This window comes from Henckelia pumila, chromosome 4, assembly GCF_033568475.1.
Source record: "Henckelia pumila isolate YLH828 chromosome 4, ASM3356847v2, whole genome shotgun sequence".
Taxonomy (NCBI): domain Eukaryota; kingdom Viridiplantae; phylum Streptophyta; class Magnoliopsida; order Lamiales; family Gesneriaceae; genus Henckelia; species Henckelia pumila.
The window spans coordinates 15,501,110-15,573,198 of NC_133123.1; the positions used below are offsets into that span (position 1 = coordinate 15,501,110).

At 36.2% G+C, this 72,089-nt stretch overlaps 3 protein-coding genes and 1 long non-coding RNA gene across 4 annotated transcripts; 2 read left to right on the forward strand and 2 right to left on the reverse strand.

Moving 5' to 3' along the window:
- Positions 1–20,313: 20,313 nt before the first annotated feature.
- LOC140867244 (uncharacterized) lies at positions 20,314–20,964 on the reverse strand. Its single transcript, XM_073272320.1, has one exon. It carries the CDS (start codon positions 20,828–20,830, stop codon positions 20,474–20,476), a length of 357 nt encoding a protein of 118 aa, XP_073128421.1. The 5' UTR covers positions 20,831–20,964; the 3' UTR covers positions 20,314–20,473.
- An 8,470-nt stretch (positions 20,965–29,434) lies between these two features.
- LOC140865017 (MLO-like protein 13) lies at positions 29,435–32,907 on the forward strand. The gene is made up of 14 exons (XM_073269499.1): positions 29,435–29,587; positions 29,807–29,864; positions 29,953–30,131; positions 30,251–30,367; positions 30,511–30,571; positions 30,764–30,837; positions 31,072–31,146; positions 31,237–31,325; positions 31,429–31,478; positions 31,786–31,826; positions 31,927–32,133; positions 32,216–32,283; positions 32,371–32,431; positions 32,575–32,907. The coding sequence occupies exons 1-14, from the start codon at positions 29,465–29,467 to the stop codon at positions 32,770–32,772; spliced, it is 1,401 nt and encodes a 466-aa protein (XP_073125600.1). The 5' UTR covers positions 29,435–29,464; the 3' UTR covers positions 32,773–32,907.
- Positions 32,908–33,134: 227 nt separating this feature from the next.
- On the reverse strand, positions 33,135–36,587 carry LOC140860541 (uncharacterized). The gene is made up of 5 exons (XM_073263545.1): positions 36,528–36,587; positions 34,190–34,465; positions 33,867–34,103; positions 33,520–33,737; positions 33,135–33,396 (listed from the first exon to the last, which is right to left on the reverse strand). The coding sequence occupies exons 2-5, from the start codon at positions 34,448–34,450 to the stop codon at positions 33,135–33,137; spliced, it is 978 nt and encodes a 325-aa protein (XP_073119646.1). The 5' UTR covers positions 34,451–34,465; positions 36,528–36,587.
- Positions 36,588–71,225: 34,638 nt separating this feature from the next.
- On the forward strand, positions 71,226–71,825 carry LOC140894721 (uncharacterized). The gene is made up of 3 exons (XR_012153912.1): positions 71,226–71,405; positions 71,526–71,585; positions 71,667–71,825. It is a non-coding gene; the product is annotated as an uncharacterized lncRNA (long non-coding RNA).
- Positions 71,826–72,089: the final 264 nt, after the last annotated feature.

The window sequence follows — 72,089 nt, forward strand, 5'->3', positions numbered from 1 at the left end:
ACGGGCCAATCTGCTTTGGCTAAGCGTCTAGTGATGGGTTGCCCTTTAGAGTTCGAGGGGAACATTCTGTTAGCGAATCTCATGGTTCTTGCGATGGACGACTTTGATTGCATTTTGGGAATAGATATGTTGACTATCTATCGAGCTTCAGTGGACTGCTATCAGAAATTAGTACGCTTTCATCCGGAAGGAAGTGAGAGCTGGTTTTTCTATGGTGAGGGAGCGCGACCCCCGATGCCTTTGGTATCAGCTTTGAGAGCCTGTCGAGCTCTAGAGTCTGGAGGGGAAGGCTACCTTATCTATGCAGTTGATTTGTCCGCTAAGAGTATTGGGATAGAGAGTATTCCTGTTGTGGATAAATTTCTAGATGTATTTCCTGATGAGATTCCGGGTTTTCCTCCTGTTAGGGAAGTCGAGTTTGGCATAGAGTTGATGCCGGGTACTTCTCCTATTTCTCGAGCACCGTATCGTCTGGCTCCATCAGAGATGCGAGAGTTGAAGAATCAGCTACAGGATCTTTTGGACAAGGGGTACATTCGTCCTAGCGTATCTCCTTGGGGAGCTCCTGTTCTTTTTGTAAAGAAGAAGGATGGGTCTATGCGGCTATGCATTGACTATCGGTAGCTGAATCGAGTCACTGTGAAGAACAAGTATCCTTTGCCTCGTATTGATGACTTGTTTGATCAGCTGCAGGGCACTTCAGTTTACTCCAAGATTGACTTGAGATATGGGTATCATCAGTTGAGAGTCCGAGATCAGGATATAGCCAAGACTGCATTTCGTACTTGCTATGGGCATTACGAGTTTCTAGTGATGCCATTTGGATTGACTAATGCGCCGGCTATATTCATGGATCTGATGAACTGTGTATTTAGGGAGTATTTGGACAAGTTTTTCGTGGTCTTCATTGACGACATCTTGGTGTATTCGCGTAATACGGAAGAGCATGTTTCTAACTTACGGTTGGTACTGCAGACTCTTCGAGATGAGCAGTTATACGCCAAGCTGAGCAAGTGTGAGTTCTTGATGGATCGAGTGGTCTTTCTTGGCCATATCATATCCAGGGAGGGGATTTCTGTTGATCCAAGCAAGATTGAGGCGGTGCTTAATTGGTCGCGTCCGACGACGGTTGCTGAGATCCGTAGCTTTCTGGGTCTAGCAGGATATTATCGTCGCTTCATTCTGAACTTCTCTCAGTTAGCTCGACCGTTAACGCAACTTACCCGCAAGGGTGTTGATTTCAAGTGGTCCTCCGAGTGTGAGGAGAATTTCTGTGAGCTTCGACGGAGGTTGACTTCTGCGGCAATGTTGGCATTACCGTCAGGATCTGGAGGGTATGTGGTATGCACTGATGCTTCTCTTTAGGGGTTAGGTTGTATCCTGACTCAGAATGGGCATGTGATTGCATACGCTTCTAGACAGCTGAAGCTTCACGAGGACAACTACCCAGTCCATGATTTGGAGTTAGCAGCCATTGTGTTCGCTTTGAAGATCTGGCGTCATTATCTGTATGGCAAGAAATTTGAGATCTTCACCGACTATAAGAGTCTCAAGTATTTGTTCACTCAGGCAGAGTTGAACATGAGGCAGACATGTTGGATGGACTTGCTTAAGGACTATTATTGCGAGATTAAGTACCATCCGGGAGCTGCTAATCTCACCGCTGATGCATTGAGTCGCAAGGTGCGACTATCCGCACTTCAGACTTGTTCGATGTCTAGTGCGATCAGTGACTGTTGTACTTCAGGATATACTTTCAAGAATAAGAAAGGTATCAGAGTATCCAGATGTTTGCGATATTATCTGAGCCAGCTTTGTATTCGCGGATTCGAGATGCTCAGATGTCTGATTCAAAAACCCAGCGTTTAGCTCGTCTAGCTAACAAGGGTAGCTCGTCTGGATTTTATTATCAGTCAGATGGCTTTCTGTGTTTGTCTGGTAGGCTTGTGATTCCGCAGGATGTAGAGTTGCGAGAGGAGATTTTGTCTCAGGCGCATCGCACTAAGTTGAGTATTCATCCTGGGAGCAACAAGATGTACAAGGATCTACGTACTCGTTTTTGGTGGAAGGGAATGAAACGCAGTATTTATCAGTTTATTTCAAGATGTTTGGTGTGTCAACAGGTCAAGGAAGAACACCGACGACCTGGAGGATTGCTTCACAGTCTGCCTATTCCTGAATGGAAATGGGAGTTTATCACAATGGACTTTGTGACCCATTTGCCGGTATCCCCGAGGAACTGTGATGCTATCTGGGTTGTGGTGGACCGACTCACGAAGTCAGCACATTTCATTGCCTATAGCCGGGAGTACAATGTGGATCATATGGCTCGGTTGTACATTCAGGAGATCGTTCGACTTCATGGAGTGCCTGTGAGCATTGTCAACGATCGGGACCCCAGGTTTATTTCTAGATTCTGGGGGAGTGTTCAGCGTGCGATGGGTACTACTCTCAGTTTGAGTACTGCCTATCATCCGGAGACTGATGGTCAGTCAAAGCGCACTATCCGTACTTTGGAGGATATGCTTAGAGCGTGCATCATGGATTTTGGTTCAGCCTGGCAGGATCATTTGCCATTGATCGAGTTCGCGTACAACAACAGCTATCATACTAGCATTGAGATGGCACCTTTTGAGGCGTTGTACGGGAAACGTTGTCGTACTCCACTCTTCTGGGAAGAAGTGGGGGAGAGACAGGCTGAGGGACCGGAATTTATCCAACAGGCGGTAGACATTGTTGATCAGATCAAGAAATGGATTAAGACTGCACAGGATCGTCAGGCCAGCTATGCTAACACCAAGCGTAGGCCTTTGCAGTTCGATGTCGGGGACAAAGTGATTTTGAGAGTGTCACATTTCCGCAAAATTCTCAGATTTGGCCTTAAGGGCAAGTTGTCTCCCAGATTTATCGGTCCGTTTGAGATTTTGGAGAGCATTGGCGATTTGGCTTATCGACTAGCTTTGCCATCGCATCTTTTCAGTATTCACAACGTGTTCCACGTATCTCTGTTGCGATGATATGTGGCGGATGAGTCTCATATTCTGCAGCGGTCTGAGGTTCAGGTGAGCAAGGATTTGACCTATGTTGAGAAACCTATTCGTATCCTGGATCATAAGGATAAGGTTTTGTGGAACAAAGTCATTCCTCTGGTTTTAGTTCAGTGGCAGCGCCGAGGCACTGAGGAAGCTACTTGGGAGCTTGAGGACAGGATGCGTGAAGACCATCCTGAGTTGTTTTGATTTCATTCTTAAGTTGTATTCAGTTGCAAACTCTGTAAATGTTTGATTTGAATAAAGAATGTTTCTGATTTCTGTATTGCATTCGGTACTCAAGATCTGATTTCGAGGACGAAATATCTTAAGTGGGGGAGAATGTAGTAGCCCATAACCAAAATCAGTGATTAAAGAATTAATCATAATTACTTGGAAAGGGTTCGGAAGCTCCGAAGGCAGGATCGGAAGCTCTGAAGGTGAGTTCGGAAGCTCCGAAGGAGCGATTGGAAGCTTCGATCGAATTATGTCAGGCATGACGTGTGGCAGGATCGGAAGCTTCGATCAGGATCGGAAGTTCCGATCACCGCTATCCGAAGTCAACCAGTGATATTTTGACACGTGGTAGATAAGCGGGATCGGAAGCTCCAATGTCGGGATCGGACGTTCCGATCGTGATCGGACGTTCCGATGGAGGAACGGAGGTTCCGATCGTCGTCTATAAATAAGGGGTGCCGAGCTCACATTTGAGTGCAAAAATTCCTCTCTTCTCTCTCAATTCCTTAGCCTTCTAACTCAGATCTAGGGAATTCTAGGCGTCCCGTGGGGAATCCGGAAGTGGCATAGCGATCCAGGCGTCGTAGCGGAGCTGTGGCCTAGTTTTGAGGCACTCAACATCAAAGGGCTAACGACGGACGAAGGTATAGCTTTTGCTTCCTATAAATATTTAGGAGTATGCAATAGCTTAGTTAAGCTTTTAGATCACTGTAATGATAGTAGTATCATTTGGCAGTGTAGAGCAGACTATAGGCGTGGACCTAGAGTTGGTAGAGCTTGCACTGATTTGAGGTACGAAAGTACTGTTCTAGATATCCTGACTAAGTATGCATGTATTATGTGACTGCATGGGTTATATGTCATGATTTATGCTGCATTCATTTGCATATTGAGCTATCTCCTTCGAGATGTCTATTAGTAGGGTTGTACCCTATCCTGTTAGTGGATAGACTTCCATGGCTTTGGGTCCGGTAAATCCACTGGTATTATGGTATGGGAGCCACCTCCTGAAGCGACGGCATAGCGTGCTACATACTAGGGCCTGGTCTGTCTCTGTTATCTGATCCTTGACCTCGAGTTTATAGGGAGTTCACTTTGCATGCATGTATACTCATACTCTCGTACTGAGCGTTTTATGCTCACGTCTCGTACTCTGTGTTTCTGGACACCCTATTCCATGGGGCAGGTTTGCGATTGGATGAGGCGGGTGGATCCAAGAGGAGCTAGGCAGTGGTTGGCCAGCGGGAGCTTCGCCTAGGTTTTATTCTGTTGTTATTGGATTGATACAACTGTTCGATTGAGTTGTATTATTTTTGAGTATTTACAGATTCCTTGCCTTGGGATTGTATAATGTTTATGATTTCTGCAGTTTTATTCTGATTACTGTTTTGATTAAGTTAATTGCATGCCTAAGTTCTGTTTAGTAGGTGATCCAGGTAAGGGTCACTACAGTAAATCATGTTCATGACTTACTAATTTCAACAGTTGCTTCTTCCTCTGTTTGTAAACATAGTTTTCGAATCTGTTTAAGGGATTTTCCCTTATCCAATTCTCTTGGTTTTCCATCTCGTAGAATTTTTATTGAATCCTCCAAGTCTTCTCTTTTGCCATAAACTCTATTCCTTTTTCAAGACGTTTCCATGGTTTATGGTCCTCTAGAAATTCTAGGCCAAGAATGAACTGATCCATTTCTTTTCCTGGAATTCCACATATTTGAACTTCCAATTCTTCAATATTTATCACTCCTTGGTAAGTTTCTTTTTCTTGTTGTTCCAAATAGTAAATCAAGTTACAAGGGAACTGATTCCGATAACTTGTAATTTCGAATATTAATTTTACTTCTTTTCATCCTTCTGGAGATCTAAGTTTTCCTATTATAGAAAACTCTTTTTCTTCTGGTGGAATTTCTTGAATAGGAGATTTGTCTCATCTCCTACTTGTCATTCGGTCTCCTTGGAAAGATAACCTTCGGGATTCTATTTTAAGGTCTCTGTATAGAACAGGCCTGTCTTGAATTTGAATGTCTGTTTCCTGAATTAAAGAAAACTCGATTCTTTCCGAGTATATTGCGTGAGCAACTTTCCCAAATATCTCTGGAATTTCAATGAACTCATTTCTAATAATTAATTCAGCATGGTGAGTATTAGAAAGAGCATATGAAATTTGATATGTAATAGAATATGGCCTATTACCTTCCTTCATTAGTCTTTTTTCCTTGAAGTTTTGATGCAACGTCAAGCCTCGACTAAAATCTCTATCAGCTAAATTGTAGGCTATTCTTGGATAAATAACTCCCACAATTTTTCCTGCGCACAAATTTCTTGAGATAGTTCCTAGAACCGCATCTTGTATATTCCCCATTCTTTTATCGCATACTACGATATCTATGGGTGAATCTATTCCTTCTTTAAAAATAGCTTTGATCATAATCTGGATTGCTCCAATATGAATCCAAGACATTTTCTTTGCTACTTCTGCTTTTAATTTCTGTAATTTCTCTCGAATTTTTTCAAAGGGAATCAACTGCATCTCAATTTGATTACTGGTTAATTTCATAGAAATCGCCATTTCCCTTCTAGATACCTTATAAATCAAATTATGTCTTCTTTGTCTTAGCCCTAGGTTTACTAAAACTCTTTCAACTTGTCCTGCCGAAAATCCTTGGTACTTCTGCAGTGTTGGATTTTCTCTCATAATCTTTTGAACCATATTATGAGATATCGTGGTTTGACTAAAGAACCCAACCAAACTTTCATGTGTTTCATGTCGAAACACCTCCTCTTTACTCTGATTCTGATTCTGATTCATCCTCAGAAACTTCTTGACTAAATAATATCTCTTCTTCGTATATGCTTTCATCTGAGGGAATATTTTCAAATTGATATACTTGGACTAGATCTTGAAAGAAAATGCATCATCCATATCTGGTGTTGCTTCAAAGAGTTTGACTTTTTTTTTCTCGTTTTTTGGACAATTTGTAGATATATGTCATTTTGCTCCACATGTCCAGCAGTTGCAATCCTTGAAACTTTCACTTGCCCTTGTATGAGTTCTTCTGAAAGTTCTTCTTGATGGTGTTCTTCCCCTGCTTTGTGATGAGCCTGTTGTTGGGGACGTTCTTGTAGGTCCACTTCTTCTACCTGATCTATAGGATCTGGCTTTTTGTTTGGACCAAAATATTCTTGGTTTCCAAGAACTCTTCATTCTTTTATTATAGGGATTATTTCTGAATTTCTTCCTTTTAAATCCCTGTGTTCTATTTCCAATGATCGTTGAAAGATCATTTTCTCTACAACACAAAGGTGTACGCTTATCTATACCCCTTATTTTCTTGTAGTTCTTTTGTAATGCTGCCATATGTCACCATTCTGCCAATTTTCCTTTCAAAAAGGACGCGCGTCTTGCCAATGTATCAAGATTACCTGGAATGTATTCTTTAATCAGCATTTCTCTCCAGAGACTTGGCATTTTTGCGAAAAATAGCTGAATAGCTACATTTTCCTCGACTCCCCAATTCCATCTGTATTTAGTGAATAACATAATGTATTCATAAACTAAACAGATATCATGTAACTCGAGGCTATACAGAGCTTGAGTATATCTTCTTTTTTTCTCTGTATCTTGATTATTGAAATAGTCTACCCCTATGAATTGTGCTTTAAATAAGGTGGTCATTCTTTCTCCAATCTCGCTGAAAGATTCTCCTGATAAGATTGATTCCTTCGTATCTGACATAGTCATCTCCCATGCAATCTTGACAGATCCCATTAGACTCATTTCTAGAAGTTTAATGAATCCTTCTTTATTGAGATCTAATGTCCCTGCTGCAATTCTCATAACTGACATCCAATCATAAATAAGATCTTCTCTGTTTTTAAAGTCCAAAACATCAAGGTTTAACATAACCCCATAAGGATGTATCGGGTCTAAAACAGTTTTTCTATAAAGAGTTTGATGTAGTGGTATTTTACTCCTTCTTGATCTGGTTCCTGCTGGATGTGAATTTTCTCCCACATGAAACTCACTATGTGGTTCTTCTGTTTTTACCACATATCTTGGGGGATTTCCCATGGGTTGTTCACCCTCAGGAAAATTCATTTTTAGATCTACAACTTTGAAATTCTCAAAAGAATCCGCAAGATCTTGTAGATCCTCGAGATTTAATCTTTCTAAAGTAGTCATCAGATAGTGTTTTTCTCTGATACTGCTTTTAGAAGATTAATCATCATTTCATCATTAGTTAAAGGTTTTTGAACTATTTTGGTTTTACCTTTCTGATGTAACAAAGGTTCGGTACCAAACGTGTAGTAACCCAGATTTTATTTTAAGATAATAATATGATAAAAATGATTAAGGGTTGGTAATTAATCAATTTCGGAGTGTTATTGGACTTCGGAATAGAATCTGGGCTTTTGATTTTGGGCCGGATCGGAAGCTCTGAACCCAGATCGGAAGCTCCGATCCCAGCCACTTCGGAACCTCATCGGAAGCACAGAGATCGGAAGCTCCGATCCTGGAACGGACGTTCCGATCTCCAGCTGCCAGCAATGCTCGATGACTCAGCCACGAATTTTGACAAGTGTTGAACGTAGAGCAGATCGGAAGCTCCGATCGCCCAATCGGAAGTTCCGATCCCGACGTGTCACACATGCATGCAATGAGCTGGATCGGAAGCTCCGATCCTGAAATTGGAAGTTCCGATCCTGGCCGGGAATTTTGCCTATAAATAGGGCTTCTCAAATTCATTTCTAAATACGAATTCCCGAGTTTTTTTCTTCAGTTATATAGTGTGAGATATACACTTGAGGGCCCTATCGGTTATAATAGAGGTTCTGGAATAACCAAGGTGTGGTTATAGTCATCCGGGACTAGCGACTCCAAAGGGCTAACTACGGACAAAGGTATGGTCCGGGAATCTGTTTAAGTTTTGGAAGTACTTATTAGCTTAGTTAAGGCTTATAGAATTTATGTAATGATACGGTGAACTTTTGAATATAGGCTTGGAACCTAGGATCCTATTTTAATTAAACTATCCTAGAGGTACGTACACATTGACTGAGATTGCCAGCGAGTATACATGTTTATATGTTGCATTTATTTGGCATTATTATATGGCATGATATATGATTTACCGCTTTCTATATTCATATGTCATGTGCATATACACGTTGAGCCTATACCTTGTTATACCTGACTATAGAGCCGCTCAACTCTATACTCGATAGTCTGTCACTGAGAGTACCGCGACGGCGGGGGCATTTATGTCTGTCTACTTTGGTATACTAGACGAGTGTGGTTGCACTCAGAGGTTGATCCGTGCGGTGGCAGCACTTATATGGCGCCGGTTCTGAGCATGATTTTTCAGATGACCTGTACCAGTCATCATATTGCATGCATTATATACATATGTTTACTCATGTCTCCTAGTTGTTATCTTGGACACCCTATTCTATGGGGTAGGTCGCAGGATGGACGGAGCTGGTAGTTCAAGGCAGGACTAGGGAGCAGGAGCCTTGAGGATTTCATTATACAGCAGGATTCGATATAGCTGTATAATGTTTAGTATTTAATTTTTCGATTTGGTTGTATCACTACAGATTTAAGCCTGGATTATGTTACTAAGCTGATATGTAAATTATGGTTTTGTTTCCGCATGTTTTACTCTGTTAAGTTATTTTGCTGTATTAAGTTTAATGCATGCTAATAGTTGCCAGTTAGTAGGTGATACAATGCAGGGTCACTACATTTTTGGTATCAGAGCATGCTTAGATTTTGAGATTAGTACTTGGGATTTAGAATTAGTTTTGAGTAATTCTTGCGCATTTGGGATTTTAATGTGCAAATCTTTTCAGGATATGGCTGACGAGAGTCACGGTAGTGTTGGCCAGGGAGGTGGTCATCATCATCGTCATCACCGCCATCATGATGATCAACATTGTCATCATGAGGGTAGACGTCGCTACTCTATCAATAAATTCATGCAAGTAGGACCGAAACCTTTGGTGGGAGGCGAGAATCCTGAACAGGCGAGGAGTTGGATGTCTAAACTCGAGAGTACTTTTCGTACTTTCGATTGTACTGAGGATCAAAAATTGGAAGTTATAGAATTTGTTCTAGAGGATCGAGCACGTTTTTGGTGGGATGCCAAAGCTGCTCAGGCACGTACTGAGAGAGGACAGATGACTTGGGGGGATTTCTGTCGGGAGTTCCAGAAATTGTATTTTCCTCCGGCTGTTCGCCAAGCACGATCTATGGAGTTGCTTACTCTGAGGCAAGGATCAATGACTATTGATCAATATCAGCAAAGATTTCTTGATCTGCTACCTTTCAGTCCTCATATCAATGAGAGTGATGCGTCGAAATATGATATCTTTCTACAAGGTTTGAACCAATATATCTACTCTCAAGTTATCGTCTGTGATGACCCGGTATCTTTTGAGACTTTGGTGAACCGTTGCCGTCTTGTGGAGACTAGCAACAGGCGGGCACAATTGATAATGCCAGGACAGTCTAGTGGATCTTTTGAGCCTCGAGCTCAATCTGTTGTGCAATCTGGACCTACGTCTTCTTCTACTCCTACTACTTCATCTGGATCTCGTGGTTCACGAGGTATGTTCCGTTTTGGAAAAAAAAAAGAAGAAGGAGGAGTTTTGTAGTCACTGTGGAGGAAAGCATCCTACAGCTTCATGTCAGAGAGCTACTGGTGCTTGTTATATTTGCGGTCAGCAGGGACATCTGCGGAGAGATTGTCCTCAGCGCATGAGTTCTGCTAGTGTATCGGGATCAGAGGTTGGATCTCAGGCTTCTATTGTTCCACGTCAGCAGCCAGCACCACAGAGTTCTTCTGGTTATCGTCCCCAGACTCAAGGGCAGGTATTTGCTCTGTCTCAAGAACAGGCTACTGAGGGAAGCGATCGCATGTTGGCAGGTACCTTTCTGTTATATGGTATTCCTGCACTTGTATTAATTGATACTGGAGAATCGCATTCCTTTATTTCTAGTCGCTTTGTTAAGAGACATAGATTACCTTATGTATCATTAGATATGGATTTAGTTGTATCTACTCCGTTGGAGCAAGAGATAGTAACTAAGCGTCTAGTGATGGGTTGCCTTCTAGAGTTTGAGGGTAATACGTTATCGGCTAATTTGATGATTTTAGTGATGGCAGATTTTGACTGTATCTTGAGAATAGATATGCTGACTTTGTATCACGCTACTGTGGATTGTTATCAGCGTCTGGTACAGTTTCATCCGGTTGAGGGTGATAGCTGGTATTTTTATGGTGAGGGTGCGTGACCTCCGATGCCACTTGTTTCGGCTCTGAAGGCATGTCATGTCTTGGAGTCAGGTGGGGAGGGCTACCTTATCTATGCAGTTGATATGTCCACGAGTAGTACGAGTATTGATTAGTTACCAGTTGTCAGCGAGTTTCCTGATGTATTCCCTGATGAGATTCCTGGTTTTTCTCCTGTGCGAGAGGTTGAATTTGGTATTGATTTAGTACCAGGAACTACGCCTATATCCCGAGCGCCTTATCGTCTGGCACCGTCAGAGATGAGGAAATTGAAACAGCAGTTACAGGATTTGCTTGATAAGGGATATATTCGTCCGAGTGTTTCTCCGTGGGGAGCACCTGTTTTATTTGTCAAAAAGAAAGATGGATCGATGCGATTATGTATTGATTACAGGCAGTTGAATCGTGTCACCATCAAGAATAAGTATCCTTTGCCGCGGATTGATGATCTATTTGATCAATTACAGGGTACTTCTGTTTACTCGAAGATAGATATGAGATCTGGATACCACATATGCGGATACGAGACTCAGATATTTCTACGACTGCTTTTAGGACCAGATACGGGCATTATGAATTTTTGGTGATGCCATTCGGTTTGACGAATGCACCGGCAGTCTTTATGAATCTGATGAATCAGATATTTCGAGAGTATCTGGATAGATTTGTCATCGTCTTCATTGATGATATTCTTGTCTATTCTCATGACAAGGATGAGCATGCACATCATCTAAGGATTGTTTTACAGACGTTACGAGATAAGCAGCTGTATGCGAAATTGAGCAAGTGTGAATTTTGGTTTGATCGGGTAGTGTTTCTCGGTCATGTGATTTCTAATGAAGGGATATCTGTTGATCCTAGTAAGATAGAGGCAGTGCTGAACTGGTCTCGTCCGATGACGGTTGCTGAGATTCGTAGTTTCTTGGGTCTAGCTGGATATTACCGTCGGTTCATCGAGAATTTTGCACAGTTGGCAAGGCCTTTGACACAGCTTACACGGAAAGATGTTTCTTTCATATGGTCCTCGGATTGTGAGGAGTCATTTCAAGAGCTGCGTGGACGTCTTACTACTGCACATGTGCTAGCTCTACCTTCTGGATCAGGAGGTTATGTTGTCTATACTGATGCCTCTGGTCAGGTGTTAGGATGTGTTCTGACACAGCATGGATATATTATTGCCTATGCTTCTCGACAGTTGAAGACACATGAGAATAATTATCCAGTGCATGATCTCGAGTTAGCCGCCATTGTATTTGCGCTCAAGATTTGGAGGCATTATCTTTATGGCGAGAAATTTGAGATATTCACGGATCACAAGAGTTTGAAGTATTTATTCACTCAGACGGAGTTGAATATGCGACAGAGACGCTGGATGGATCTTCTGAAGGATTATGATTGTGAAATCAAATATCATCCAGGTTCTGCCAATCTTACTGCTGATGCCTTGAGTCGGCAGGTGAGACTTTCTGCACTTCAGACTAATGAAATATCTCATATGATTCAAGAGTGCTGTTCATTGAGTTTTACGCTCAAGCACAAGAAAGGGAGAAATGGGATTCGGTTGTATACTATTTTGTCTGAGCCAACATTGTATTCTCGGATCAGAGATGCTCAGATATCTAATGTTAAGACTCAGCGTTTGGCACGTTTAGCCAATGGAGTTAATACATCTGGATTTCATTTTCAGGCAGATGTTTTATTGTGCTTATCTAATCGAGTGGTTGTACCTAATGTTGCGGAGCTCAGGAACGATATTCTATCTCAAGCTCACAGGAGTCGATTATCTGTTCATCCTGGAAGCATGAAAATGTATAAGGACTTGCGAACTAGATTCTGGTGGAAAGGGATGAAGAGGAGTGTGTATCAATTTGTTTCGAGATGTTTGGTTTGTCAATAGGTCAAGGCTGAACATCGACGACCAGGTGAATTATTGCAGAATCTTGAGATTCCCGAATGGAAGTGGGAGCACGTGACTATAGACTTTGTTACCCACTTACCTATGACTTCACGTCAGTGTGGTGCTATCTGGGTCGTTGTTGACCGTTTGACAAAATCAGCACACTTTATTCTTTATAACCGGGAGTATTCATATGATCGCATGGCACGTTTATACATCCAGGAGATAGTGCGATTGCATGGGATTCCAGTGAGCATAGTTAGTGATAGAGACCCGCGATTTACCCCACGTTTTTGGGGTAGTTTTCAGGAGGCGTTGGGTACCACTCTGAGTTTGAGCACTGCATATCATCTGGAGACTGACGGACAGTTAGAGCGGATGATTCGTACGCTGGAGGATATGCTACGTTCTTCTGTCATGAATTTTGGCTTATCTTGGCAGGATCAGTTACCTTTGATCGAATTTGCCTACAATAACAGTTATCATCGTAGTATCGATATGACACCTTTCGAGGCATTGTACGGTCGACGGTGTCGTACTCCGTTATTCTGGGATGAAGTCGGGGAACGACAAGTCGAAGGTCCTGAATTGGTACATCAGATTGTAGACAAGGTAGATTTGATCAAGCATAGGATCAAAGTTGCTCAAAATAGACAAGCCAGTTATGCTAATATTCGTCGCAGACCACTTCAGTTTGAGCCTGGTGAATATGTGTTTCTCCGAGTATTACCTTTCAAAAAGGTGATGAGATTCGGTGTGAAAGGCAAGTTATCTCCTCGTTTCATTGGGCCTTTCCAGATACTGGAGAAGATCGGAGATGTTGCATATCGTCTGGCGTTACCGCCAAATCTTTCCAGTATACATAATGTTTTTCATGTGTCGTTACTTCGACAGTATATAGCTGATGAATCTCATGTGATTCAGTTTACTGATATTCAGCTAGAGCCAGATCTGTCTTTTGTTGAACGACCAATCCGTATCCTAGACAGGAAGGAGAAAGTTCTTCGAAACAAGACTATACCACTTGTGATGGTACAGTGGCAGCGCCGAGGCGTTGAAGAAGAAACTTGGGAAACTGAGAGTCGTATGCAAGCGGAATATCCTGAGTTGTTTGCTTTGTACTTTTGATTTACCATGTAAGATGTAATTACAGTTGTTGTAATAAAACATGGTTAGATGTTTCATATTGTTATCTCGATTTGTCTTTAGATGTTATTTCGCGGACGAAATATCTAAAGGTGGGGAGAATGTAGTAACCCAGATTTCATTTTAAGATAATAATATGATAAACATGATTAAGGATTGGTAATTAATCAATTTCGGAGTGTTATTAGACTTCGGAAGAGAATCTGGGCTTTTGATTTTGGGCCAGATCGGAAGCTCCGAACCTAGATCGGAAGCTCCGATCCCAGCCACTTCGGAACCTCATCGGAAGCACAGAGATCGGAAGCTCCGATCCTGGAACGGACGTTCCGATCTCCAGCTGCCAGCAATGCTCGATGACTCAGCCACGAATTTTGACAAGTGTTGAACGTAGAGCAGATCGGAAGCTCCGATCGCCCGATCGGAAGTTCCGATCCCGACGTGTCACACATGCATGCAATGAGCTGGATCGGAAGCTCCGATCCTGAAATCGGAAGTTCCGATCCAGGCCGGGAATTTTGCCTATAAATAGGGCTTCTCAGATTCATTTCTAAATACGAATTCCTGAGTTTCTTTCTTCAGTTATATAGTGTGAGATATACACTTGAGGGCCCTATCGGTTATAATAGAGGTTCTGGAATAACCAAGGTATGGTTATAGTCATCCGGGACTAGCGACTCCAAAGGGCTAACTACGGACGAAGGTATGGTCCGGGAATCTGTTTAAGTTTTGGAAGTACTTATTAGCTTAGTTAAGGCTTATAGAATTTATGTAGTGATACGGTGAACTTTTGAATATAGGCTTGGAACCTAGGATCCTATTTTAATTGAACTAGCCTAGAGGTACGTACACATTGACTGAGATTGCCAGCGAGTATACATGTTTATATGTTGCATTTATTTGGCATTATTATATGGCATGATATATGATTTACCGCTTTCTATATTCATATGTCATGTGCATATACACGTTGAGCCTATACCTTGTTATACCTGACTATAGAGCCGCTAAGCTCTATACTCGATAGTCTGTCACTGAGAGTACCGCGACGGCGGGGGCATTTATGTCTGTCTACTCTGGTGTACTAGACGAGTGTGGTTGCACCCAGAGATTGATCCGTGCGGTGGCAGCACTTATGTGGTGCCGGTTCTGAGCATGATTTTTCAGATGACCCTGTACCAGTCATCATATTGCATGCATTATATACATATGTTTACTCATGTCTATGTACTGGGCGTTAGCGCTCACGTCCTAGTTGTTATCTTGGACACCCTATTCTATGGGGCAGGTCGCAGGATGGACGGAGCTGGTAGTTCAAGGCAGGACTAGGGAGCAGGAGCCTTGAGGATTTCATTATACAGAAGGATTCGATATAGCTGTATAATGTTTACTGTTTAATTTTTCGAGGCTGATATGTAAATTATGGTTTTGTTTCCGCATGTTTTACTCTGTTAAGTTATTTTGCTATATTAAGTTTAATGCATGCTAATAGTTGCCAGTTAGTAGGTGATATCATGCAGGGTCACTACAAAACGAGAGTGGTAACCTTCCTCCTGTATTTCCTTTTCTAGAACCAGAAGTATGTTCTAGGTTTAGGATTTTATTTTGAAGATCCTTTAGAGTTCCAAGAATTTCTTCTTGTTTCTTAAGGATTTCTTCAATTTGCCGAGGTATTTCATACAAGTGATTGCTGTAATATTGTACCGTCTTTTGAATTTCTCTAAGATCTCCGCAGAGTTTAGAGGAATCTGGGGTAATCTCTAAAAATTTAGAGTTAGAAATCATTTTTCTTTATCTCTTCAAATTTGAGAGCATTAGTCGTAACCTGTTATAAGTAATCTATTGTGAATAGATTAACTTGTTTATAGGATTTCGTATGAATAAAATCCTCTTGATTCAAACTTTCGTTTGAAGTCATCTTTTTGTAACATCTTCTCCTCAACAAAGAAAAGCATGAATTAACGAATAATATTATGTCTGAATAATTAACTTAAAGCTCTGATACCATTTTTGTGCATAATTTTTTATAATGCAAATGAGCACAAAATCGCCAGATTCAAGCATAAAACCTTTACAAGTTAAGCATAGAACCTATAGATTTCAAGCATATATTAGCATAAATCCAGCACAATAATTAAATATTAAAATATTCAAGTTTGGTGGTCCTAGAGAATTATAATAAAAAATCTTTTGCCTAGGGAGTTATAATAAAGTTAGGAATGAGGATTTTAGGACAATTCACTCTTATGAACATCTTATAATTTACAGATTTACTAATATTTTCATAAATTTTTGAGCGTTTTAATTTGTTTGGAACCTATTGGCTCCATTAAATTCTCGTTATACTCTCTTCTATAATTTCAAACATACATGCGTTACGCGGTAAAATCGATCCTATTATATATATAGGTAGCTAGTAACTTAAGAATTAATCCCATAACGACAAGAGAACTGTATGTATTTTTTCATGTGAAATAATACATAACCTCACATAAAATATGATCCGTTTACCACATTTTGATGAAGTGTTTTTGTACTACTCTATATAGGTATGACCGAATAAACCGCGTTGGGCATGAAAATTACCTGATACCCCCCATAATTTAACGAATCAAGACTAAATTAAATTAAATTAAATTAAAACATGTTGGTATGAGTTAGGTATAGAACAACATATCTTCATGATTCTTTACCTTTAATTTGAATTGTTAAAGGGATTTATAGCCACCTTGTTGGTGGGGAAAAAATTAATGAGTTAATTAATTTCCACCCAAATTCAAAAAAGTTAATTTCCAATTTCCAAGAATAATTCAAGGCAATTTAGCCAAATCTAATTTGTTCCATCAGAAACTCGCAAAATATTTTGACACATTTGTTAATATATTATATTATATATAAAAATATATTTACAACAGAATGGATCTATTAATTAACCAAATGATTAATATTCAGACAATTCATGAATTCAATTATTTTTTTAAAAAAAATTAAATGTAAAAATATAATTAAATTTAATCTACATGCAATTTATTTGGACGATATGTTCGTGACAGGGAAAATTCATTATAATTAGAGGGTCAAATTGACCGATCTTTCTCTACATCTTCCATCGTGGCAACCATCTAAGTCAACATATTAGTATTGCTTAGTGTGTAAACTTGGAATCGTTCATATTTCTATCACGGTAAATTAGTATGGCACATTGCACACGCGAATTATATATTATATATATTAAAACATTGTAAGAAGCCAGCCTGAAATTGTACTTTTTTGACCCCCGATTTAATTTGTTTGGTATCTATACTTACTCTTTTTTCTTTTCCCCATGAATATTAGTATTTATATTTTGCTGGATTCGAGATTTTATTTTATTTTATTCACAGTCTTTTTATTTATATATCAAATAAAATGTAAAAATTAATAGAAAATACCAAAAATTAATGACCAAGAAAGCAACTCATTATTTAAAAACAATAACAGGTCGAAAATTCATCACATAACATTGATTTGTCAGACCATCTCATTTGAATTTTTGTGATTTTAAAAATACTCGGTACTACTTAAAAATTCAGAATTTTTTTAGTTAAAATTAAGATTTCTTAATCATTTTCCATCCAAATGACCATGATAACATCGCTTTCTAATTTTTATAGTTGAAGTTGCAAATTATATACGTGTAAAGTCACATGAAATATATATATATATATATAAAAGTTACATGAAATATATATTTATATGTACATATATAACAATATGCTAGATTATTTTCAAAAAAAAAAAACAATATGCTAGATTTTTCTAGATTCGAATCGGGGAACTTTCTAATCCATTTTCAAACCACGCAGGAATTTCGTTTCTCCCCTACTTTTCCGCAACAAAAAAGTAAGTAAAGTAAAATGTGTAACAGTAATACTTACATGTAACCTTTTTTAACTTTTTAAAAAAGGTTGACCCTTAAAAGGGGATTCCATCACACATAAGCTAGAGGTTTATTGGCTCATGCGAGGGTTAAATAGAGGGATGTGCACAAATGACATGGACCTGAGAAAGGGAGCAACAGAGCATATCTCACAATATTTCAGCAGGAAATATGCTTCACATGAGAATCAAACCCGCAACGCTGGAAAATTTCTTTCCATGTCACCGGTCGAATGAGTCACCATGCATTTATATACATATATATTTATTTATGTGATTTTTTCTTTAAAAAAATAAAATAGTCCTTTCAATAACTGGGGGTGCATGATCTAGTGGTGGTTTGGTATGGTATGCGGATACCGCATATCGTACCGGAAATTTCGATACCGATATCGTACCGAAAATTTTGGTGCACCGACATGTCGGTATACCGAAATTTCGGTATGACATAAATTTATACTGATATCGTACCGAATACCGAAATTCGATACAGTATCAGTATGATACCGTGTATATCAATTTTTTATACTATTTTTTTATTAAAAAAAAAATCGATATACATGGTATCATACTGACACCGTGCATAACGATTTTTTTTCGGTATACCGAAATACCAAAAATTCAAAAATCTTATACTGATACCAAAAATTTTGTACCGTACCGAAATTTAAGGTATACCAAAATTTTCGATATTTTCGGTTTTTTCGGTACGATAAAGGCGGTATGACGGCATTTCGATATTTTTTGCCAGCCATAACATGATCTATAGTTAATATGCTCAGTTGTGTATATACACTATGATGCAAGATATTTCAGTGTTTGGTGTAAATGATGATATTTCAAATCCATGAATTATCTGATTTATCTCATGCATATTTTGCTCAAGTTCACCATAATAAGAGTTTTTAAAAAATACTTACCTATCCTTATCTTTCAACTGAAAGCCGTAAACGAATCGAGTCAATTCATATTAGAAGTTATCGAACTCGAACCAAACTCAAAATGTTAGAACTTTTTTGAGCCAAAATTATTTTATTTAATATATAGTTCTCAAGCAACTTGCGAAGCTGCGAACTTTAGTATTTTATTAATATAATATAATATAATATACATTTCGAGTTTTTCGAACTTTTCGGACTTCTGAATCTTCATTATCGAAATTTAATTTTCAAGCAATAGTTCGAATAGCTTGCAAATAGGTTCAAACATTTCGATCCAAAACTCCAACCAAAAAAATTAAAAATTTCAAACTTCGAATTGATCTCGAACTCGAATATAATTAATTTGAATCAGAGTCGAACCTGAAACTTTTATTTATATTCGGCTCCATTCGATTCGATTATGCTCATACTTTCAACTAATCATCTCGAGAGATTTTGTGTATGTGGTAAGACTTATTGTAACCTATTTTCGAAGAATAGAGGCACTTTTAATTGGACCACTCTTTAATTGTTTATGGTGATCTCTGTTGCTTGCAACTAATTATTGTTAAATGACGTATAATATTCGATTTGTTTGCTTGTGGAACGAATTTAATTAGTTTAAATTCGTCGTATTAACCATCTTATAATATGAATTAAATTAAGTCATTAAAATTAATTAGGAAACTAAAGACGAATCAAGTATAATAAATTTGATGACATAGAGAAAAAAAAAGAGGCTAGAGATTTCTTATTGACATGCATGATCAATTGGAATACAATAAAAAGTATATATAGCTAGGGATTACAAAGAAAAAAAATAGACTAAAATACTCGTAGACACTAATAAAGATAATACAACTAATAAAATTAATATTAGAATCACAGCAGAATGATAATTATTATTTCATTGTAATCCTCAGAAAGTTAAATTTTTGCATCCCCCTTCAAATGTATTGTACACTGTGAATTAGTGAAATTTTTTCTAACAAATAAAAAATTGAGCGGTCTTCCGTGCGATGATTTCAAGGATTTATATACATGAAACGAATTAACTCAATCTATACTTACACTTAAAAATAATACTTTTTAACATAAAAAATAATATTTTTATATGAATCCGTTCGGATCAAATATTCGTCTCACAAAATAGATCATTAAAACTATTTTAGCATAGTTTTAACTTTTATGTATAAAGTAATAGTGATGATTAATTATGACAATATTCTCGCAATCAATAAGACGATTTCTTTCTCGTTGTACTTAAAATTTAATAGATAAGAACAAGATAATAAGACACAAAAAAGGCACTTAAATGTGATGTAACAAAATGGCCTACCGAAAATGTAAACTATAAATAACTTTTAGTTTGATTGCCTAGAGCTGCTAATGAAACAGTATTAAAAACCTTGTCAAAATATGAGCAAAATTGTATTTTTCAGGGCATGTATAATCTTTTATCTATTTAAGTTGCATATTAAATTTTATAATCTTTGCTTTGATTAACAAATTTGGTCATTAAGTATCATTAGTGTTACAATTTACTTCTATATTCGCTATCAAATATTTAAACTTGTCAGGCCCCGGACCCATCCGGGCTTGCGCGATTGCACAATGAGTCCCTATATCAATTACTTCATAAAGAAAATGATTAATCAAGTTGATATAGAAATCCATTCTATGCTATTTTAAACTCATTTTAAAGTTTCATTTTTTCAAAGAACTGGGGATTCACAAAACTTGTGTATGGTTCGAAAATTTTTCTAAAGTATTTCGTTTTGATATGATTTAGCTCATCTCCGGCCAGTACATTTTTATTACAAAAATATGTAATGAAATATATATAAATAGGTCCCCAAACATGACATGTAATAATGATGATAAATTTTTTTAATAAAAAAATAAACATGTTTTTACACCACACTGAAATGAAAACGCTTCCATTAAGCAGCCACTAATTATCAGTACAATTCCAAATTAGAAATTCAAAAGAGACAAAAATAAAATAAAAATAAATAAATGAAAACCCCAAATGCTAACACAAACAAGTAGAATCCCAAGCACTCCTGCGCGAGCCACCCAGATAAAACTTGTACTTACTGTAATTCTTATTGCAATTACCGAGCCGCCGGAAGAGCCTCCTCCGGCCGGCCGTGAAGGAGAACTTGAGCTTGAGCCAGAGCATCTTCTTGAGCTTCCTGATGGATCGGAGGCGAACCCAAATGACCCTCTTGACTCTGAAGAAAGATCTCCTGATCCTCTCGGAGACGCTTTGTTTCCTGGAGAACTGGTAGCTTCGCAAGAACAGCTGCCTCTTCTCCAGCTCCGTGTATCCCATCTCGTTTCGGAAGCTGAATATCATCGGGCCCATGTTGGAGTAGTTTAGCGCCATGGATGGCCGCTACGGCCTATGTTTACATATACAGAGTTTTTCGAAGATTTGGATTTTGTTGGTGGGGGAATGGGAATGGGAATGGGAATGGGGAAGGCGTGAATAAAAGTTGTTTGGTGGCGGCTTTTAATGAGATGTTAATGCTGTGATATATAATCTTTTATGCTCACACCTGTATTTGTTTTTAATTATTCCCATTTCTCGTAAACTAACATATTTTATTTCTAATTATAATTTTTTGTTTTTTTGGAGGAGATGTAAGAGTTTGAACAAAAGTAGTCTCATGTAGAGGTATAAAAACCGGCTCGTGGGATGGGCTGACTCACAATATGTTACAACCCATCATTAGGCGGGGTATGGCAGGGCAGAGGGGCGGGACGGCCCATCTTTAAGGCGGATTGGGAAAACACCAATTTAATCCATCAATTTTGGGCGATGGGACGGGCCAATCTGACGAATTTACGTGTTATAATTTGATGGATTTTGGGGGGCCAACCCGCAACCCATCATAACCCACCATTATGCGGGTCAGCCCATATTTTAGGCGGGTTAAAAAATTATCAACATAACTCATCTATTTTTTATGATAGGACGGACAAGTATTGCTTTTAACATAAAAATAATATTTTTCAATAGATGGATCAACCAAAGACCTGTATTATAAAATTAATCAGGCTATTTCACATAAGTTTTTATGTAGAACAAATATGTCTTAGATACGAGATATATATCGAGACCTAAGATCTTGATGTTAAACAAACCATAAGCCATTTGTTGTTTTTTTTTTTTTTTGGATTATAGAGGCTTTCGTTGTCACATATATGATCGAACTCAGAGTTATCATATGTTAATTATGGAAGGGGTTATGCCACACTTTATTTATATTACGCTAGTCCCCTCATAATTTTTTAATGGTTGATTTAATGAAAATAAATAAGTGTAATTTTTTTTTTTCATAGATAAATTAAAGAGTACATGCTAGTATTTGGTCTAGTGTGCATGTGAATCGAATTAAATATTATACGGCCAAGTTTTAATCATGATATATCAACCAACATAATTTTTAAAAATTAACAGATTTAATTATTTAATCTCATGATTTTAATGAGGATGATTAAAATTGATCATGATCAACACATAATTACAAGGCTATAAGTGATTTAATAAAAATAAATGATTAAAAATATCACGCTCCAATAGGTAAATTACTAAATTTGACATTTTGCCTACAACAAATAGTTTTGTGTCTGAGATTAGATTAAAGTAACTTGAGTTGTTTTAATTTTATTAGAAAATTAATTAATTTAGGTATGAATTTAGCTCCAATTAGAGATAGATTCGAGTTCGACTATTTTACTTGCTGAGTATTTATAATCGAATGCTAGAAAAAAAATACAGTTTATAGCAAATATTAGAACAAAAACATTTGAACTCGAATTGGATAAAATAAACTAGACTCTAATTTCATAATTTTAATAGAAATTAAAGAATATTAAAATTTATTACAAATTAAACAGTAGTAAATAAAACATTATGGACGTGTGAAATACAAGTGAATAAGTGCTAGTCATAACTAGGGCTGTACGCACACTTTACGAAGACGTGTTTGTGCGTGTTGATTAGAAAATGGGTGAAATGAAACCTTTACTCAAATTATTATATTATTATTATATAATAATTAACTAATTCAACAAGGTCTTAAAAAATTTTATAATAAAAACATATTTTTTTAAAAACAATTATACATTAATCACTTCAGCTCTTTCCTTAATATGTAAACCTTTTTTTCCACACAAAATTAAGAAATTCCTTGCAAATACAAAGTTTACAAAACTTCCTATTTAACTAAGGGGTATATTAGTTAAAAAAAAATAGTACTATATAGTATATATATGTAAAAATTGGACTATATATTTGGTCAATTGGAAAAGATCAGGAAACCCTGTATAATGGAGATGGACGTAGTATTTTATATATATAATAGGAATTCAAACTTGGGGAGATTGAATTCCTTGCGGGGTTCTACTTTACATATTTCTTTCATGGTTAGGAATTTTCTTTTTTTAACTACGTAATCAACAAACTTTTGACTTCTTTCTGGGAGAGCCATCCTTTTCTTCCCCAAGTTTGTTCAAAATTATTGCACGGTTATGTCATTATTTTATTTTGTTGACAGATAACTCATGTTCGTTATTCTTCTGTGTATTAGATGAACAATCGGGTTTAACGCAGTAATCTGTAAATCAAACTAAGGTAATTTAACTGTAATGAATAAACCTTAATTATGCAACAAAATCGACCGAAAAAATATTGATAATTAATAAAATTGAATTTTGTGACCATTTGATTTTGTGCTCATTTACTTCACCTATTCATATACACAACAGATACTATTTATTTATTCTAATTCTTATACATCATGGCCATCGGCCATAAGCCAACTAGCACTCATGACTTCACCATGAAAATTGGGGTGCACTAATTTGAAACAGATGGCAAATTTCTAAGCCTTTCACAGCAAGTTTTGTCAAATGACAATATTTTTGCTAATAAAATATTCAATTAATTATTATCATCATTATTATGTCATATTACATAACAAAAATCCAACCAAATCAGTTAATATTTGTAATGCGAAAATAACTTGTACGAAACTATCAAAATATATATCCACTGGACATGTCACGATTTAATAGGAGCAGCTGACTTTTGGACCAAACAACTGACACTTTTCTTTAATGCACGAAAGATGGAGTTTATTACAAAATGCCTTCTTGTGCCAGTTGTTTTCTTTCCTTCTTCTCTTCTCTTTTCTTTTTTCTTTTAAAAATATATAAAATAATATTAAAAATTACTATAATTTGTGACAGTTGGCTTATTTAAATTTAAATTACATGTAATTAACGACTAAGACAGAAACAATGAAACTTCAAATGGAAGTATAATGACAAAGAATGAGTGAAGAAGATGACAGAGAAAACAGATGGGAAAACTTAATTAATAATGAGTTATAAAGAGGAGCTAAATGACGGATTAAAAATGTTAATTAAGGTTTAAAGATAAGTTAATCAAACCAAGTTCAAGAATCCCATTAATTAGTTGTCTTAAAGTGTACGCTTTTGAATTCTCTTGGTTTGGTTTATCGATAATTTAAACGAGTCATGGAAACTTGTAGAGAGACTATTTTCTAATCCTCCCTATTCTTATCTCATTTAATTAACATTAAGTCGGAAATTCAAATTATTTGAACTTTTATATTTTTAATTATTAATAATTAATTAATTAGGAATTATATATGTCTAGCAGTCTCATACATTTTCATAGCTCTAGCTTAAATCAATCGCGTGTCGAGCTAATTTTAAGGTCGATTTTATTTAATTAATTGTTGTGTATTTAAAATAATAAATTATTAACGAAAAATTATTTTTTTCCATTAAATTGACTATTTTTTTTTGGTTTTGGTCCATCAATTTTTCAAAGTTTGGTTTTGGTACACCAACTTTTAACTTTCGTCTATTTGGTCTATTTTCTAACATGACAACTTGACACGTCAGCATTTTTCAATCACATCATCATTTTTTCTAGATCACGTCAGAAATTGGACCAAAATAGTCGAAAACTAAAAATTAATGTACAAAAACCAAAAGACAAATTAATAGACAAAAAAAATTATTTTTCCATTTATTAAATAATATTAAAAAAAAATTTCAAACTGACTCGAGGCCTTTCCCCAGTTTCCAACGAGCATATAGGAGCTCAATGCCAGAATGAGCTCAAATCAAACGACTAAGAACACATATGTTAGAGTACTTCCCACTTCCTCCGATACTCTACACATTGGTAAGGAACCAAAGGACAAAGGTGTGTCAGGTCTCAAGTCTCTTATCAGGCCTTGAGTTCAAGATTCAATTGTAAAAAACCTTTCATCCTACAAAAAAATGAAGGAAAAACCAAATTTATTGTCTTATAATTTTGTTACTTTACTATATTAGTACTTTATGTTAACAAATTTTAGTTTTAAATCTTCTAATTTTTTATTTTTGGTAATATTAATCATTTTTCATTGAGAATGCTTATGTTATCTTACACACATCAACATCACATCAGCAAATATTATATTAATATCATGTCAGCACAATTAAAAAAAAAGACTAAAATTTAATTGTAAAAAAAACAAAAATCACGAACTAAAACTGAAATTTGATAACATAGAAGATCAAAATCAACAAGAGAAAAACACACATGGAAAAAAAAAGTCGGTTAAAAAAAGGACGAAGGTGTGCGGATCACACTTGAACAACTTTCATGTAAACCCAATTACTAAGCAGTTGTGACACAACCATTCATCAACTTCGTATTCATGCACCATTATATTATGAGAGCCGAATATAATGAGATGGCTTACAATTAAATTATATATTCATCGACCTTATATTTATTTATTCAACTAGAAGGCTTCACCTGCCATACACTTATTTTTCATATAAATGGTTCTTAAATATAGCTAGGGTTTATAGACGAATAGAAATAATCTACCGCGAAATTTAAATGCTAGGCCCTGCTCTAATATCTTGCCTACGTACGATTTCCATTTAGCCCGCAACTTATACTATTGAATTTGATTTTCAATATTTGCCATTTAACAATTTGAGAAACTATATATGTACATTTGGGGCTTGACAAGTGGGAGGCTAATTAATTGGAGGATATTAAAAGGGGAGCCTCCCTTAATTATATTGGAGGATAAAAGTTAAAAATCAATGTTAATTGGTGGATATGAATATTACCCAAATCATATATATCCGATGGTCAATATCTCTACACATGAGCATAATTAATGATATATTGTTGATGTGACAATATAAACATTGTATTTATGATTAGAGTAAAACTCTTAAGGTAGGTTGAACTCTACCATTGCTTCAACTTGGTGTTAAAGACAAGAACTTGTGAGGTCAATGAGTCTTAGGTTGTATTTGGATCGATAAATGGATATGAAGTTAAGGATTTCAACTCCTACATGTATAATAACAAATCCATTACTTGACTTGTATTTCAAATTCCAACAAGTTATTTTTCGAGTTATTGTAGTGGATTTAAAAAAAAAACATCAAACATGGAGTCATTTCAAATATTTCATTCAAATACTCTTAAAATCTAAACCTAAATTCTCCAATACAAACACAACATTAATTAACTTTACGAACTGTGGATGCAGTTGCAAGCTGTGTTTTAGTTCTTTATAAGTTGTTTCAAGTGGACAGATAGGACCCATGGAATCGGAGTTTCTAGTTTCTACTATAATTATTATTACTAGCAACTCATATATGCACGCTATAATTTGTGTTAGTATATTTTTTTAATTAATTAATCATTTAAAATTTTAAAGTTATTAATTATGGTAATAAATTATTTAGTTATTTTTAGATTTTACTAAAATACTTCTTATAATATTTTTTTGTTAAATGCATAAAGTGACATTGGTTCATCTATATTAAAATGAATGAGGTATGTATTTTAAAAAGCTGATACATTATGCCGATGACGTGTAGTTTATCTGGCACTAGGGTCCCAAGTATATGACGAGACTCAAGTTCAAGACCTAGTTATAACAAAAATTCCCAACCCTAACTCAAAAAACAGAAGTTGATACATTATTATATAATCTGTAAAGAATACTATATGACATTGTTTGGTTTGATGTAATATTAATCTATGTATAACTTATCTCAATTAATTTCGCCTTATTTTCGTCATATTATTTATCTATTTATTAATTAATAATTTTACATCAATTAAATCAAATAAATTATAATCTATCCATCAAATCAAATAATGTATTAACTATGTTTTCTTATTTATTTTTAATTTACATTATATTACTTATCTATGGATTACTTATCCTATCACTCAAACCAAACGGTGCCTATATATATTCCATATGCTTACAGACGTTGGATTTTGAATCTTGCAACACTTCTTACTATAATGGTGAAGAATTTTTATGAAAAAATATCAGAACTCCCCAAACCTATTATTAAATTAAATATGTGATGCCCCTATACCAAATCCCCCGTGAGAAAGAATTGAAGATTTAAGAATGATTTATAACGTGGGCTACAATAAAATTCTATAACATATAGTAACCCGATTACCGTTTTAAACTGGTTAAATGTTAAACATGATCAAAGGTTATTAATCAAACAAATTAATTAATTGCCTAAACAAGTTCAGAACCTAGGAAATGTGCTTCGGAAGCACCAAAGAGTTCGGAAGATCCGAATTCTACTGGTTAACTGTTAAACATGATCAAAGGTTATTAATCAAACAAATTAATTAATTGCCTAAACAAGTCCAGAACCTAGGAAATGTGCTTCGGAAGCACCAAAGAGTTCGGAAGATCCGAATTCTAGTTCGGAAGTACCGAACTGGTAGATGTTGAGTTCGGATTCAGGGGATGTGTTCGGAAAGTCCGATTATTGTTAGGTCATGCAGAGTGTGAGGTGGCAATCATATAGAGACACGTGGGAGTTCAAAAGCACTGAACTAGGGTTCGGAAGGTCCGAAATGGGGGATCGGAGCTTCCAAAGTCCACAGTTCGGAATGTGGTAGCCAAGCAGGATCGAAACGTCCGATCGTCACCTATAAATAGTCCATCTAGGATTCATTTTCCTTGGTCAAACCAAACTCCTCTCTTTCGTTTCTTGTGCATTCTTGGGTGTTTTTAGCTGCTTATTTGAGGGTCGGGTGCTATTGGGACGCTTTTAGTGTAGCAGCTGAGTGGTGCGTAGGGAGCCTTCGACATCAAATGGCTGACTACGGACGCAGATATAAGTATAGACTCTTAGTAGCTTTTGGGAATAACTATTAGTCTAGTTAAAACTTTTAGTTAGCTATAAGTGATATGTTATTCACTTGATGATAGACTTGAAATTTTGACCCAATGCTGCTAGGTTGCTTGTTAGAGGTACGAAAGTACCATCCGAGATATCCTAGTTGAGTATGCATATTTTAGGTGTTGCATTTTATCTGACATATTTTATGTACATATATTATGTCACGATTATTATAATGATGCATGCTAATGTTAATGTTAGCCTGTATCCTTGAGATAGCCTGTTGTGGGGTTGCTCAACCCCTTTTCCTTCAGTGGATGGTTGGACCCGTTTGTACGGAGTCAGGTCACCTATATCCACAGTTGATTGGTGTAGCCTGTAGGAGCCACCTCCTGGTGCGACGGTCCAGAGTGCTACATATCATGTCGTCTCTTGACTCAGTAGAGTTGACTGAGATAGTTCCCGGTATCCCGTACATTTGCGTTCACCCACTCATAGCAAGAGTATACTCATACTTTCGTATTGAGTGCTTTCATCTATCACATCCTCGGTTTTGTCTTGGACAACTCATTCCACGGCCACCTTAGGTTGGACGGAACCAACAAAAGTGGTCGTTGAGGTAGCGGTTGCATCTTACCAAGGAGCGATGATCTGGTTAATTTCAGTTCAGTTGGTTTATTATGCTGTTTTTGATTTGATTGTATAGCATTTGGGTATACAATTATGTTCGATTGAGTTGTAATATTTTAAGTTTCCATAGTTTAATTTTTTAATATTATCTTAAGTTAATTGCATGCTATTAAAATTATTTAGTATGTGATGCGGGACGGGTCGTTACATGTAGTAACTTGGGTTAATTATTTTCTTAAAATGAAGACGGATACAAGTTGTTATAAAAATCCATTATGTAGCCGCGCAGGCGTAGGTCTGGCCCGGGATGTTACATAATATTCGTCCGAGAGGAATTCATAAAGGTAAGCTCACACTTTATCTATTATGTTTGGGTTTAATAATTGTTACATCTGCTAGGAGAGTAATAATTAACACGTAGTACTATTTGATCGCTGTTGCAGTTAAGATTGAAGTTGTACTATTACCATCAGTAACTTTTTATAAAACGCTAAGTACTCGATTCTAGAAAAGTTCTAGCCACGATCACACATTATTACGGAGAGAGAGAAGCATTTGGGAGAAAAATTTTGTGATTCATGATCGGTGAATACAAGTTTCTATTAATATATATATATATATACATCACAAAAAGATATAGAGTAGGTCTCTTGTGAGACGGTCTCACGGATGAGACGGGTCAACCTTACCCATATTTACAATGATAAGTAATACTTTTGACATAAAATATAATATTTTTTAATGGATAACCTAAATAGAAAACCCGTCTCACAAAAACGACCCGTGAAACCGTCTAATAGGTGTTTTTATCAAAGATATATAAGTTTAACCAATTAAATTGAAGCTGTTATTTACTTAACTAATTGCCTGATATTTACAATATTACCTATTATTGCATAATAGACACCATCAATATTTTTTTACCAAGTTAACGTAAGGCCTCGAATCCTAGTACAATGTTAAATGTTCCTTTCTTAAGCACTCATCTCTCCTATACTTTTCCTTCATTCCAAAAATACTTTGCCTTGCTTTCACCATTCTTCCTGCTATTTCAACAGTTTGTCTCTCAACTTCTACATTATAACAATTTATCCGCCTCATTTTGACTTCAACTAATGATCATTTGTCATATTTCATTACTAAATCAACTCATTCAGACACGCAAAAAATGTCGGGTGGCGGGTCAGGCCGCTCGTTTGAGTATACACCGACATGGGTTGTGGCTGTCGTCTGTTTCGTCATTGTTTCCATCTCATTTGCTGCCGAACAGGCTCTTCATCGACTTGGAAAGGTATGTGCATGCACATGGAACCGGAAAATGTATCGACGAAAGTGATACAAGTACAAAATTCAATTTTTATATATAATCGGCACTTTTGTATAAACTGCAAAGCTAGATATGTATTTTAGAAGTATTGCACATCAAATTTGCACTCATTTTTCGATCAGAAACGAAACCATTGAAGATTTAGCATGCTGCTTAATTAGCTAACTTTGGTTTGTGAATCAGTGCTTTAGGCAAAAGAACCAGGATGCATTGTTTGAGGCTTTGCAAAAGCTAAAGGAAGGTACATCATACATGCATTTACATGATATACATTAAATTTTCTGGGCAGTGGCCAACTTGAACATAATTTAATGTATCGATTTTCTCAGAGTTGATGCTTTTGGGATTCATCTCCCTTCTTTTGACGGTGTTTCAAACGGTGATAAGCCATCTTTGCATCCCTCGTTTTCTGGCCGAGATCATGCTTCCATGTAAGTTGGAAACACTTCACGCCAACCGCGGAAGGAGGCTTCTGGCTGAAGAAGCTCTTTCACAAAGCTGTCCAAAGGTATTCTAGCTACTTAGGAAGAAGATGCATCTTGTTGATATGTCTATCTAATATTTACAAGGAATAGTTTGAGACGATTTCGAAAAAAAACAACAAAAAAAATGTGCACATGCGTGCAGGGACAAGTGCCATTTTTGTCTTTAGAAGCGTTGCATCAGCTGCATATATTCATATTTATCTTGGCCGTCGTTTATGTAATCTTTTGCGCCTCCACCATGGCTCTCGGCGGAATCAAGGTATATATAGATTTCTTCCTGATCAAATGTATGACCATAAATCTTATATATTATCTATTATATATACAAAGATTTGTTTGTCTTTAACTATTTAAAGCATGTCATGGTACTTGAAACATATATGTATATGCTTTGCTTTACAGATACGCGAATGGAGGCATTGGGAGCAATCAATAAGAAATGAAGCGTCAACACATCGTAGAGGTAGCTAGCTAGACTTAGAATCGTTACATCTTTCCTAGCTCTCTTTAATTTCTTCCTCGCTGAAAAAACGTATCGCACAAAACTATTGTTCTCATACAGTAGTGGTTCAAGTTTTTTACCCTCCCAAAATACTATATATTATTATATTTTAAACATAATATAAAATATTTTATTTGAATTTCCTGGATGTAGGTCATCCTCACATGCGAGACTTTATGAAACGAGCAGGCAACTATTGGAGAAAATTTCACATTGTCAGCTGGGTGGTAAGTTCCAGTGTGACAGGTCACGTTTGGGAGACGGATTTTCGAAACAACCCGCGACCCGTTAAAAATATTAACTTTCACTTGCAAGAATGAATTTAGTCGACATGTCTTATGAATATAGATTTTTGATACCATTGTACATGAGACCTACTCTTAAAACTTTTGACATAAAAGTGATATTTTTTATGAGGTGGATCGATAATACCCGTTATTTCCTGTTATTTCCTCGTGCAGGTAGCATTCTTCAAACAATTTTACGGCTCCGTCACCAAATCAGATTACCTAGCACTAAGACAAGGATTTATTCGCGTAGAATTCCCTGACCATATTCATGTTCTCTTGCATTTCGACTTAAATAAATTCGTTAAATATCTGTTTCTGTTTCTTTTGTTGGTGCAGGAACATTGTCCTAGCCACCCAGATTACGATTTTCACAAGTACATGCTGAGGACATTAGAACACGATTTCAAGAAAATCGTAGGGATAAGGTTATAAAAATAATATCATTATTTTTCCACTCATCAGCCATATACAAGCTTGAAACTTATGCTGATTCATAAAAAAAATATTAAAAATTTGATCTTTCAACAGCTGGTACTTATGGCTCTTTGTTGTGATCTTTTTGCTCGTGAACATTGCAGGTACTCTAAATATTCTTTTTCTTAGTTCATTACTACTGTTTTCCGAGTCAGAGTAATATTGATTAGTCGTTTTGTGCTTGTATTGCCCCTGCATGTTGGATCATTTTTTGGGCTTATCGTTTTTGCAAAATGAGGGCTGATAGTTATAAGAAGTTGCTATGGAAACATGAGGGCTGATAGTTATAAGAAGTTGCTATCGAAATCCATAGTAACTCGTGCAGTACATAGTATAGTTTTTGCAGCCGCATAGAACGTGACAGTCTTAGGAATGAAACTAACATTAATTTGCACTGAATGGATATTGCAGGATGGCACCTGTATTTTTGGCTATCATTTTTACCTTTAGTGGTAAGTGACACAATTCTTGGTTGTTAAATAAATTTACTGAAATGAGTCTAAACGTGCCATGCATGTGTTCTTTTTGGGTGTTTTGTTTAATATATTTCAGCTGCTGCTTATCGTTGGGGCTAAATTGGAGCATATTATCATAGAATTAGCAAAGGATGCTGCAGAAACAGAGGGTGACCCTGAAGGGACAAGAGTGAGGCTCTCTGACGAACTGTTCTGGTTCCATCGACCGGCCCTAGTTCTTTATCTGATTCACTTCATTTTGTTCCAAAATTCATTCGAGATCGCATTCTTGTTCTGGATTTGGGTGAGTTGGAACTACATTCTTTCAAGTTTCCGCTCCATTTTCGCGCCAAATTCTGGTAAAAGTTGCTGTCTTTTCTTCACAGAGCACATATGGAGTCAAGTCATGCATCATGGAGGACCTGGGATTCATCATCCCTAGAATTGTCATTGGGTACTAAATATAGAATCAATCACTTGTCTAAAATTTCAAGTAAAAAGATTATGGTTAGTTTAAGTACTCATAATCCTTTGCTTGCAGGGTGGTTGTTCAAGTTCTTTGCAGTTACAGCACTCTACCTTTGTATGCATTAGTCACACAGGTAAAGCATAAGCGTCTTTATTAATGGATCAAATTCAAAACATATCTCTGGCTTTGCCTTGCAACAATTTTGAGATACTGGAGGTTTTGATTTTAATGAAAGCGAAATCAGTTATGTATACTTTCTTGTTTCTTGGAAAGCAGATGGGTACAATGTTTAAGCAGACCGTTTTCGCCGAGTTTACTCATGGACTCATACTGGACTGGGCAGCATCATCGCATAGGAGTGCCCACAAAATGATTGCTGAGTCAAGCAACAGTCCGATTTGCGTTGCTCAAGAACCAGCAACAGCGGAAGCTGTGATCGAACTTTCTCGTCCAAACGGTTCTGGGATCCCATAACTTGGAATAAAGATTAGTCATATGCTGTTGGAGCTTATTTTTCTTCATGTTTGTCTGCTATTTATCGTGCAGGAAACGAAAATGTACAGAAAATATGGGCTAGAAAATGGAAATTCTGATTAAAAATGTCACAGATTTGGGATTAGTAATAAAGTTTTTATTCAGTTTAATCCTTTCATGTTAGTACATTGTTCTATACATATTTAGACAAAATACAAAGGGATAATAACAAGCCCCTTTCCTTCTGAAAATCATTTACGTAAAAGAGATCTTCACTAAGGTAGTGTTTGCAACATCTAAAAACAAGTGATTATGAATTTTTTCCCGACGAATTTGAGAATGAAAAATTCATAATCACTTATTTACGGTACAGACGCTACAAAACTAAGATTATGCTTTTCAACTGTAATAGTATTAAGCTCAAAACTGCTGTCACCAACGGCAGAGCATTGGCTGTTTGGTTCCGCTGTTTCAAGATCTTTCAATGTTCTTTTAGCATAGACGGTGAAACCAATGGCCGCGATTATCGCAATCATGCAAGAAACAACATTATAAATCACCTCCACTGGAGTAAGGTGATGGTGGCCATACTGGACATCTGCTACTGTCCTTATAAGCCGGCCACTGCAGGAAAATAGCCCCAAAATGTATAAAAGAGAGACCCGTGTCAAAAAATTGAAATACGAAGAAAAGAAACAGTTGCACACCATTTTCAGGAACAAGGAAGGAATGTAAAAGTGAGCTGACCTGTAGATGTAAAGGAAGGCCTCCGGAATCATTCCAGCAATCGATCCGCAGAAATAAGGCCAGACTCTCATGCTTGTTACCACTACCGCGTAGTTAAATATCGTGTATGGAAACGGTGAAATCCTAAAAAGAGCAACAACTTTGAATTGGTGAAACCAACTTCCTTCTCCAACCAATCTCATCATAGCAGCTTTTTTAGGCCATCTATTCAACCATCGCTGCGGATTCATCAAGAGAACTTGAGTTCAATGGCGTATAACAAAAGCTCAGGATAAAGAACCAAAGCCTATTTATTATGGATACAGGCATATAACAAGAAACAAAACCAGAAGCTAACTATTTCTTACATGAATTCTGTCACGAAATAATAAACCGATCAAGTACGGTAGGATCATTCCTATGGTTGTTCCGACCATGATTATGACAAATCCCAAGCCGTATCCAAAAAACATCCCAGCTAGCCACATGGAAGGGCCAGAGGGAACTAGAAACACAGGAAGCAGAGCTAAAGAAGCTACGAGTACAAGTGCAAGAACCGGACGACCAAATGCAGTGGCTTCCCAACGAAAGATTGGAAAAAGAACCTATCAAAATGATTGAAACACAGATCAGATACACAACAAAACTGGACAAAACATGCACTAGAAAGGCGAATAAATAAGAAAGCAACCTTCTGTATAAGAAAGGGCATTCCCCATTTGAAGAATACAAGGAGAGTAAGTATCAAGATTGAACACCATATTACTGCCTTGATCCACCACATAAGAGATTCTATCCTTGATTGTGTTTGAGATTCAAAAGTATTTGCTTCAGGTGTCCTCATTTCGTTGGCTATAACGAATCTCGTGTACCCATTGTTGTCCCTCACTTGGCCGCTGCCACTCCTGGCAAGTTTTATGTCCAAATCTTGGGTTGAATGCGGAATATTCATCGAGACACCGGACGTCTGCAAAAGTGTTAAAACTGTTATGAGGTAGAGAAGTTAGCACATTAGCACATCAAGGCATATGCATCTAAGCAAAGAATAAAATCCTTCAGCAACAATCTCTCTCCTAAACTATAAGATGGCACATAAATTCTTATTTTGAAACCAGCCACATTATAATTGTCCCAGGACTACACATAACACACAGCACTTCTTTGACATCTTCGATTGATTAATTTCACAACGTGGTGATAGATATAAAGTAGTTATGAACGGGTTGTAGCTGCACTTGCAAGCTGGTGGTGTGATAGGTCATATTATGTTGGTCAAGGCTCTAAAAAGCATGACAGTCTATCAAATTAGGGGTGGCAAATTTTACGAAAATCACGACCCGTCCCGATTCCCAACCCGTTCTCGTCCTGAATTTTTTTCGTACCGAACTTTTCCCGACCCGAATGTTCGGGATTTTTTTCGACCCGATCAATGTCGGGATCGGGATCGGGATAAGCAACCCTTCCCGACGAAATTCCTGACACGACCCGAATATAAAAATAATATTTTTTAATAATATTTTTTAATTAAAAAAATATTTTTTTTAAAATTTTATGTTTTAATATTAATGTTTTATAATTATATACCATATAATTTTTTTATATTTATCTTTTTTAATATTAACATTGAGTTATAATTTTTTATTTTGTTTTTTTTATTATTATAAATAATTATATGTTTTTTTATTAATCAAGTAGTTGTTTTAGTTTATTTGTAATGTACTAAAAAAATGTTTTAGTTTTTTAATGGTTATATATAAAGAAATTTTAATTTATTTGTAATGTATTAAGAAATTGTTTGATTTTTTTCACAAATTTTTTTCAAAAAAATATTTTCATAGAATTTTTTTTTAAAAAAAATATTATTCGGGATTACCCTCTTCCGACCCAAAGGGGTCCCGAATGTTCGGGATCCCGAACATTCGGGTCCCGACACATCTCGGGTGCGGGATCGGAAAAAAAAAATCTCAATTCCTATCGGGACGGGAATGGGGTAAGGGGGTCACGGGACGGGTCCCGACCCGATTCCACCCCTAATCAAACTTCAAACTTCACAAGTTTAAGCAGCTCAAGATTAAGAGGGTTCATTTCAACCTACCTATACAGGCATTACCTCCATGATAGATCTAAGGGTCCTCGTTTATCAATACACGTGGGGTCCACTAAAAATAATGGATCTCACATTTATTAAATAAATGTCCACCGTTAGATCTACCCCAAGGCAGTGCCTGTATAGGTAGGATCTAACTTACCGATTAAGAGTGAAGAAAAGTATTTAGTTTTTATTATAATTGTAATTATATCAAATAATTAATAGATTAAATATTACGTAAACATAAATATTTAAAAAATGAATAGTTAAGTTATCAAACGTAAGTATCAAAATCACAAATTATATTTCGAAACTTTTTCGTCCCTTAGTGACAAAGAAATAAAAGGGTTCGGGGCAAAATTTATTTTAATACATTAAGCCTTTTTTAAAATTATATTATATATATTATTAAATATTTGTTATTTAAAAATAAATTTAAAATTTTATAAAAAAAATGAATAACAAACTAAAAAATTTACCTTTTTCACTCTTAAAACAATCAAGCAAATGATTGACCTCAATTTTTTTTTTCAAAAATCGATTTCAAGCAAAGGATCGACCTCTTTTTTCATGTTTTTATCCAAAGTAAAGTTTTTTACTCACGTTTCACGCTTATTCGTTCTTAATCGACATTGTTTTGCACTATTTACCACAATGATATTGGCTTCTGGAGTGTGAACCGTCAAGGGGAAACCAAAGGCTTCATTAATTTAGATGGAAACCTGCCACACACTAATTTTGTGTTAAGGATGAAAGCTAAATAAAACCATTGCTCTACTATTTGAAATCTGTAGCTAGCAAGGCTGATCGAATCGGAACTCAAAAGAAGAACAAATACATCAATAACTCAAGAATCATCAGCCAACCTATTCTGTTCCTAAAAATATTATTCACCAAGCCTAGCTCGATAAAGATTAGTAAAAAAAAAAGATTTGAACACGTACAATTACCTTTTGCAGATCGACGATATCTGCAATACTTCAAAAGGCTCCAACTCCCCCGTCTTCGATGCCCAAACAAATTATACACGAACTGAAAGAACAAAGAATATTGGAATTGAATTTAAAAATAATAATGAAACAAATAAAAAAGAAAAGCTTCACACTTCAACACAACATGCACACCAATTTTTTTTTTTAAAAAATGACGATAACAAACATGACAAACTCTAAACTTCATAAAAACAAAACCAAAAGGGTGATTCTACGTTACACCTATAGTTTTTTCGGTCGCATTTCCCACATGTTTGTTTTCAAGTGCCCAAACATCTCATACAAATAACCCGCTGTTGCATGAAGCACCCCATAATAAAATACAGTTAACTAACTCACATGAAAACCAAATCCCAAAAAAAGAAGAAGAGAGTTTGAAATGTTAACTCGAATAAAATGGGAAGTAACTCGCCTGATGACCGCTTAGTAGGAGCTAGCTTTCTTGTTTGTTTTGTTATATTTTGTTCTGCTTCTACTTTAGTACTGTTAGGCTGATTAATATCGAACCATTAGATAAGTGAAATCTTGCTTTTGTGGATTTTATAATTACATGAGGAAAAAATAAATAAATTTGGAGGTGTACAAAGCATTCTCCTTTGGAGCAAAAAAATGGGATTTGTAGGTGGCGTGTATGGTTGGATTTCACTCTATTTTTTCTGGCAGTTATTTTTTGCACCGGAAAATTTATGTAACCACACAGGGATATTCGACTATGCTCTTAATTGGTTTCTTGTTTTATGTTCAAGTGAGTACGACGTGTGTCCTATGGGCCACTAGAAGAACTGTCTTCTTTTGGAAGCGGGATTTATTCTGGATGGCAATAACTCACTTCATTTGGTCTCAAATGTCCCAAAATTGTATATAATAAAAAGTTCGTTTGATATCAAAGTTTTAGATTTGGGACCAGATATTTAGTTCGAGACTCAACTGGAACAATTCCCTCCTCACCCTAAAAAAAATGTCCCAAAACTTGAACGAAGATCGTCTGTCTCTCAAGATTAATTAAACAAAGTCAAACATCAGGGTTATAAAATAAAAAATGAGTATGATGCCTACAGAGGCATAAACAAGTTGGTAAGACCTGAGGTGATGTGGGAAGAGATTTCCCAGCGTTGCGGGTTCGATCCTCGTGTGGAGCATATTCTTGAAATATTATGGAGTATGATCTGGAGGTTGGCCATGTTGCTTCCTCCTTCATGTCCTGCCGCTCGTGCACATCTCTCGATTTAACATTTACATGAGCCAATGAGACTTCACTCATGTGGAATGGGGTCCCTTTCGGGGTCAACTCTTTTAAAAAAAATGAGTATGATATATGATTTGATTTTTGCATTTGATTAAACAACTAAATATATAAACATACATCTTTTCGTATATATTAAGTTATCCTAAATTAAATATTTTAACAATCAAGAGCTGTCAAAATGGACAAACAAACGGGTCTGTCTGTGACCTGCCAAAAGCGGCCATTTGACGAGACATGGCGGAACATATCGGCTCGTCATTTGGGCAGGCCAGTTGTGAAATTCGTAACCTAATTCGTCTATTTGGCTGACCGGCCCAACCAATTCTTAGTTATGTTAGGTTGGAGGAGTTAGGAAATTGCTAATCCAACCTCTCTCTATTTGTTCGTGTGAGGTGGACCAACCAAACAGATCCAATCTATACTGACGACTCTAATTTGCTCTATTGTGAAGCTCTTTCCAATACTCTTTTTCTTCTTTTTTTTCCTGAGTTGGATAGAGGTGTCGAAACGAACTAACAGGAAGAGGCGGGCTGACCCACCATTAAGCGGAACGCAGGGGAGTGGGCCGGCCCGACCCAAAATTTAGGCGGGTTGAAAAAATACCAACCAACCCGCCTATTTTAGGAGGCGTGATGGGCTAATCCGACGGGCTTACGTGTAATTTGGCGAGTTGAGCGGGCCAACCCGCAACCCACTACAACCCACCATTAGACAGGGCGGGACGGTGTGGTACGGGCCAACCCATCATTTGATGGGTTGGGAAATTGTCAACCCAATCCACCTATTTTATATGGGGGCGGGTCAACCCAATGGACCTAACTAATCCATTTTGATAGAGCTGTCAGACGGGCTGGCCCGTCCCGCCCCACCATCACCCGGGGCCCGTTTGGGTTGGCCCGTTTAGGCTCGTTTAGGCCCGCCTCCAAACGGGCCATAAAAACCCCGTCCCGGCCCGCCGCGGGTTGCGGCCTAGGCGGGTCAACCCACCAAAATTTTAAAAAAATAAAATATATATATAAAAAATTCAAAAAATAAAATTAGTATTTGAGATTGAAAAAAATATATCAACAATGTTTTTTTTAAGAATATATCAACAATGTTAAACAATAACAAATAATAAATGTCACAATCAAACAAATCATATTGCAAACACGTAGTATTAATATTTTAAAATCAAATTATTTAAAAATAAGCATTTTTATGCTCATAATTCAAAAAAATTAAAAAATTTATTTTTTTAAAACTGGCGGGTTGGCCCGCCCCGTCCCGCCTCAACCCGCGACCCGTTTGGGTTGGCCGTTTAAGCCCGCCTCCAAACGGGCCAGTAATACCCCAACCCAACCTGCCAATTTTTCATGGCGGGGAGGGCTGACCCGACGGGCTCGACCCGTTTTGACGGCTATACATTTTGATATCTTTAGAGTTGGGGGAGAGAATTGTTACAACTAGGGTCTCAAACTTGAGACTTCATTCTAAATTTAGGACATCGGTGCAAAATGAGTTACACGTAATCGACTCCAATATGGGTTTCTAAATTAATATAGTTGCAAATGATCTAGATAAGAACATTAATTTCCTTACATTAATCTATCGATTCCAATATTTATCACACACATAAATTTCAAAGACAGGCAACACCTATACCTAAGTGCTAGTAATAATAAGGATATAGCTCCTTGGGGTTTTTTTTATTAGTAATTTTAAAAGTTATTTTTTTTTAAAAAAAATTAGTTTGAATTACAGAAGTACTGCAAAACTCTACCAATAACAGCGGACGTGGCAGCTTCAATTTTTTTTTTTTTTTTGTTTTATTTTTTTGGTTTTGTTTGTTTGTTTTTATTTATAATATTGATATTTTATTTAATAAAATAATATTCGAGATTACATATCAAACGTGCGAACTTCACTGATTGAAAGACAAATAATTTTTCAAATAATAGATATTGTGGGAAGATCTCACGGATGTTTATATGTGAGACAGTTCAACCGGGGTCGGTCCATATCTACAGTAAAAACTAATAGTTTTCACATAAAAATAATATTTTTTAATGGATCGGGTGGGTCAAATAACCTTCTCACAAAATTTCTTAGTGGAACCGTTTCATAAAAGTTTTTTTTGATTTTGTAAATGATGGTGAACTGGACATCCATTTTTTTAAAAAAATCTTAATTTTGAAAATTTGTAATCTTTTTATTTTTCTAAAAAATAAATTTTTTAACTTATTTTTTGACCGACATCATACATCTTCCTTTATTTTTTTGAAAACCAAACCAACACATATTTAAATAATTTATTTTTAGAAAAATAAAAAAAGATTACAAACTTTTTTGAAAAATAAATTACCTAATATTTTAAAAATTAAGAATTTTTTTTTAAAAAATAACTATCCAGTTTACCATCATTTTCAAAATTAAAAAAAATTCAATGAAACGGTTCCATCGAGCAATTTTGTGAGATAGTTATTTGACCCACCCCAACACATGAAAAAAATATTATTTTTTACTGTACATATGGATCAGTTTGACCTGTCTCGCGAATAAACATCAGTGTGATTATCACAAGATATCTATTATTTTAAAATATTAATTGTCTTTCAAATTAATGAAGCTCTCATGTATGAATGTAGTATCGAATCTCATTTTATTAAATAAATGATCAATATTGTAAATAAAACATACAAAACCAAAAAAAAAAAAAAATTGAGGCTGGATGTTGCAATTTAGTTGCAGCGTATTTTTTCAAAAAAATTATTTTTTAAATTACTAATAAAAAAACCCGAACTCCTTGAAAGATCCAGCAAAAAACAAATAGCTCCTCCCATAGTGGGAGGATTGGGAGCTCTTTTCTTAGTCAAAAAAGGGAGAAGAGCATTTTTTTAAAAAAAAAATTACCTTTTTTTCAATCAATTCAGCCATTTGATTGTTTTTTGTTTTTTACTTTTTATTTTTTCAAAAACAAAATGCCTATTTGTAATATATTTTGTTAAATTAAATTACTCATTTTTCATTTATCTTACAATTTCTTAGTACACATTAAAATTTTATTGGGTCTTTGATAAATTATTGAAACTAACAATTACAAACTAGTCGTTTCAATGTAGCAAATATGTATTCCTTCTTTTTAATTAATTTATACAAAATTTTAATAATAATTTATAAAAAATTAAAATTTTTGATTAATAAAAAATATATTTATTTTTTATGAAAAGTAACGTATATAAAAAAATACATATGTATACATAAATATATAAAACGTATAAACTGATAGTGTAAATTAATTGTGAGACCCATTATACACTAGTTGAGATATTTTAATTGAATGAGGGTCCATAAAAAATATGCTTGGAATTTTTTTTAGTGAAAAATTGTATAGATTTTTTGTTTTTTTGGTAGCGAAATGGAGGTCAAAGAAGTTCAAGTTGAGCTTTTCAACACCGTGGGTGTTTAAGGGGCAAACTGCAAATTTGGTCCTATATGTTTGTCATTTTGCGATTTTGGTCCTCTATGTTTTTATATTTCAGTTTTAGTCCTGCATGTTCCGATTTTTGGCAATTTCGGCCATTTTTATTCGAAAATGTTTACGTGGCACTGTACGCGTCAGCTCCACATCAGCACTGAATTGGTGCCACGTCAGCGCCACGTCGGAAAAAAGACTAAAATTGCCAAAAAAAAAAAAAGATAGCGGACTAAAACTGAAATCTAAAAATATAAGGACTGAAATCGCAAAATGAAAAACATACAGGACCAAAAAAGCAATTTTTTCGTGTTCTAAATTCATTGTCAAACAATTTTCTACTCGATCCCATAAGTAGTATTTCTTTTAAATCTTCCCCATAAGTTCATTGTAATATCCCATTTCTCACTCAACCTTGATTCTATCCTTGACCATGAATTTCGTGCCATTTTTCGAACTTTTCAATGTATGCTCATAATTTTATTTTATTGGTATTTTTTTAAATAATGTATGCTAAATAAATACAGGGTTATATTATTATATTCAAAATAAAATTTTTATTTTTTGTTTTCTAATGTTGTTATTTAAATAATTTTACCATGCACACTAATTTCTTGATACAAATAAACAATAAAGTCTTTTTTTTAAAAAAAAAACAAGAAACTTAGTGCATTTGAGCCCCGGTTTCTTGATATATATCTATATATTATTGATGTTTTCCCTTTTACCAATTTCAACTGTTAATTTCCACATTGTTGGGCTTTAGCCAAACTATCTTTCTATATTTCCAAGCCCACTACCCAAAGCCATTTATTGGATACCCTTTTCCTAACCCTCATTGAATAAGTGCGTGCAATTCTTTCTGGTGTGCCTGTGTGTAATAAAGTTTCTGGCGGCTGCAAGAGAGACAAGAAGAGATCGTGAGGTTGTGGGAAAAATAGTGATAGAAGGTTGTTGGGGTGCTTCATTCTTCGTGTCTTTGCCTTTCTCTTTGCTTCGTGCTACTCTGCTTCTTTCTCGTTCGGTATAGGACATTCCTACTGGGGTTTGAGGCCAAAACTCAGTGCATCTGAGCCCCAATTTCTTGATATATATCTATATATTATTGCTTGCTATTTTTCCTTTTGGTTTTGTTTGTGCAGGTTGAACGTAGGTGGCAAAGAAGGGAACCAGATTGATGGTGAACTGGACGATAGAAGAAGTGGATACTTAATAGTGGTATCAGAGCCATTGGTTGAAGCTGTCCATCGCCGCCAGGTGCCGCCGCTGGCCGCTGGGCCTGTCCGTTGTGTCGTCGCACTTGCTGTCCGTCGTGCCGCTGGTTGCTGTCCGTCACGCTCCAGCTGTCCATCTTGTCGCCGCTTCGGGTTCTTCAGGATCAAAATTCTTACTTAGGGTTTCGCTCTAGTATATTGGCTGGAACCGCTTTTATTGCTTTAGTAGCATAACCGTTGACCACAGACGTTATGTGCTGGGATTTGTTGCTGGTAGAACCCTATGGCTTGTTGGTTACTTTTGTGTTTCCATATCCGTGGTTTTAGTTATTTCCGCTGTGTTCGCTATGAATTTGTGTGATTTATTTTTTTTCTGTTTGACGATTTGCTGGATTTTGTTCTTCTATTTTTTCTGTGTGAAAAATGTCTATGATTGGATATAACCTCGTACCTTTTAATGGTAAAACGGATTTTCAATATGGTAGCAGAAAATGAAAGGTATTTTTGTAACTCCCCAGATTCGACGACTATCTTCATTATATAAAGACGTGTCTTTTCGACATGCTTATGTCCTCACTCACACGGACCCTGAAAAACTTCCCAAGGGGTCACTCATCCTATAATTGCCCCAAGTCAAGCACGCTTAACTTTGGAGTTCTTATGTGATGAACTCCCAAAAAGAAGATGCACCTTCGTGATATGAATAGTACCTATCAAATATTTTAAGCCCTCCTCAACTGTGCAGTCTCATACCTACACAGTCTCAGAATTACTCTCATTCCGGCATGATATCGGTTCATTCATGTCTCCCTTTTCCTAGAAGCCTGCCAAGAGCCGCTCATTATCCGTACAACCTCTTGGCACCGGCGATCACTCCCCGCCCTCTTATCAGCCCCGAGCGTCACATGTCCACCAGCTTCCGCCTGGTTCGTCCTAGAACCATAACGTACTAAGAGAGGTCTGCTCTGATACCAACTGTAACACCCCAAATTCGACGAGTATCCCAACTGTATCAAGATAGGTCTTTCTGGTATGCTTATGTCCTCAATCACACGCACTCTAATAAACTTCCCAGGGGTCACCAATCCTATAATTGCCCAAAGTCAAGCACGCTTAACTTTGGAGTTCTTATGTGATGAGCTCCCGAAAAAAAAATGCACATTCGTGATATGAGTATTACATATCAAATCTTACACAGTCTCAGAATCCGTCTAATTCCGGCACGATATCGGTTCATTCATGTCTCACTCCGCCTAGAAGCCCTGTCACGCCTCGGGCTCAGGCCCGCGCTTGCGTGTAATAAAATGTTGGAAGAGATGCCCCTTGAGCCTGGTGTGAACTCCTAACCTACTTATTTTCATCCAACAGCTAACTCGATGACACTTTGGTTGCCACAAAGAGATTTCTATCTCCGAATCTAAGCTACCTCATCACAGTCAATCAGTCTATTTATCCCAGCCAGGGGTTGTTCCAGAGAGAATTCCTACGGCATCAACAGGAAAGCGGTCTAAAGCCAATATCGATGAAAGGGGCGTAGCGGGGAAAACAGTTCCTTTGATAGGTTAGCTAGAAGAATCAAGAGAATAACGAAATTCGTAAGAATTCTTCCCAATTCCATGGTACTTCACAAGTAGTCATTCGTATTGCACAATGTGCCCCTATAGCAACTACTTTTTATTCGTCTTCACTTTATGAAAATGATTAATCCAAGTTGATATAGAAGTCCATTGTAGCCCATTTTAAACTCATTTAAAACATTTTATTTTTTTCATGTGGGACATGGGTCTTACAATGACCCCTCTTTGAGAATGCGGCGTCCTCGTCGCGACCTGACCTTCGATCCAACAGTACCGGGAATCTAGAGATGGCTCCTACAGGTTCAAGAGTTGGCTCCCGTCATGTAGCACTTTGCCCCGCAGGTTCAAAAGGTGTCTCCCATATACGTATCACTTTGTCCCACATAGCACTTATTTCCCGGGGTTCCTGCTGGTGACCGTCTCTGATACCATTCTTTCACGCCCCGAGCTCAGACCCACATTTTCGCGACTGCACAATGTGCCCCTATAGCAACTACTTCGTATTCGTCCTCGCTTTACGAAAATGATTAACTCAAGTTGCTATAAAAGTCTCTTGTAACCCATTTTAAACTCATTTTAAACATTTCATTTTTCCCATGTGGGACATGGGTCTCACAATTTTGGTTCAACAAAAAGTTTTTAAAGCGATAGACTTGTCATATTCTGCTGCTGAAACTCCTGATAAAAAGGCTGAAATGGATGAGTTTGCTTATTTGTCTATAATATTGAACTTGTCTGACTCTTTGTTAAGAAAAGTTGGTAAAATGAATCTGCTAAAGAACTTTGGGAAAAATTAGAAGAACTTTATGTTGAGTCTTCGTTGCCCAGTAAATTGTTTTTGCTTGAGAAATTTTTCCCGTTCAAACTTGATTTAGACAAAGACATGATGAAAATCTTGATGTGTTTACCAAACTTGTTCAAGATATTAAGCAAACCGGAGATGAGAATTGTAACGCCCCGATTTTATCTTAATTGAATTTATTTGAGATAATCGGAGATTCCAGAGTTCAAGAGCCGACTTGATTTTGATCAGGGTCTATTTTGCAAATTTTGGAAATTTCAGGAACTAAAACGCAATTTTGGACTTTAATAGATATTTATACTTGGGATTGACTTCTTTTCTTCATTTCCTTCCCCTCAAAGCCGTCTCCCTCCATTAGAGCCGACTTCAAGCTTTCTCAAGCTTCCAGATTTCACTTTCCGGTCAATCCGTCTGTTAGAAATTATTTCTGAAGGCAGATTAGCGATCAAGACTGTGAGAGCTTCGTTCTTTAGTAAGTTTTTCTTCGATTAACTAGACTTCTATTTTCGGATGTCGTTAGAATTGATTGAGTTTGGAGTATGTTGATCTTGGCAGAGTTCTGATCGTTTATTCTCTGTCGGTTTTGAAATAGAGCGTCGTTCGGATTTGTTATGATTTTTGGAAGCCATTTTCGAAATGAGGATTTTTAGATTTGTTGGGTTTGAGATTTTGTTGTTGTTTGGGCATTGTATTGAGTTGATATCGTTGTTATGATGTTGTCTGCGATTCAGGTTTAATTAGAATATAGCCGTTATGCCGCCGATTTGAAATTGGGACTTTGAACCGTTTTGGGTCGATGATATTTGGCTATTGAGTTTGATCGTCATTGTTGATCTTCTCTTACCTCCGTACAGATTCGTTCGAAGGCCGTTGAGTTGTGAGATTTCAGGAGTTGAATCGCTTTGAAGATTATAGCCGGTATAGTATCGATTTCTTATATTCGATTGAGAAAGTTTGATGGAATCTTGATTGAGGAATCATTGTTGTTTCCAGGTTTGGAGCATCGACGTTTGAGTAAAGGTATAAGATGACTTATACTGGAATGGAACGAGTGACTCGAATCCGACTTGATTCGAGTGTTCCGAAGAATCACATACTTGCATGTTATTTGCTTTTACTCGAATTTAGTTGATTGAGTTATGTTTGCATTGCATTCATCTTGAGCTAAGAATCCTTGATTTAAGCGGGCAGGACGACCCTTTTATGTTAGACGTTTTGGGGGCTATATTGTGAGTGGCCTGGGTGTAGCCATTTCACCTAGTGCTAGCATAATCCTTATAGTCGCACCAAAGTCTAGAGGATGGAGATACGTAGCACCACCTCGATCGGGAGAGTCGGTGAGTTGTTTACGTGATCTCATCCTCGGGATCCCAAAAGCAAAAGCAGCAATGTTGTGATTATCCGGACTTGATAATCCAAGAGTTTTAAAGACATGCATTTCATTTTGATTTGTCTTGAAATTGCATGGTTGATATTTGAATATCTGGAAGTTGATGTATTTCGATTTGAAATGCTTATTTGATATTGCATGCTAGTCTCTTTTGTTGGGAATATTATTCTCACCGGATTATCCGGCTGTTGTCTTTTCTTTGTATGTGTGCTTGGCAACAGGTGGGGCAGGACCGAGTCAGAGATCGTATGGCTAGGTGGATGAGTTTATAGAGTGAAGCCTTGTTGTTGTAGAAGTCGATTATGTAATCGAACTTAGATTGTATTGTTGGGTAACTGGCGTTCAGATCAATCACGATTGATACCCGGTGCAGCGGAAGTTTAAAAATTTTATTATGGAACAATTCCATAGTGTGGGTATCAACCGTTTAACGATTAAATTATAAGTGTGTGTAAAATTAAATAACAATTATTAAATTTTACCTTCAATCTCGAAGCGAGATTATTGGACTCCAACAGATTTCTCTGCTCTTGTTGTCTCTCCCAGGAACTGATGAACTCCTTCAATCAGGTCCACGAATGGAGGTTTAATCCCTCTGATAGATTGCACTAGAAAATCTATCAGAAGTTTTCTACGAAGAGAATAAACGAATTTGATTCGCTATTCCAGACTGCAATTCAAAATCACAGACCGGAATTTCTCACGCAGAGAAGGGAGGGGGGCGGCCGAATTTCTTTTGAGAGAGAGCTAGGGTTTTCGATTTTCTGTCTCTCAAATTATGACCAGTTGTGTGTAATTTCTGTACTGCAATAACTTATTTATAATGCAGGCCACTAACAGCTTAGGGCCCATTAGTCATAAGTTGAGGCCCGACAAGCAAAGCCCGCACGTTCAGAAATTAATATAAAATTCATCGTGACTCCGATTGATAAACCGATTTTACCAATGTGCACAGAAACCATTTCTGCACATTTTAAAGTCAAGATAAATTTTCCTGAATCCGAATTCAGTGGTTTCCAAAAATGTCCATCCCTATGTCATTTTAGGAAATCCTACTCCCTTACTCTTATTTAAGAAGTCCAACTTCTTTATTCATTAAATTTAACTCTTTAAATTTAACTATCTCAACGGGGATTAAAACTCCATTACACTGTGTGACCCTCAATGGTTCAGGGATACAGCTAGCCGTGGGCTCACAACTCCTTGTGACTCGGAACAACACTTTCCGACTTGCCCAACGAATCATGGTAAAGCGCCTAGCAACATTGCCCCATGATTCCCTAGGTATCACTGATAGTGCCTACAAGAACCAGTAGATTTTGGTTAGCGTACAGTACGGTCCCTTCATCCATATATCCCGATCGAATCAACAACCATTGGTATATCGAGAGTCGCTCAAGATTCGATAACTATGCAATACATCTTGAAGATCAAATTAGTGACATCGCATGTGCTACTAAGAAACCATTTCTTAAATCACATCAAGTACTCTGGCCAGAGATTCGTCACACTAATATCTCCTCAGATCGCATAGGATATCCACACTCGCAAGTATGTGGTGAATCCTTGACAACAATGCATCGACTCCTATATGTGTTGTAACTGTACCCAATCCCGACACCTGATGACCCCCATAGAGTCGGTAAACGAGTCAAAGCACAGTACTAGCATATAGAGTCTCCATGATGTTTCAAGTAGTAAGGACTAATGGTGTACAACCAAAACCGCGGACTTTATCCACTCGATAAGTGATAACCACTTGGAAAGTCCGGATAGGGTAGTTCGATTATTCATCCTATGAATATCCATTTGCATGCTTCGAACATCTCCATGTTCCCTACCAATGAAACGTGGTACTCCGCATCGCAAATGCTAGTCTCAAACTCGAGCGATCCTTATTCTTATTATCGGACGGCTCAATCGACTAAGAACAGTTTAGAATATACAGTGACTATAAGATGTATTTCATGATAGACATCCCCATGTTCTACCACATCTTACATACACTATAGTATATTCAAGGTCTTTATCAAAATAACAATAGTATATCATAATATAACAATATGAAGAAAGATAAAATCATTGCCATTAAAAAAAAAATGTAAATTATATTAAACAAAAGATTGTTTATACAAAGAGTCATCAAAGCCCTTAGCCACAAGTTGGCTCACTGGGCACCCACTCTTTCAATCTCCCACTTGCCCTATAGCCAACTAGTCATACTACGTAGACCCATTGCTTCGCGATGTTTGTCAAACAATGGTCCTGGCAAGGGCTTAGTAAGCGGATCAGCGATATTGTCTGCAGAGGCCACTCGTTCGACAGTGATGTCTCCTCTTTCCACAATCTCCCGGATGATGTGGTATTTCCTCAGTACGTGTTTGGATCTTTGATGAGACCTTGGTTCCTTTGCTTGAGCAACGGCACCCGTGTTGTCACAGTACACCGGGACTGGACCAACAAATTCAGGAATGACGCCCAACTCTTGGACGAACTTCCTCATCCAAACGGCCTTTTTAGCAGCAGCTGATGCTGCAATGTATTCAGCCTCAGTGGTGGAATCCGCTGTGGTGTCCTGCTTGGAACTCTTCCAAGAGACAGCACCGCCATTGAGCATGAACACAAATCCAGAGGTTGACTTCGAGTCATCCACGTCACTTTGGAAGCTAGAGTCGGTATAGCCTTCCAATTTCAGATCTCGTCCTCCATATACCATGAACATATTCTTAGTCCTTCGTAAGTACTTAAGAATGTCCTTCACGGCTTTCCAATGCATTTGACCAGGATTAGCCTGATATCTGCTCGTGACACTCAGAGCAAATGCTACATCCGGTCTGGTAGATATCATCCCATACATGATACTACCTATAGCTGACGCATATGGTACATGTGTCATATTCTCTATCTCTGCATCAGTCTTGGGACACATAGACTTGGATAAAGAAACTCCATGACACATGGGTAGATGTCCTCTCTTGGACCCATCCATTGAAAACCGTTTCAATATGGTGTCGATGTAGGTTGATTGAGTGAGTCCTATCATTCTCTTAGATCTATCTCTATAGATCTGTATCCCAAGAATGTAGGATGCCTCACCCAAATCCTTCATCGAGAATCTACCTGATAACCATATCTTTGTTGACTGCAACATCCCTACATCATTCCCAATGAGTAGGATGTCATCAACATAAAGTACTAAGAATGTCACAGCATCCTTAACTACTTTCTTGTACACGCACGGTTCCTCCGGGTTCTTGATGAAACCAAAATCTTTTATTGTTTCATCAAATTTTTGGTTCCAACTTCTTGATGCTTGTTTTAGACCATAAATTGATCTCTGAAGCTTGCATACCTTATGCTCGCTTCCCATGGATGTGAACCCCTCAGGCTGCTTCATATAGATTTCTTCCTTAATGTCTCCATTAAGAAAAGAAGTCTTCACATCCATTTGCCATATCTCATAGTCATACCATGCTGCTATGGCAATAAGGATTCTTATGGACTTGAACATTGCAACTGGTGAAAAGGTTTCATCATAGTCAACTCCTTGTCTTTGAGTGTAACCTTTCGCCACCAATCGCGCCTTGTAGGTCAATACCTTACCATCAGGCCCAAGCTTTCTCTTGTAGATCCATTTACACCCTATTGGAACAATTCCATCAGGAGGATCTACTAAATACCAAACTTGGTTTGTATGCATTGAATCCAATTCAGACTGCATAGCTTCAAGCCATAAATTTGAATCCGCATCAGAAATTGCTTCCTTGAAGTTTCTTGGATCACATCCAATGTCGGGTTCATCTTGATCCCCTTCAAGAAGAAGACCATATCGAACAGGAGGTCTAGAAGTCCTCTCGGATCTTCTAGGTTCAGGCGTGTCCAGTAATGGTTCCTGAGGCGTAGGATCGTTATTTTGTATTTCGGGTTCTTCTCGAATTTCTTCGAGTTCCATCATCTCGCCTTTCTTATCCAATAAGAACTCCTTCTCCAAGAAGGTGGCATTCCTTGAAACAAACACCTTTGTTTCAGCAGGATAATAGAAATAATATCCGATTGAATTCTTCGGATACCCTACAAAATAACATAAGCTGGATCGACTATCCAACTTATCTCCCACTGTCCGCTTCACGTAAGCAGGACATCCCCAAATCCTCAAGTACGAATACTTAGGAGCTTTGCCATTCCATAACTCGTATGGTGTTTTGTCCACTGCTTTAGTGTGGACGTTGTTCAACAACAATACCGCCGTTTCAAGTGCATAGCCCCAAAACGAAGGTGGAAGCTCAGTGAAGCTCATCATGGATCGAACCATGTCCAACAAAGTTCGATTACGACGCTCTGATACACCATTCAGCTGTGGTGTCATAGGAGGAGTCCACTGAGAGAGAATCCCATTCTCTTTCAGATAGTCCAAAAACTCGGTACTCAAGTATTCTCCACCTCGATCCGATCGAAGTGCTTTAATACTTTTACCTAGCTTATTTTCTACTTCAGCCTTGAATTCTTTGAACTTTTCAAATGCTTCAGACTTATATTTCATTAAATATAAATACCCATACCTTGAATAATCATCAGTAAAGGTAATGAAGTAGGTGTGGCCATATTGAGTCCCAACTCTAAATGGACCACAAACATCTGTATGGATCAAATCCAACAGATTTTGACTACGCTCAGGTTTCCCCTTAAAAGGAGATTTAGTCATTTTTCCTTTTAGGCAGGATTCACAAGTAGGTAGAGAGTTAATATCAGACATATCAAACATGCCCTCTCCCACTAGCTTGTTCATCCTCCTTGAGGAAATATGACCTAGCCTAGCGTGCCAAAGGTTTGCCGGGTTTTGGCTATCGATTTTCCTTTTGTTTGTTGTCGCCGGTTTATCAACATAATTTATTGGAACGTCTTTTAGTTTTAAGTTGTATAGATCGTTTTCAAGTTGTCCATTTCCAATCAAACATTCATTCTTGTAAATATTGCAAATCCCATTCACAAAATTGCAAGAATAACCATCTCTATCTAGCATAGAAACAGAAATAATGTTTTTAATTAAATCCGGAACAAATAAAACATCTCTTAAAAATAACTTAAAACCGTTCTGCAAAATTAAACAAACATCTCCAATGGCTGTAGCTTCAACTCTGGAACCATTCCCGAGCCTCAGCTGGGTCTCACCCATTCTAAGCCTGCGACTTCTTGTCATCACCTGCAAATCATTGCAAATGTGAGATCCACATCCGGTATCCAATACCCAAGAAGTAGTATTAAGTGAATTGTTTATTTCAATATAGAACATACCCTTTGCAGTTCCCAACTGCTCTAGATATTCCTTGCAGTTGCGCTTCCAATGACCGGGCTTCTTGCAGTAATGGCAAACATCCTTGGATTTTTCCATTTTTGAAGCCTTTGTCTTGTGCTTCTTCTCGGGCTCGACTTTCTTGGGTGGGGCAGAACGTTTCTTGCCCTTCATACTTGGCCCCTTCTTAGCAGAAGATGAGGAGCCCACCAAGAAAGCAGGCTTATCCTTCTTAAGTGTGGATTCATATGTCACAAGCATATTGACCATCTCTTCAAGGGTGGCCTCTATCTTGTTCATATTAAAATTTACCACAAATCCGTCAAACGAAGAAGGAAGAGACAGAAGCAGTAAATCCACGTTGAGTTCATGCTCCAACACCAAATCAAGGGTCGCTAACTTTTGTATGAGCCAAATCACTCGTACCCCATGATCACGGACCGAAGTCCCTTCACGCATGCGACACGTCATTAGCTCCTTAACAGTAGCGAACCTTTCAGCCCTCGATTGAGCCCCAAAAAGTTCCTTGAGTTGAGCGTGAATGTCAGCAGCATTCACGGTGTCCTCAAATCGCCTCTGGAGTTCATCAGACATCGAGGCTTGCATATAGCATTTGGTCTTGATGTCATGGTCCCACCATGCATCAAGTTTGGCCAATTCCTCCGGACTTACGTCAGCTGGTGCTTCCTTCGGAGGTGATTTCTCTAACACGTAGAGCATCTTCTCCGAAGTCAAGACAATCTTCAACTTCCGGAACCATTCCGTATAGTTTGCGCCAGTCAACTTGTTTTGTTCGAGGATCGAGAATAATGGATTACGCGAATTCATTGTATGAAATATTGAAAAGAAAAACAGACATATATCAATGATTGTTTAAGCAATTTACTAAGACATAAAATAGGCGAATTTAATTTTATGAACCTCACTCCCACTATTTTAACGATTTCACTACCCTCTAGTGAAAACGGGAAACTTTTTTCTTAGTGAGAACATGGAGTCCAATTGACAAACTTATGGTCCCGAATAATATCAGCCAACCATAATTCTCAAAAGGTAGAGCCCAATTGCTTCCAAAGCAACCCCCATGTATTTACCTCATGTCCAATAAGGGCCCAATAATATGACGCCGTTTATAGTGACATGTCAAGATGACCCATCAATATTAAGTTGTGATGGACGGTCGCCATGTGGATCCCCCAATAATATGAGCCAATCCCATGGGAGTTCCACCCAACTTACAACATGTGTCGATCCAATGTACAGCTTTCCGACGGACGGGCCCCCCAATAATATGAGCCGGACCGTATCCGCGGGTAGCATCACATACATTGACCGTTGATGGAAGGTAGGAACATTTAAACAAATTTAAATTTCCTTTATTTATCTTGATATCAATTTTAAATCATATTTAAAATGAGGGATTTTTAATTATGAAAATTTGTCTCATCATTTTTCAATTTATTGTATGCTTGCCGGATTCATACAATTATGTCTAAAACATGCATACAATCATAATATCATATATTATATATAGGATGATCGATTCCATTTCTAATTGACTCGTGGTTGCCAATCACGAGTCTTAGTCCAATCCTAGGTAATATGCAGTATGCAATGCAATCCTATTACAATAGCTTCCAATTTACATTTCTTCGTCTTTATTGTCTGCTGGGCCCACCATCTTCAAATCTTGATCTCCCACTAAATCTAATGTATTTACAATAAATAGCAATGACAAGTAGGGGATACATTTTAGGGGTGGGAACGGGCCATAAACCAAGCCCACTTTTATTACATATGACATTCATATTGGGCCATAAACCAGGCCCATTAATAAAACCAACAACAATAAAACAAATGTAAATTCCTAACATACACCTACAAAATTGGTCATGGCAATCGATCATCCTTATCCAATAACATTTAATTCAAAATTAATTTATTGGATATCATGCATATGGCAATTTAAATTTAAACAGGATAAAATCATATTTTATATATAAAATCATATTTTACCTTTTATTAAATAAAATCATATTTTATCTACAGAATCTAATTTTATAGATAAAATCATATTTTACTTAATATATATATAAGATCAAATCTTATCATCAATTGTACCAAAAATAATTGATTTCAAAATTCAATTTAAGGATAAAATATTAAAATTTTCCAAAAATTCAAATTTATCCAAAAATCAATTTTAAAATTTTCGGACTCGAACAATTCGATCCGATGCCTCGTGAACCAATCAAAAACAATTTTTGACCGGACCAAAAATAAAATTTTAACACATTAAAATTAATTTAAATAAAAAAAATAATTTTTCCCGCGGGCCGCACGGGACACTCCCGGGCCGGCCCGTACCCGTGGGCGCGGGCCGGGGCAGCCCGGCTGCCCCTTTAGGGCAGCGACAATCGCTGCCCTGGCGGCGCCGTGCGCCGCCGTGGGCGGCGCTGTGCGCCCCCTTTGGGCGGCGCACGGGGCAGTGACCGTCGCTGCCCCACCGGGCAGCGATCCAATCGCTGCCCGGGTTTTGCCCGAAAAAAAAAAAAATTTTTTATTTAAAATATTTATTTTGTTTTAAAAAAACCAAGACTCAAAAATTTTTGTACAATCGATTAATTTAATCGTTTGATCTGAGCAACCTGGCTCTGATACCACTGTTGGGTAACTGGCGTTCAGATCAATCACGATTGATACCCGGTGCAGCGGAAGTTTAAAAATTTTATTATGGAACAATTCCATAGTGTGGGTATCAACCGTTTAACGATTAAATTATAAGTGTGTCTAAAATTAAATAACAATTATTAAATTTTACCTTCAATCTCGAAGCGAGATTATTGGACTCCAACAGATTTCTCTGCTCTTGTTGTCTCTCCCAGGAACTGATGAACTCCTTCAATCAGGTCCACGAATGGAGGTTTAATCCCTCTGATAGATTGCACTAGAAAATCTATCAGAAGTTTTCTACGAAGAGAATAAACGAATTTGATTCGCTATTCCAGACTGCAATTCAAAATCACAGACCGGAATTTCTCACGCAGAGAAGGGAGGGGGGCGACCGAATTTCTTTTGAGAGAGAGCTAGGGTTTTCGATTTTCTGTCTCTCAAATTATGACCAGTTGTGTGTAATTTCTGTACTGCAATAACTTATTTATAATGCAGGCCACTAACAGCTTAGGGCCCATTAGTCATAAGTTGAGGCCCGACAAGCAAAGCCCGCACGTTCAGAAATTAATATAAAATTCATCGTGACTCCGATTGATAAACCGATTTTACCAATGTGCACAGAAACCATTTCTGCACATTTTAAAGTCAAGATAAATTTTCCTGAATCCGAATTCAGTGGTTTCCAAAAATGTCCATCCCTATGTCATTTTAGGAAATCCTACTCCCTTACTCTTATTTAAGAAGTCCAACTTCTTTATTCATTAAATTTAACTCTTTAAATTTAACTATCTCAACGGGGATTAAAACTCCATTACACTGTGTGACCCTCAATGGTTCAGGGATACAGCTAGCCGTGGGCTCACAACTCCTTGTGACTCGGAACAACACTTTCCGACTTGCCCAACGAATCATGGTAAAGCGCCTAGCAACATCGCCCCATGATTCCCTAGGTATCACTGATAGTGCCTACAAGAACCAGTAGATTTTGGTTAGCGTACAGTACGGTCCCTTCATCCATATATCCCGATCGAATCAACAACCATTGGTATATCGAGAGTCGCTCAAGATTCGATAACTATGCAATACATCTTGAAGATCAAATTAGTGACATCGCATGTGCTACTAAGAAACCATTTCTTAAATCACATCAAGTACTCTGGCCAGAGATTCGTCACACTAATATCTCCTCAGATCGCATAGGATATCCACACTCGCAAGTATGTGGTGAATCCTTGACAACAATGCATCGACTCCTATATGTGTTGTAACTGTACCCAATCCCGACACCTGATGACCCCCATAGAGTCGGTAAACGAGTCAAAGCACAATACTAGCATATAGAGTCTCCATGATGTTTCAAGTAGTAAGGACTAATGGTGTACAACCAAAACCGCGGACTTTATCCACTCGATAAGTGATAACCACTTGGAAAGTCCGGATAGGGTAGTTCGATTATTCATCCTATGAATATCCATTTGCATGCTTCGAACATCTCCATGTTTCCTACCAATGAAACGTGGTACTCCGCATCGCAAATGCTAGTCTCAAACTCGAGCGATCCTTATCCTTATTATCGGACGGCTCAATCGACTAGGAACAGTTTAGAATATACAGTGACTATAAGATGTATTTCATGATAGACATCCCCATGTTCTACCACATCTTACATACACTATAGTATATTCAAGGTCTTTATCAAAACAACAATAGTATATCATAATATAACAATATGAAGAAAGATAAAGTCATTGCCATTAAAAAAAAATGTAAATTATATTAAACAAAAGATTGTTTATACAAAGAGTCATCAAAGCCCTTAGCCACAAGTTGGCTCACTGGGCACCCACTCTTTCATGTATTCGAACTCGATTTGTATTTTGGATTGTGGAACTTAGAATTGATGCATGTTCTACACTTTTTATGTATTTGAATACCTCGTTGTTGGAAAAATATTAGTTGGATCATGTTAGAGTCCTTATGGGTATGATATTACACTTTTGGAGTCATTTTTGGAGCAGAAACAGCAGGCCATGCGCGCCCGCGCATCCTGCACTCTCTCGGAGGCCCGGACAGGGCGTTATGCGCGCCCGCGCGTCCCTTTCTGTAAAAAAAAAAAAAAAAACTCTACTTTTCGGGACGTGTTTTTGCGTCGCTAAATGTTTTATTGATTAATCTCTTGGATTTTTTTTTATGATTATTGATAGGATTAATTCTTGATTAGATAATTAGAATCGAGGTCTCACAAGAATATTGATGATTACACTCCTATTGTTCTTTTTAATGTTATTTTCGATTCTTACAGTGATGTTAAATCTGCTATTAAGTATGATAGAGATCAGATTTCATTAAAGACTGTTGTGAATGGTTAAAAAATAAAGAGATAGATTTAAAAAACAATAAGGGTGGTAATAATTTGGGTAAGGTTATGTTTGTTAAAGGAAGATCCAAAAATCGTTTTCAAAGACCTTCAAACAACCACAACCAATTTTATGTTGAAAATCGAGGTAAGAGTAAGACAAGGTTCCAGTCGAGGTCCAATCATAGAAAATGCTATAATTATGGTGAAATTGGTCATTTCATTAGATAGTGTTCTAGGCCTAAGCAAAACCATAACCAAGATTTGAAAAATCAGCATGTTGACCATGCTAATATGGCTTCTTGTAGTGAAAACATGAGTTATTTTTTTACGGTGACTGAGATATGTAATGTGCCTAACGTGAATTTTATGCATTCAAGTTCTTTGTGTGACAATGAATGGCTAGTTGCTTCTGCATACACTTTCCATATATCCCCATTTAAAAACTTTTTTTTTAGTTATAAAGAAGTAGTGCATGGATCTGTTTCTATGGCTAATCAGAAATCTTGTCAAGTTGCTGGTGTTGGTGATGTATCACTGAAATTTGATTCTGGTTATGTATTAACCTTGAAAAAATTGAGACATATTCCAGATTTATGTCATAATTTGATTTCTTGTGCTGCTTTAGAAGATGATGGTATATAGGGTAGGTGGAGAAATGGTGTCATGAAAATTTTGAAAGGTTCTTTAGTGATTTTCAAAGCTGCTAAAAAGAAAAACTTGTATTTTTTTCATTGTGGGGCCTCAGGTTTGCTAATATCAACTTAAAGACAATTAATAAATAATAATTATTTAATCAAATTGTTCAAAAATAATCAAAGTAAGGATTTTTTTTTTAAAAAAAAAAAATACACGGACTCCGTGCGCAGGTCCGTGCATTAACTTGTAGCCAAGAATCTATTGCTGCAAGGTACACGGATCTTGTGCCACCTCCGTGTTCGGGTTCGTGCAAATCAATAACACTAAAACTCCAAGTTTTTTTTTTCTACACGGACTCCTTGCACCCCTCCGTGCCTAGGTCCGTGCACAAAACTCAACTTTTATGAAGCTACTGTCTCGATTTCAGACCACACGGACCCATGCACAAATGTATGTACAGGGTTCGTGCCCTGCTAAAATTCAAAATTCTATAACTTGTTCCAAATCTGAAAATGCATATATGAACACCAAATCACAAACATAACTATGCTCTTTCAACTCTAATATATGCACATCTATATATATATATATATATATATATATATATATATATATATATATATATATATATATATAATATATATATATGTATATATATATATATATATATCAAATTCCAAACATAATCCCATGTATTTTTCACATACATCTAATGTTCTAAATACATGAAATTCTAGATTAAACCATGACTCAACAAGGAAAACATGCAACATAACATGAGTTCCTAGACTTCAAAATATATACAAGATCTCGTGTCTTCTAAACATGTTTGACAAAGTCTATACAACATTCCATCTGCTTAAAACCCGAGTCACCACGTTTAATCTCGATCTTGAGCTATCCCGGTCTTCCTTGACTCGATCATGCCCCACCTATTGTCATGCACACATACAAAATATAGAAATAGTCTGATAACTCCGGTGAGAAATATAATTCCCAGTATAAACAACATAACATGCAATATAATAAATATGAATGCAATGCATGTTTTAAAAATAGGCTATCAAATCTGATATCAATAAAATCTTGGTTCTTGGGATCCCGAGGAATAAAATCTCAATCATACCAACGACTCTCCCAATCGAGGTGGCGTCAAATATCTTAATTCCCTTGAATTTGGTGCAACTATAGTGAGTCATATAGCTCTGGATGTAAATTTACATTTCGTGCTACCCAATTATAGTCCTCCAAACTTCTTTTGCAATCTAGGTCATTCGGCCGTCTATGATTTCTTGGTTTGTGGCTCAAGATGAATGCATACAAAAGCTTATACATCATGCTATAATCAATAAATGAAAAATGTGCAAATCAAGCAACAAATAACATTTAAACCCCAAAAACATGTATAGCACATAAGAGCACATAAACAACTATGTATGTGATTTAGATTGGGAACTCGAGAATCATATCTATCTCGAGTATTCTGTCCCAGCTTGATCAATATCTGCTTATACCTTTTATGTTGATTCTTAGAAGCTCCAATCTGGAAAATCTACAACAAAAACGCATATAAAAATGTGCTCAACTCACAACTCAATCTTCAAGGTAAAAGTGACTTCAAAACTGGATCAATCTTCTATCGATTCAAATCTGAAATGTCGAGTCGTCAAGCTTCACTACCAATCTGAAAAGAAGTGATCACAAGCTAGAAATATCAGACATGAACTCATATCATGTTCAATTCAATCAACAAGACTCGAAATTGAATCAATTCTTGAACCGACGGCATAACGGTATCAAAATCGGTAACCGAAACTGAAATATAACAATCTATAAATCTTCTAAAACTCAAATCAACACATATCAGCATATATACAGGCCCAAACCAGCAACATAAAAAATAGAAGTGTTCGAACATGGCTTCCAAATTCATAAGAAAACCGAACGACGATGTTTTTCTGACCCATCTTCGAATATACAATTCATTCTAGCTCAAGAACCTTATATCCAAGAATAATAAAATTACGTCATCCCTTCAAAATTCAAATATGATAAAAAATTAAGAAAATTATGCCAAACGTAGCTCTTGGAGAGGTGATCGCGAATATATATTCGATTCTGAAATCTGACGGCCGGATATCGAGAAATCGAAGCTTTAAGAAGATAAAAATGGTGTGGGTAGATGTTCTGATCTTTTCTATAATTTGGACTGCTATTCACGTGTAAAGGTAAGGAGAAGAGGTGAAAATTAGATATATATACAAGCTATTTGCAATTTAGTCCCTGAAATCTTTGCTATTTGTAAACCAGCCCTTGGCCAATCTTTTTAAATCAATTTCAATCCTAAATAATTTAAAAATATTAGAATTTAAATCTAAACTCCAAAATTCTTAAATTAAATATTCTCGGATTAAAATTAAATAATCCCGAGCCTTACAGTCATGATGAATGTGAACCTTGTGTGCAAAATTCTGTGATCGATGTCTTGAGTGACAAAACTGATTTGTGGCACAAAATATTAGGTCACATGAGTTCTAAAGGTCTTGAAATTTTTCACAAATATGGTTGTTTTGGTAGTAACAAATTGTCTTGTATGTCATTTGTGATTCGCGTGTTCTTGATAAACAATCTAGAGACAGGTTTCCACATTCCCTATTCCCAAACAAGCTGCTACGTCTGAAATGCTTGAGTATTTGCATGCTGATGTGTGGGGTCCTGCTAATGTGCCAACCCATGGTGGAAATAAGTATTTTCTATTTGTTATTGATGATTTTTTGAGAAAATTTTGGGTGTTTTTATTGAAAAACAATTCGGATGTGTTTGAGAAGTTTAAAAACTGGAAAAACTTGATTGAAAATAAAAAAGGTAAGAAGATTAAAATTCTAAGAATTGAAAATGATCTTGAATTTTTAATCGATTGTTTGATAATTTGTGTACTGAATCTGGTATTCAAAGACATAGGATGGTCCCTCAACAAAATGGTGTCGCTAAAGGTATGAATAGAACTTTAATTGAAATGATGAGGTGTATGCTTGCATGTTCTTATCTTTCAAAAAAGTTCTGGGGTGAAGCTGTTTATACAACTGCTTATTTGATAAATAGATCTCCTTCTGTGCCTTTGAATGGTAAATGTCCAGAATCTGTGTGGTTTGGTAAGAAAAATGATTTGTCAAACTTGAAAGTTTTTGGTTGTTTTGTTTTTGGGCAAAAATGTGACATACATGAACCTGAGTTTGTGGAATGTGTCTTTCTTGGCTATCATGATGGGTCTAAGGGTTATAGATTTTGGTAAAGAGACCAATCTAGTTTTAAAGTGTTAATCAGTAAGGATGTTGTTTTCAATGAGTTTGAATTTCCTTGTTTATCTGCTCCCCTACCCATTCCCGAACTTGCCACTTCTCCAAACAAGGCGGAGCATTTACCTGGTTCATGTTTTAATTCTGAAAATGTGCAAAATATGTCTGGTGTGGATGAATTGCCTTAAAATCTGTCTGAAAACTCTATTGATGATCAAGTTGATGTTGATGTGCATGAGGACATTGCTGAAAATGTGCCTAAAAATTATCTTAGTGATTTTAATGATTGTCAATTAGCTAGGGATAGGTCTAGAAAGAATGTTAGGAAACCAAAACGGTTTGATATGCTTCATATGACTTCTCATGCATTTAGTGTGTTTGAGTCCATTGATAACCATAGACTTGAAAATTATTCTGATGTAAACTGTCAGGGGATCTTTAAGGTCAATAATGAATCTGAATATGTCAGATGTAAAACTATGTTGGCGGGTAAGGGTTTTACTCAAAAGGACTATACTGAAATATTTGCTCCTATTGTAATGTTTAGCACTATTAGAATTATGCTTACATTTTTACTTCAATTTGATTGGGAGTTGAAATATTTTGATGTTAGATTCCACTACCTTCTTGATGTGGTTGCAAAAGGTATGGTTTATCTTGGAAAATTCCTTCCCTATATGAGAATTGTGTGTTCTTATGATAAGTTCAGATTTCGTCTGAAATTTTTTAAACTTTGTGTTGTCTGTTGTAGCTTACTTTGTGTTTGCTGCATTTTGGTCTTGTACTAACTTTGTGTTTTCTGTTTTGGGGCTATGATGATGGCTGTAGGTGACTCTCGTAACCACTGAATCGGTGTTGGGCCAAAATGTGGACAATTGTTGGGCTTTGGCCCAACTATCTTCCTATATTCCCAAGCCCACTACCCAAAGCCTTTTATTGGATACCATTTTCCTAACTCTCATTGACTAAGTGCTTGCAATTCTTTTTGCTGTTTATAATAAATTTTTTGATGGCCGCAAGAGAGACAAGAAGAGATCGTGAGATTGTGGGAAAGACAGTGATAAGAAGGTTTCTGGGGTGCTTCATTCTTCGTGTCTTTGCCTTTCTCTTTGCTTCATGCTACTCTGCTTCTTTCTCATTTGGTACAGGACATTCCTACTGGGGTTTGAGGGCTAAACGTGTGGTTGGCATGGAAACTTTGTGTGTTCGCTGCGGATTGCTGTGATATTGGAGAGGCCAAAACTCAGTGCATCTGAACCCCAATTTCTTGATATATATATCTATATATTATTGCTTGTTGTTTTTCCTTTTGGTTTTGTTTGTGCAGGTTGAATGTAGGTGGCAAAGAAGGGAACCAGATTGATGGTGAACTGGACGGTAGAAGAAGTGGATACCTAACACACATATTTCATAGCCAAACAAAATTTTAATTTTTATGAGCTTTTTTGAACAATCTTTGGTATGTTTTGTGGGAAAGTTGATTTTAAATACCTAAACTCAAATATGGGGTTATTCCGTCTCAGGGAAAATTTTTTTCTGATAACAGAATTTGTCTGATCAATATATCAAACAATACAAGTAACAGAATTTGTTTGAATCATTAGACTTAAACTATCAAAGAACTTCTCGAATGCTACATTGTAAAAATGGCCGAGTAGTTGATGGAACCCTAGTTGATCCTTTTAAATCTGATATAACTTGAGAGCGAAGGTTTATTGAGTAGTAGTAGTAGTAGTAGATATCGAGTGCTCAAAGTGTAATTGGATGCAAGTTTTGAGAAAGATTTTGTAAGATAGAAAATCTTGAGTATCGCTTCTGTCTTGCGTCGTGTGTGCCTCTCTGTAGCATCCTCTATTTATAGTATCTCTTGCATTGTGTCGTATGACTGTATCTTCATAAATTCAAAAAAATTGTTTCTGTTGTCCTTTCTTGATAGATAGTACACTTTAATTTAATGAGCATTTTGAAATTTTCCTAACATAAAAATTAAGAAACGGTTGCAGACAACAACTGTAGACAAACTCTGAACTGCATCTTTTCGGAACATGATGATCTTATGATCTCTTGTTATTATGCATGATTAGTCAACCAAGTTTTTTGATAAATTAGGTGAGATCCTTGTAAAAAGTGTAGCTTGTATCAGAAGACAATTATGTTTTCAAATATGCTTCGAAGTAGTGAATGATTGAGTAACTCTTGTTCAGCTGTCTGCTTACGAACGATCGAGTAGATCTTTCTTAATGTCTTCAGCGGTTGATTAGTGTATGCTTATTGAGTATTTGAAGTACATGTAAATGAAGCTTGATCTACAACAACGGAATATTATTTGTTAGCACCAAAATTAAGAGATCCAACAAATACTTCAGGAGAAAATACATATATAATTTTTTTTACACTTACATTATATCTCAGTAGCGTAAATTTTTTTAGAATTCTAATCAGATTTCGCATCCAATTTAAGTTTGACTCAAGTCGTTAAATCGGTCAAATCTATTATATAAGAGTACTATATTGCATATGTGGCAAATGTAACTTGTGTGTATATCTTACTATATTATTATAGTAGAGTCATTTTAATTAACTAATTTTAAATTAATTGATGAAATTTGAGATAAGATTACGATTATATCCTAACTTAATTAAAAAAATCAAATTATTAGATAAATTATTCATTTTATATAACCTTATATTTTTTTAGTCATTGGATGTTTCCTTATTTACCAAAATGACATTAATTATGTAACTTTTGGTATTTTTTTATTTACGAAAATTTTATCCACTTGTAATGATGTATTTGTTGTATTTTTAATTTTACAATTTATTTTTTTATTTTTATTAAAAAAAACACGGAGTACTAGTATCTGTATAAATTGTTTGGGCTGATAAATTATGTAACGTATCCTATTAATTTCATAGATAATTTGTATACATAATATTAAATTATATATATATATATATATCAAATATGTAACGTATCCTATTAATTTCACTTATAATTTGTAAAACAATATTAAATCATTATATCACTTGCATTCAAAATATACATATCAATCCCTGAAAGTTTTAAACATGCAATCAGCTTTGTGCCAAAATATTGTTTCAAGAGTAGATGAATGTCTGACCAAGTGGTTAAAAGTTCGATTCCTCCTGCCAATTTTTTTTTTACGAGAATGTCACATAGGACTTGCCTAGTATCATTTACTTAGCTATTGTAGTTTGCAGACTATTGTGTTAGTTCAAAAGTTTTTTCAATACAGAAGAGTACGAACCGGTGTTCTAAAAATTTACCTAGGCGCTAAACGTCGGCCTACCACTCTGAAAAAATGCTAGTCGGCCAGCCTAGGCGTCCCTAGACGGCCCTATGCATTGACTAATCGGTCTAGACAGCCCTAGGTGCCCAGGAAGGCTTTTAGTTTGGGATTTTAATTTAAAATCCCAATTAAAAAAACTCAAATGTAATTTTTTAAACTTTTAAACCTATATATTTTTAATTTTTATAGGCCCTAGATTAACGTCGAACAAGAAAACTTATTTGTTGGCTTGCCCTAACACCAAACTTCATCTTCATATTTCAATTTTCTAGTGCCCTAACTTTCAAACCAAGGGGGAGAAATCGATTTGTATAGACATATGAGGTATGTGTTTTTGTTAACAGGATAATAAAATTGATAATTTCAATGCTTCAATATCTACTAAATCCGAGGAATCCGCTGGTCTGCCATCCGACTAGTGCCTAGCGAAATTTAGATTATATACATCAAAATCGAATCTACCAAAAAAATAGAAATTTAACTAGATTAATAATTTTATTTAGATTTTATATGTTATTAAAGGATATTTATTGTATTAAGAATCATTTTTGTTAATTTTTAGTTAATTTTTATCTGTTTAATTCATTTAGACTTCGTTTCACTAAAAAATAACTAAAAATAATATATTGTATTTTAAATTATATTGTAATTACTAATTCAAATAATTGTTAAAATAGAATAGACCGAACCAGAATAACCTAAATTTTTTGGTAAAAAACAGTTCAGATATCGGATGATATATTTTAAAACCGATAAATTATATAAAAACGAACTGTACCGACCAATAAACACATCTAAGACCTAGTCAAATGATCTACGTATACACACAGATGAGATTGATATTCAAATAGTATTTCTATAATATTTAAAATACTAAATAATTTGAAACCATTGCAAAGGTAGTGCATTGTTATACATACAGAGAGGCGCCCTAGCACCTATTTCTGGGCGCCGCAGCACCCGAAGCCAAAAACCAGAGGTGCCCTAGCGCCCACTTTCAGGAGCCTCAGTGCATGTTACCTAGCATGAAGAAGATAAAATATCGATGATAGGTGCCTCAGCACCAATGTGTTTCAATATTTTTGGAAAATTTTCGAGACGGTTTAAAAAAGAATTTTGGACGTTCTTTTAGGACTTTTGGAGGGTTTGCAGCAAACAAGACGGTTAGGAGAATTTTGGACCGCAAAAGAGTAAGAGAACTGGTACGAAGATGAAAGATGGCGGCATCCGGGGACGGAGAAGCTTATTCTACTTTGTTCTTGTTACTCTTTCATTCTATATTTTCGTTTTGATGAATTGTTGGAAGAACATGCATTGATTTTTTGCTTAAATTCATCGTGAACTAAATTTTAGTCTAGAGGTTAGACGGATATTGACTTGAACCCATGCCTTTGATGTTTTGATTAATTATATATATATATATATATATGTGTGTGTGTGTGTGTGTGTGTGTGTTTGTGTGTGTGTGTGTGTGTGTGTGAATTCTTCGCATAGTTCACCTGTGTTTTACTGTTTTTAGTGCTTTCAATTTATTGACCATAGATTTAAGATTATTTTTTAGAATTTATCACTCGGGAGATAGAATTTTGAATACAACATATGAAAATATATTTTTGGTCTTTATATTTTTAGGAAGACATATAACTCCATTGAAGAAATCATAAAAATTATTGTGATATTTACCGAATTTAATATTCAAACTTTGATAGGAATATTTAGTTTAATATTAGATACGAACTTCCTATCACTTGGGAAGGCGAGTAGAAAATATTTGGATTATTGGCTAATAAACTAGAAGAATTTATAATAAAAAAATCAATAAAAATTAATCTTGGTGGATAGTCAAGTGAAGTTGAACATCTAAAAACTCATTGATTTTCCGTCTTGCAAACTCATCAATATTGGTTAAATTTAATTGCTGAAATTTTAAGTTAATCGAATCTAAATCATCATCATAGCTCTATATATGATTGATATTTTATTAGTTACAAATATTTAATATAATTTTATTTTATTCATTCTCTGTGGGATCAACATTAACTTAATTCATATATATTAAAACTTGAATCGTACACTTACGAGCGAAAATTACGCAACATTTCTGAGGAAGAATCAAGGGAGTTTTTCCAACAACAGCTATTCCTAGAAGCCCTATCAGAAGAGAGATTCAGTCGAGAAATTAGGCGCTTGCTACAACTGTGGCAAGACTGGATACTTCATTGCTAACTATACGAAGCCAAAGAAATATGACAAGAGATCAACTGACAAGGGCAAAAGGCCAGTCAAAAGAGGAAGGAGATCCAGAGAAAAAAAGAGGCAACACAAGAAGAAACATGAGGCAGTGGTTGCTGAGGAAATCAAGGCCAAATAGGAAGACGCTGATAGTCACTCATTTGAGTCAGATTGATCAACTACCTCAAGTGATGATGGTGATGAAGTAAAATTCTTAATGACAAAAGATGAAGAACTGAATTCTACCAGTGAGCAGATATTTGACTCCAGTTCTGAAACTTTTACACGTGATGATCTAGTTAAAGCACTTCATGAGATGGTAAATGAGTATCAGAGACTTTCTACTTCATTTGAGGAAGTTAAGAATAAGCAACATGATCTGCCAGACAACTCGATTGAGCCCAGTTGGGAACAGTCAATCGAGAAGATAAGTCTAGAGACAGAGATTGCAAAGCTGAAAACTGGGAATGAAGTGATACAGACAAATTACCAGAAGATGACCCTCGAGAACCAAAAGATTAAAGATCTGGTAAAGGTCTGGAACAAGTCTTCAATCACTCTAACATAGATGCACGAGTTTCTAAGACCCATGAGAGACAAGACTGGTCTGGTTTTAGCAAAAATGAGTGCATGACTGAATCAAGTGCTTGCCCAAAACTGAAAATGTGCAAAGAAAAATATATTCACTTTGTGAAATCCACTATGTAACATGAACATGGTGATACTAACCCAAAGAATGAGAAACCAAGAAGTTCAAGTGAATGGAAAGAGATGTGAAATTGGCTATGTGCCAGAGTGCTCGACTGCTAAGCAAAACTGGAAGCCTTAACAGACCAGTCGAGCTAGGCATCGTTCAATGAATGGTCCGCACAGATAATACCACAACTCTAGAATAGTTCAGAAAAGACACAAGCAACTAAAAGACTTGAGGAAGGTCAATCAACACACCGTGTCAAGTACACACATAACACATCATGCAATTGCATCTACACACACGTACACCTTATGGGATCCACAAAAAAGTCGTCCAGTCAGGATGATCAAAGAGTGGGTACCTAAACATTTACTTTCTTCTGGACCCAAATAGATATGAAGACCATGTTATTCAACTTTATGATTGTAGGTACAAAAAAGAATATAAGACATACAATCATAAATTTGGTACCTTGAAAGTGGTTGCTCCAGACACATGACTGGAGATGCACGACTTCTTACTCAACTTAACCAATGTACATGACCTAAAATCACTTTTGTTGATAACTCCACAGGTAGAACCGTGGGTAAGGGTAAAATTATTCATGGTAACATTGTCATTGAAGATGTATTGCTTGTTGAAAATCTGAAATACAATCTAATAAGCATCAGTCAACTGTGTGACAGAGAGTACTCAGTCGAGTTCATGAAACACAGTTGCCTGGTGAAATCTTCCAATGATGATTTATTCTTAACAGTAAACAGGTGTGCAAACACATACAAAGTTAGTTGGATGGACCAACTAGTCGAGCCAGTATGATTTTTATCAACAAATCAATAGAATAACTAGTTGTGGCACAAACGATTGAACTACCTAAGCTTTAAGGCTATTGCTAGTCCGAGAAAGTATGCCTTGGTCATTGGTCTGCCAAAATATGATTTTAACAAGGAAAAGTATGCTCGCTCAGCTTGTGTGAGGCCTCGGTTCTAATCATCTAATCTTAGGGTAATGCAATTGATCAACGCAATTAAACAATAAGGATTAAATAATAAATTTTTTTTAAAGGGTTGCTCGCTCGATCGGTAAGATTCAACCGATCGAGCGGCTGGAAAACTCCAAGTCTCTGCCCAGAAACTTTAGGACCCCCGCTCGATCGGTAAAATATTACCGATCGAGCGGACACAAAATGTCAAACTCTCTGCCTCGGTACAGGGGTGCTCGCTCGATCGGTAAGATTCAACCGATCGAGCGAGATGATCTGTACCAGAAAATTTCTGATTTTTCCTGCTTTCAAAACCAATCTCAACACAATCAATTCAACAATAACATGATAAATTCCATTCAACGAGATATGAAAGTGTTCAAGTCTAAGTTCATACAATCTTCAAAATATATCATGCATGCAATCCATCTAGTTCAAGCTAATTAGAAATACATCAGGAGTTCGAGTTACATAACGACTCCTAAACATCGAGGCTCACTTCTAATCCCTCATCCACTTAGCCATGCTGTCTTTGACTGGTTCCTGCCCCACCTGTTGCCAAGTACACATACAAACAAAGACAATAGCCAGAAAATCTGGTGAGAATAATATTCCCAGTAAAAGAGACTAGCATACAATATCGCATAATATATCAAAACATGATGTATAATCAAATTTCACATATTCCTCAAGTAATTCATTCAACTGCGGAATTAAAATGATATGCATGACTTACTTCTGGATTATCAGACTCAGATAATCAAATAGAATTCTTCTCTCTTTCTTCGGTTTGGGATCCCAAGGTTAAAATATCCAACAATCACACCAAACTCCCCTTTCGAGGTGGACGAGGTATATTTTAATCATCTAGACTCCAGAGCATTATAGAGATATAATAGACACTTGTTGTAATTCGCCTACTAAGGTCACTCAACTATAATCTCCAGATCGTCTAATTCAAAATAAATAATCAATCGGCTCAATATGAATGCATATGTAATCTCATGCACTCAAATATCATTTCAATCATATATTCAAGTAAGCATTTAAACATGCAATATGTGATTTCTTCTAGGACACTAGAACCAATCCGGGCTCGACACTACAAAAAAAAGAATTTTTTGGAGCGGTTTTTTAAGAGCGTTTTTAAAATCATTCTTAAACATCAATAAATAGCATCGGTTTGGACTAAACTGTTTCTATTTCCTTACCTTGTAAGAGAAATTTTTAATCGCTCCTATGACAAGATTTTAGAAACGGTTTGTAAAAATCGGTGCTATCAACTGCTCCAACTAATATATTTTTAAGAGCCATCTTGCTAATGCTTTTATTGAATAATATTATCAGCGGTTTTCTATTGTACAACCGCTTATATTGCTTTAACTTCTTGGAACAACTTTAGACCGCTCTTATTGATTATATTTAGCAGCACTTTGTGTGAAGTGCTGCTGTAAATCGCTTCTAGTGCTCAATCATTTTAGGATTGGTTTTCAAACTGCTCTTATTGAATATTTTTATCAATGATTTAAAAAAATTTCTATAAAACGTTTTTTCTCCTTTATTTTCTAGGTTCGATTTAAAAATGGTTTGATAAAAGTTTTTACCAATGAATTATGTAAATTACTGGTATAAAATGATCTTAAAAGTTAAACAAATAGAGTCGATTACTACTAAAAAAAGGTGAATCTTTTTTTCGGGAGCTCATCACATAATAACTCCAAACTTGAGCATGCTTGATTTGAGACACTTATAATATGGGTGACCCCTTAAAAATTATTCTCAGTGTGCGTGTAAGTGATGACATAAGCACGTTGAAAATACTCGTATTTAGAGATGTCAAAATGGGATGGCGGGGCGGGCCATCCCACAACCCATCGCAACCCACTATTAGGCGGGGCGGCCCACCTTTAAGGCGGGTTGGAAAAACACCAACCCAACCCACTTATTTTAAGTGGCAGGACAGGCCAACCCGGCGGGCTTACGTGTAAATTGGTAGGTTTTGGCGGGTCAACCCGCAACCCACCACAACCCACCATTAGGCATGGCGGTGCGGGCCGACCCATTTTTTAGGCGGGTTGGAAAATTGCCAACCCAACCCACCTTTTTTGTATGGTGGGCCGGGCCAACCCGACGGGTCTAATTCAAATTGCATCTGTACTCGTCTTGATACAGTAAGGACAATCGTCAAATTTGAAGCGTTACGTATTTTGTCTATCTCTTTCTATCTAATTGATAAGATATTAGTCTAAAATTACTTGATCATGTCACTTGGTCGTATGATCATGACCTCACATATTATATATGATTTTCTATTTAATTCGATCAATCAAACTGAAAAACTAATCAATCTCTACACTTTAAAGTTCACACTCCGCGAAATACATGAATCCCAAATAAACTATAATTTTATTAGATCACTTTCAATGAACTTTATCTTATTTGACAATATGTAATACATAATTATTTATATATAAGCTTAACCGTTGAATTTACTTCCGACAATATGAGTTTATACACAAATACTACATAAATTAATTTTCATAATAGTAGAAACAATGATAATATGTAAATTAAAATTTTTATAATAAAAATCATGATAGGAGCAAATTTTTTTAAAAAATTTTAAAATAAGTTACGTACAAATTTTAAATGGAAAATCTATTATAATTATTAATATAAATTAATTTAAACTACCATAGTGGTGTAATTTATATAATTTATATTTTATAATAAAAATTACTGTTGAATAAATAATAAATAATTTAATAAATACCACCAGTAATTCTTTTATATGATTTTTTAAATTTTATTTAAACTTATTGTATTAAAAATGAGAAAAAGCAAAAGCCGATGCTTCATTAAAATTGAATACCTAGGAAATAAATAAATCATATATTAATCCAATTAATAAACTGGAAAACTTTCAAATACTTACGTTATAATTTAATTAAAACTTTTGTTCCTAATTAATTTATATTATATAGATTAAATCCTTTAACATACATATTTTTACTATAATTGATAGGATCATAAATAATAAATTTATGGTAAATTACTTAAATATATTTCTCCAGGGTTATGCTACATGTATACGGTGGGTTACACGTTGAGTTACACAATGCACTTGAAATTACATGATTATCCTTGCATTTTATTTGAAAAAAATCTTTCAAAAATGCATGTGGGATAATCATATAATTTCAAGTGTATTATGTAACCCCAACGTGTAACCCACCGATGTAGCATTACCCATTTCTTCAACTTTGGTAAATCTATGCATGTCGACAAAATTACAAGATCTTTCCATTTAAATTTTTTGGCCAATTTTAAATTTCATAAATTTAGCGGTGGATGGATTGATATGAATGAACTGCCAAAAAATTATTTAATTTTTCCTAATCATTTCAAATGCAATGCCGCGGTTGCCAAATCTGCGGAAATCAAGAAAAAATGAAGAGATAACCCTCTTTTTTAAGTTCAAGTTTGTAGATCATATCATTTAATTGAAAATTTCTCCATTCCTTGCTTGTCTTCTAATCCCTCTCCCCGTCGCCCCTAACTCTGTCCTCTCTTATTTTCGTGTTACTGCACGACGTTTATATTTCCCGATCTTTCTCTCTTTTGTTGTGAAGCCACTTATCTATGCCGTATTTGCTTTTGTTTCCCAGAGGTATTTTGTTCAATTTGATTTTTATTTCGAGTTAATCTAATTTTTACATATGAATCTTGCATAAAATTAATGATTACACAACTATTATGGTTTAATCATTTCTACTATTTGATATATCAGCAATTACAAAACTTGTGTTATAAGGCTGCTCAAAGCAAGACGTCTCTAATCACGACTCAGGTAAAAATGTTTTTGATATCAATATTTGGTTAGTTTTATTATTCAACATAAAAAAGATTATTTGTTCTTTTTTTTTTTCAGGTTAAAGGTCATCAATTCATCTCAAATATAACAGAAAAAATAGGAAATGATGTTAAATTTTATCTCGTGGATGATGGCTATGAAGATATAGGGATGTAAACGAGCCGAGCCGAGCTTTTGAATGTTCAAGCTCGGTTCATTTATAACCGAGCCGAGCCCGAGCTTATTTAACGGATATATTCATGGCTCACGAGCTTATTCGAGTTTTTATCGAGCCTAAACGAGCTTAATATATTTAAACTATAAATTTAAATATTCATTAAATTAATTAAAAACTAAATTATATATTTGAAAAAAATATAATATTATTATTAAAATTTGTAATTTTATTATAACAAATTAATTTTTATAGATTTTTCAATATTTTTCATAAGTAAAGTGTAAATTTATAAATTAAATATCAATACTATTATTTTTTCGTCT

Bases quoted from the DNA above. Each gene is read 5' to 3' on its own strand.
- LOC140867244 (XM_073272320.1), bottom strand. From the start codon at position 20,830: ATGGCGCTAAACTACTCCAACATGGGCCCGATGATATTCAGCTTCCGA.
- LOC140865017 (XM_073269499.1), top strand. From the start codon at position 29,465: ATGTCGGGTGGCGGGTCAGGCCGCTCGTTTGAGTATACACCGACATGG. The intron at 31,479-31,785 runs GTACTCTAAATA...TGGATATTGCAG, and splicing joins TTTGCTCGTGAACATTGCAG to GATGGCACCTGTATTTTTGG. The intron at 31,827-31,926 runs GTAAGTGACACA...AATATATTTCAG, and splicing joins TATCATTTTTACCTTTAGTG to CTGCTGCTTATCGTTGGGGC.
- LOC140860541 (XM_073263545.1), bottom strand. From the start codon at position 34,450: ATGAATATTCCGCATTCAACCCAAGATTTGGACATAAAACTTGCCAGG. The intron at 34,104-34,189 runs GTTGCTTTCTTA...TCATTTTGATAG, and splicing joins TGCCCTTTCTTATACAGAAG to GTTCTTTTTCCAATCTTTCG. The intron at 33,738-33,866 runs GTAAGAAATAGT...ATGAATCCGCAG, and splicing joins TATTTCGTGACAGAATTCAT to CGATGGTTGAATAGATGGCC.